General features: G+C 33.6%; 6 protein-coding genes across 7 annotated transcripts in view; 4 read left to right on the top strand and 2 right to left on the bottom strand.

Moving 5' to 3' along the window:
- The window catches only part of LOC132550916 (amyloid protein-binding protein 2-like), an 18796-nt gene extending 8659 nt beyond the window's left edge, over positions 1-10137 (top strand). The window contains exons 12-14 of the mRNA XM_060215018.1: positions 822-1012; positions 1415-1580; positions 2377-10137. Of these exons, the coding sequence (XP_060071001.1) occupies positions 822-1012; positions 1415-1580; positions 2377-2609 (590 nt within the window). The 3' untranslated portion in view covers positions 2610-10137. The remainder of the gene's footprint in view (positions 1-821; positions 1013-1414; positions 1581-2376) is intronic.
- A 7959-nt stretch (positions 10138-18096) lies between these two features.
- Positions 18097-21171, bottom strand: LOC132550951 (mitochondrial fission process protein 1-like). The gene is made up of 3 exons (XM_060215052.1): positions 21114-21171; positions 20845-20972; positions 18097-18426 (listed from the first exon to the last, which is right to left on the bottom strand). Exons 1-3 carry the CDS (start codon positions 21169-21171, stop codon positions 18097-18099), a joined length of 516 nt encoding a protein of 171 aa, XP_060071035.1.
- A 2783-nt stretch (positions 21172-23954) lies between these two features.
- LOC132550927 (uncharacterized) lies at positions 23955-25945 on the top strand. Its single transcript, XM_060215029.1, has 2 exons — positions 23955-24143; positions 24870-25945. The coding sequence occupies exons 1-2, from the start codon at positions 23955-23957 to the stop codon at positions 25140-25142; spliced, it is 462 nt and encodes a 153-aa protein (XP_060071012.1). The 3' UTR covers positions 25143-25945.
- Positions 25946-30561: 4616 nt separating this feature from the next.
- LOC132550942 (galactose-3-O-sulfotransferase 3-like) lies at positions 30562-32927 on the top strand. The gene is made up of 2 exons (XM_060215044.1): positions 30562-31495; positions 32746-32927. The coding sequence occupies exons 1-2, from the start codon at positions 30562-30564 to the stop codon at positions 32925-32927; spliced, it is 1116 nt and encodes a 371-aa protein (XP_060071027.1).
- Positions 32928-34909: 1982 nt separating this feature from the next.
- LOC132550914 (tRNA (uracil-5-)-methyltransferase homolog A-like) lies at positions 34910-51597 on the top strand. Its single transcript, XM_060215015.1, has 19 exons — positions 34910-34961; positions 35690-36065; positions 36641-36729; positions 37274-37413; positions 38067-38121; positions 39614-39668; positions 39896-39990; positions 40112-40160; positions 40951-41014; positions 41407-41513; positions 41955-42104; positions 43337-43440; positions 45437-45479; positions 46362-46422; positions 47576-47697; positions 49009-49084; positions 49529-49645; positions 49954-50050; positions 51386-51597. The coding sequence occupies exons 2-19, from the start codon at positions 35709-35711 to the stop codon at positions 51546-51548; spliced, it is 1944 nt and encodes a 647-aa protein (XP_060070998.1). The 5' UTR covers positions 34910-34961; positions 35690-35708; the 3' UTR covers positions 51549-51597.
- A 1090-nt stretch (positions 51598-52687) lies between these two features.
- Positions 52688-66471, bottom strand: LOC132550908 (hatching enzyme-like). Of its 2 annotated transcripts, XM_060215009.1 has the most exons (12): positions 66447-66471; positions 65385-65410; positions 62783-62871; positions 60773-60945; positions 59497-59584; positions 59047-59189; positions 57992-58237; positions 56614-56793; positions 56254-56421; positions 55955-56106; positions 55231-55382; positions 52688-55060 (listed from the first exon to the last, which is right to left on the bottom strand). In XM_060215009.1, the coding sequence occupies exons 1-12, from the start codon at positions 66451-66453 to the stop codon at positions 54973-54975; spliced, it is 1512 nt and encodes a 503-aa protein (XP_060070992.1). In that variant the 5' UTR covers positions 66454-66471; the 3' UTR covers positions 52688-54972. The 2 variants fall into 2 exon arrangements, with proteins under 2 accessions (XP_060070992.1, XP_060070991.1); XM_060215008.1 differs by lacking the exon at positions 66447-66471 and having other exon boundaries at positions 65385-65478.
- Between the last annotated feature and the right edge of the window lie 5618 nt (positions 66472-72089).

Genomic DNA, 72089 nt, shown 5'->3' with positions numbered 1-72089 from the left:
TTTGGTATACACTATGAATTGTTCAGTCGATATATATGTTTTATGTACACTTGGTTCCAGTTCAGCAATAAGACATTCTCAACAGTGTAAGTATCATCCTCGATATTCACTATTGCTCTCTGCACCCCTTGAACAAAATTGGCAAAATTGATGGTTACATGTGTGACACCTTGTGGACAAAACAAGAAGATTTGTTTGATCCTTTGATGTACATCAAACAAATCTCAAGGTCACCTTATAGTATATTGTAATGGCTTTGAAGTTGGGTGTCGCTCCTTTGTAATCTCCAGAGTAGGGTATCAGTCCGTGATGGGTCAGGTTTTTTTCCTCCTGGAACCAGGTTTAGCCCAATTAAATTACTTTACTATTGCACCTTCAATTTTGCACTGACATGTACCAGTTTTAGTTTTGATGTGTATTGACATTCTCAAATTATATTGGAATCGATATTTTACAGCCCTCATTCTGGAATCTGTAATTTATACCTATGGCCCTCATTCTAGAATTTGTAATTTATACCTACGGCCCTCATTCTGGAATCTGTAATTTATACCTACAACCCTCATTCTGGATTCTAAGTTATACCTACAACCCTCATTCTGGATTCTAAGTTATATCTACAACCCTCATTCTGGATTCTAAGTTATACCTACAACCCTCATTCTGGATTCTAAGTTATACCTACAACCCTCATTCTGGAATCTGTAATTTATACCTATGGCCCCCATTCTTGAATGCAACCCGTGTACAGCCTTTATTTAAGAATCTGTTAATCCCTATAGCCATTATCAATATTAGGAGTCTGTATTATATACCCACAGCCCTTATTCTGGAGGAGATTGCTATTGACAGTCATGATAAGGAGGAGGAGAATTGTATGTTGTTGGAATCTCAAGATCTACACCTGCAGTCCCTGGCCTTAGCCAAGGCTGCGTTTGGTGAGAACAACGTCCAAACTGCCAAACACTATGGAAACTTAGGACGTCTGTACCAGTCCATGAGGAGATATGATGTATGTTATCAATTCAGAAACTGAATGTCTTATACAAGGTTCCCAGATAGAGCTTGGTTGTATAATCGATATTGATTTTTAGAAAAAAAACAATATACAATAAAGCATGCTTATAAAGGCAATTCAATGAAAAAGAGAAAAGTGACCTTTATACACAAATGGCCATTACATAGAGGTTTAAATACTATGAATTGTTTAACATGGGGAACCAAAAATTCAGCCTTTACATACAGATAGCCTTTATAAAATTGTGACCTATACGATAAGTTTGATTATATGATTGTTCTCCTCCTTTTAAGTTTGAGGTAATATTTCTACATAAGAATGGTATTGAACTTGATGTCTTTACTTAATGAACTAAATGTTGTCGTGTTTCTTCATGCATTTATTGTTTTATGACAGGAAGCACAGGAAATGCATTTAAAAGCCATAGAGATCAAGGAGAGACTGCTGGGTACTGATGATTATGAAGTTGCTCTGTCTGTCGGCCATCTAGCATCTCTCTATAACTACGACATGCGGAAATATGATGAGGCAGAAAAACTCTATCTACGATCGATAGCAATAGGTTAGTTCTGTTTTAGATTAAATGTCTACATTGTTATATTTGCGGGAAAATAACTCTTTAAATAGCATCAAGTTTCAGGATCTGATTAAGAAATCTTCATCCATTGTAACTAGAAACAGAAAAAAAGGGAAAGAATATTTATTCAGGGAATGAAAGTATATTTTGAATTAAAAGTTCATAGAATAGTTATATTAGAAAACTTTGTATGAGATTTAAAATACAAATGTATCATAGATACCAAGTAAAGTACAATCAAAGTCCTAGGCATTTGCTGTGGGAATTCTTCGTGTTATCTTCAGGCAACACAGTGATGGTGGTAAATGTCTGCAAAACTGTTGAAGGTACCATAATACCAAAGAGGACTTGTTATGTATTTTACTTTTGTTCAGTGAAACTTTAAAGATAGTCTGATCAGAAGAAATTCATGTTTACCAGACATGTCAGACAGTCACTGTTTTACTTGGGGGGGAAAAAAGGCATATATAGAACTTGTGTAATTTGTTGTTTTAGTAAAAGAAATGGTATTTAAATAGTATATATCAGTTATATTTCATATGGTTTTCATTATCGTGTTAATATGTAAGGAGAATCAATCACAAATTGAAATCCCTCAAAATTATTTGTGCAAAAATAACACTGGATGGCATTCATATTGGTTTGGTTACCATTATCAGAGTTCTGCAGAGTCCAATTCTCTCTAAAAGCTCATCTTTCACACAGAAATATATATCAGTTGTTGTATAGCTGGTATTAATAAAACATTTTCTATCACTAGTGTCATTTAACATTTTTACAGGCAAGAAATTATTTGGTGAAGGCTATAGTGGATTAGAGTATGATTACCGTGGTCTACTTAGGCTGTACAGGACTACAGATAATCATAGTATGGCCGATATGTACGCTAGTATCCTTCAACAGTGGAATCAAATTCGGGATAGCAACAATGCTAAGGAAGTAAGACCTCTCGATTTCCAAGTGTTTGACAATTTGCAAGATCTTGTACAAGATTGTGTGGCTAAAATGGACTGATTCAACATACTCTGCAGCCAATTTTAAGAATTTGATGATGTCATAAATATGTGAAATAGCAACACTTTGTATACGACTATATCTTTGAAATTGGCTGTGTTCGTATTTTTTCACTGCCAGATTTTCAATTCAATTTTACAAAAGGCGCAAAAGAAAAGAATTTATACTAATGAGAGTTTGATGTAGATGAATATGCATTTTTATTGAACTATTTACAGAATGTTGCCTGTGCAAATTGATTATGTTACAAAAAACATCCTGCAAAACATTCTCTTAATACAGGAGAAAGATTGAAATGTCATTTGTTTTACATGTAGATTGTCAATTGATGGTAAGAATACTATTGATAGGGCAGAGAGCTTGTGTGTTACCCAGAACAGATTGGAAACTTTTATCATATATCTGAGAAGAATACGAGAAACTACCTAACGGTTAGAATATTTAGAGAAGAAATGTTGAAACAAATGGAAATGGTTAAAGAAATGTTTTACACTTTGTCTGTGAAACAGTGGAATAATTTATGATGTAGGCATAGAACATGAACTTATATTTGGGCATGGAATGATGAACAAATTGTACAGTGTGTAGTTGTATCTCACAAGGAAGAGAGATACCTAGATTTTGCCACTAAAGTTTTAAACTTTAGGTCTGGTATGGCAATTGTGATTGTATTGTGTTTTGTTGTATTTCTGCTGAAACAGTAGGGTTTGGTCGACCTGTTGTCTCGTTTGCGTTGGATACATTGTCTTTTGATAAAAATGTTACGCAAAATTAAATTGATAATGCAGTTTGTTGATATTAAGGGTTATTCCAGTAACAGAAATATCTAACCCACTTCAGGACTCTGGGGTTTGTTCAGAGGTAGATATGAAAAGAATTTACTTGATTATTTGCGTGGAAGTTATAAGTTTTAGACAGGACACAGAACTATTGACAGACAGAAACGAGTTATTTTGGAGTCCTGAGGTCAAATAGCTATTTTACTGGAATAGCCCTTAAAGGTGAAAGGTGACTTATAAATAGGCTTTTGTATGGTGTTATATATGTAGATGGGAGTAATTGTAATCAGTTTTGTTGGCACAAATGGAAGTGTGCAGTGGGATGTTAATGAGTACCTCAGGGGTAAAAATCATACAGTTGGGCAGTTGACTCCTAACCTTTCACAATGGTTCAGGAAGTCATATCTTGGATGTCTAGGTGAAAAGCAAGTGTGTTACCATTGCTCCAGCAGCTAATTGATGGTATTTTGATTTTTGAAGGATGGCTTACATTTAGCTTGGTTAGAAAGATTTTGTATTTAAAGGAAAAGATTATATACAAAATCTTCAGGAATCACCAGGAAAAGTAATCACAAAGTAATTGATAATACTACATAATGATTACAGGAAGGAGGTCCTATAAGGCTGCTTATTGAATATATAGTAGTTGGTGATTTTTTTACTGACTGAGGATAACGCATCTGTTTTGCACATGCAAGAATGATGATAATCTTGACAGTTATATTGAGTATCACATCCAGTAGATGCTCATGTACTTTAAATATTTGTAAAAGTAGAAGGTTATGTCTGAATTTTGGGCAGTTGGTTTTTGTCAGATACTCAGAAAATGTTTTAATATTTAGTAGTGCTCGTAGGATGTGTTGGGTATGGCATACTTACTGAACTAATACAGAGTGCACAGTCAAGAGGTGACGGCCACAAAAATGAAACTGATTATGAAGTGATAATAAATGATATCTTATATCAATCAAGATCATATCAGCAGACAACTATTTTCAGATTAATTTTTATCTCATAACTATCCTGTTATCTGTATAACATCCATTACATGTACATAAACTTTTTATTATGACACACATGTAATATGACCTAGCTGAGTTTTGATTGGCAGGTTTCCATTTTTTTCCCCATTTTGATGTCATAACTTTATGACATCATGTCCATTGGGACATCTCAAAAGAAAGAGATCTTTGTGAAAATATCAATTTTGAAATTTTGATTTTGTTGCAATCTAATAAAGTGCTGTTTTTGCAATGTTTTGTAAAGTATCTTAAATTAGTCATGTGATAAACAGAATCTTTGATTTGTTGCTAGTTAATATGAGATTTATGAATAACACACTTGTCACAATTTGTTTGTTTTACCAGAGGCTTGTTATGAAGAAAAGATAGAAGATAATTTATAGATCAGATATGAATGGAAGTAAGTTTTTAGTTGTTAAGCTAATAAAATACACCCTTGTTGTATATCCAATTTCAAATCAATCCTTTACCATTTTCATTTTAAACATTGTACATTACAATGTGCCTGAAAATCCCTTCCCTCCTGTTTTATTCTTCATATACTGGTGCTAGTTCTTTCAAGCATTTACCAGATTAAGCGTAATACCATTTTCATTGTCATAATCATTATGATAAAATTTTACATCCACAGGTAACATATTTACATGAAGGATGCATAGAATGCAACTTGACTTGATAGGAATTTAAATATAATAGCATAAGTCTATGGATTCTTTTGTTGATGTACATGTAGGAAGTCTGCAAGTTACTGTTTCTTCTGTACAAAATGTTAAAAAGTTTATCAAAATATTGAAACTTAACAACAACTGCAAGATGTATATTCATATAAAAGTTCTTTCTTGAAGTGACTTACAATATTGTATGTGATTGACATGTGAAATTAGCTACATACTCCATAGGGTATATCAATGCTGGTGTAAAAGAAAATATGGTGGTATGCATGCATTTGTAATGACAGGTTTCTTTAAAATGCTTTTGTAAGTACAAAATGTATACGAGATAATTGCAGATAGCTACACATAATATTAAGAGTGAAATATTTGCATACTAGTACCTCATCCAAAAAAACCCAGAAAAGGTAGTTTTGTAGAAAACATTTAAATTTGGTATAAAGATGAGGGCTGTTTTTTTCTTTTCCTGAAATGAAATAAAGACAATATTAGCTTTTTTTCTTGAATTTCGTTGAATTCAAGATGAAGGCATAGCTGTATTTTTTTCCTTTTATGTTTTACATAATTTTTAAGATTTACAAATGTCACAACATTTCTGAGAGTTTAGTGTCTTTAATTTTATATAATATTGTACATAGTGATGTGTAAATATATGTAGTGGAGATGTCTAGGACACTTAATAACCCCTACTACAGAGATACAAAGAAAACAATACAAAAAGTGGTTATATCTAATACTTGTCAAGTTCAAAGAAGTTTTAATATTTCAAACTGCAGAGCTCAGGATTATTTTATTTTTGACACACCAGTACTGTGTTAACATTGATTGTAAGTATATATTTTTCAAATTTATTTTCAGTAATTTTAGAAAGTAAAATTTGATGGAACTGCCATCAAAAATTTTTTTTTTTTCATTTTAGAGAAGGTTCAATAAAGAATTTAGGAAGTCACACAGTATACATGAAAATGAAAAAAAAATTCCAAGCTTTTAGCAATTTACTTGAAATAAATACAAAGGAAGGTTGTTAGTCACAGTGTAGATATTGGTAGAGTATTATTAGGGATTTGCCATTTCCATAGATCTTCTTAGCTATAGTAATGATCCTGTCCTGCGCCTAAATGCCAATTTGCATACATGAGTGATCTGGAAACAATACAATGCACATGAATCTACAACTAAGGGTGTGTGAAAGTCAGGTTTGACTGGAATAATATGTTCAGAGTTTTTCATGTTTTATGTGCCGTCTTATCTACAGCTGCACTTATAGGCTCTGAAGGAGTGCTTAATATGAGGTTTTGTAGAATTTTTGCTTTTTGGTGATTGGGTAGTTGACATTGTTAGTCAGTAAATAATATCAACATGTTCACCAAAAGGCATAAACTTGACTGGGTGGATGAATACTTAATCAATTTTTTATTAGACTTGAGTAATTATTGAAAAAATGATGCTCAGTCGTAACTAAATTTCATTTAATATTTCTCTTCTAAAGCAGGAAGTTATTACAAAGTCATTACAAATATTAATTACTGAAGAGCAGTATTAGATTTTTTTATAATCTCATATTTTCTTGCTCTGTGATTTCAGTCTGATAAAATAGACGGATAATTGATCTTTTTCATGATATAATTTTTATATTCAAGTATCATTTTGTTACTTTTTAATGAAAGAAAAAAAGTTTCTAAAAAACCCCAATAAATGCTTGTTATTTATGAAGCTAATTACTAAATATACATTTATTCCTTGAATTAAACAGATTCTGATCACTAACAGAAAAAAAGAAACAAAGTGCAGTAGTATATTCTTATGAAGTTTTTGCCATTAAGGTAAATGTACATTCTGAAAATAAAGATTTTAAAAATCATCAGATCAAATAAAAAATCTTCATCTGACCTTCATACATCCTTAAGATTTGATTCTTAATGTTACTTTTTTATAAGCTAGGTAAATTGTGATACACCTGTACTTCTTATTTCATGTAGAGACAAATTTTTATGTCATTAGGAATGAGACGCTGGTATTTTGTGCTTCTGCGAAATAGTCTGATAACTGTTACAAACATTCAGCCATTGTTTCCCCATAAAGTGCTGTTTTCTTTGTTTTGAATGATTAAAAATGTTTTAGCCAATATGAATTTATGATCATTCATAACTTATGAGATGTAATAATCATTAAGCCTGTGATTTATTTTGTTTCCCAAATTTTTGTTGCTATGGTTACAGTCTGTTGCCAAGTTGTTGTTTGTTAAGAGCATTAGGCCTTTGTATTTGTGATAATAATGTTATGATTCTGATTCTTGCCAAAACAATATTGGTAACAAGAGCTCAAACTTTAATATAGTAATTGTGTTATCCTTGGATTTATGTTGTTGAGAAATAACTGGCAGTTTGTCTTTCTGTAGATTAAGTTTTCATTAGTATTGTGGGTATGGTGTTCTTTATTGTCAAGTGCAGTAGCAACAAACTTAAAACTTAAATTATTCAGATTTTATGAAAATCCAGTCATGATGAATCGAAATGCATAATAGAATGAAACAAACAGTTATATTTTGTCTGTAGTGTCAATATTGCATTTGGTTCCAGACTTTAGTCCGATAAAGCGTAGCCATCTTAATTGTTTAGCATACATTTTAATTCTTTTTAAAAAATCATTCAGTTTTATTTATAAAGATTTTGCTTTCGTTCAAAATTAATTTGTTATTTATTAAAAATGTTATAATCATACCATGAAAATTCTTCATAAATTTTCATTTATTTATGAAATCTTATTATGGGTATTATACCAACCTTCCATTCTCATCAGATATGTTAAATTATTAGTATTGTGATTACAACAGTTACCTGTAACACACATTTCATCGTGATCATATTTACTGTAATACATGACGGTATATTAAATTATAATATTTGCAAATTGTTGGATTGTTTTTGTACGAACTTACAGTATGGTAATTCATTGTACTTAATAATAGGTTCAATTGATACATATGTAATGTTGATAAATTTGTATTTGACAAATAGATCAACCATATGTAGGTATATAGGATACAAATAGTCTACCAGACGGTGTAGAATTTAGGTCATAACCAAGGCTTTGGCCGAGGTACTGAACCTGAATTCTATGACCAAGGGTAGATAATCCATGATGTTGTATACCTACATATTGTTGACTACTTTTCTCCCATTTCTAACACGAATATTTGGCAAACACAATATTGATCATGAAAATGCAATGCTGAATATGGCATGATATCTATGTTTGTAGGTCAAATATTTGAACTTAAGTTGGAAAAGATCAGAAAAAAGTATGGTATACCTCAAATTTTAAAGAACAATGCTATCTCTCCATATTTACAAGGTGGAGTCATTTGCTGATGGCCAGATTGTCCTGTCCAGGCAAGCATTGTTTTGATGGTCTTTTCATCGAGAAGTATGCATAAACTAACATTGTCATTTAAATTGTGACATAATTATAACAGTCACTCATGTGTGTCCTATATCTCAAAAAGACAGAGGTAGGAAAATATATCAAAATATCTATATCATGGTATCTCATGGTGCATGTCTACATGTTCAGCAAGATTTGTGTGATTAATAACATGGTAAAGGAAAATCATGTATGGAAAATTCTTATTCAAAAAACAAGATCTGCCATATGAAATTCCAAGAAATGAAGTTGTAAATCTTCGAAAAAAAAATCTTTAATCTATTTGAAATCAAAATGATGTTTAGCAATATACATGCATGTTTATAATACTAGTACATGTAGGTTTGATACTGAATATAATGTAAACTTTTGTAGTTTTTATAAAGCATGATATTTCTCTTTAAGATTTGACATTTTAGTTATTTTTATTGCCAATGTCTCAAAAATTTGAAAATTGTATACAAAAAAAAAAAACAGAAAAAAAGAAAAAAAAAGAAAATTTTAAAGGGATAGTTTGACATATAATAAATAGATCCCTGTATCGGCCATGTACATTTCAGTCACATGTAGGTGAGAACCAGATAGGGCTGCTTTCTTTTATGCAGACAAATGAAAAACTGGTTTATCAACAAATATTAATATTTTAGGAATGAATGAAAACAAACCTGCCCATTTTGATACACTTGCCACATAACGCTTTTTCAAGAAAGCAAATTAAACAAAATCAGTAATGCAGTATATCAGTCCTTATTACACTATTTAACAAACAACTCTGGTACATCTTGTCAAACCAGTAAATGAAAATGGCCAAGTCTAGTCGCCATCACTATGCTGTATTTTATTTTGTTACATATACAATTGGGATATCAAAATAAACTGATAATTTTGTAAGATGTGTTGGATTAATATTCATTCTACAGTCAAAGATGTCACACTTTGCTATGTGACTGTATTCCAACACTTTTTCTAGAATATGGTTTATATTCTGGTAAATTCTTTGTACATTGTATATCTGACAGTTTTGAAAAAAATGAAATAAATTATAACATTTTCAGCTAGACTGTTTATGTTTAAGATAATTTGAAAAAAGGCATTACAATATCTTGATTGAGAGGACAATTCAAACAAGGCACAAATCGATTCACGCAGCTATTTGTACTGGTAATGGTACTGCAGCAAAAAATTGTTCCAATGATAATAGCCTTATCGATAGAAAAATTGTTAGCAGAATTTAAATATGGTAATATATATATATGAAAAGTTTGTGATGCCATTGTTACTCTGTATTCCTTTTATAAGAAAATTCAGCAAAACTGTGTGATGTTTATAATTAAAATGTTTTTAATTTATCTTTAGTCTGATTTAAATATTAAAGTATGAAAAAAATATTCTCTTCAATGATATTGACAAATGCATACTACGTATTAACTCATAGAGAGGGTACTGTAGCAGATCTTGTCAATTCTTTGAGGTATAAAAACGTTTTTATTACATACAATGTATTATGTAGAAAGGAGAGTTTCTGTGTAGCAGACTGTCAAATGATACATATATTATGTATGTTAAACTTTGGTCTGACATACAAGATTTCACTTGAGTCAGACAGAAATAAACTAACATTGACATGCTTGAATGATTTTGTTTAATTTTATTCTTGGCCATAAGCACAATGGTAATGCATGCCTTGTTTCAGTAACAAGTACATCTTGTATGTAGATATGCGGACATAAGCAACTGTATGCATGGCCATTGATGTTCCATTAAATGTCCTCGAACACCAAGCCATTGATTTCCCCATTAATATTCAGTTTTCATGGGATGCTTTAATTGGTTCATGTTAAGGCATTTTTAATGATATCATAATTTACAGTAGTATTTTGATGATTGTTGTATCTGGTAGTGAGGGATGATGTCCCATAGTCACATTGAAACAATTTTCATAAACCTTTTGAGAAAAAGTAGTCTTTTTTTATTTTCAAACTTGAAAATTATACTAGAGGGCCTGTAGGGACCTTGTCTCAAATCTCAAAAGTTATTAGAAAGTTAATGTAGACATTGAATTCTGAATTGCACATTTTGTTTGTTAAGTGACAATTTCCTGTAATGATATTTAAAATGCTATACTTTTCCAGAACTTGTTACAATTTGGCATTGAGAACTGTACAGCAAAGGCGACTTAACTTTGTTTAAAAATTAGTGTGGAAATTAGGCTAGTTGCCACTTTATGTTTAGTAAAGGACCGTTCAACTTACAAGTATTGACTCCTAGACTGAAATTTTATACACTACCACCTTCATCAGTGACCAAAGAGGTACAAATGGAAAAAAAAGGATTGGTATGGTTACATCAGCTAAACTTTTTCATGTCTGTGGCTGATAGTAGATAATATTAATTAAAGTTAGTTTAAAAAAAAAGGAAAACAAATGTTTGCTAATTTTCACATCCTTTGGTCTGAACATCTACAAGTATATGATATTGGAGAACGATCTATCCAGTACTTTCAGATAAATATCAATAACAATTGTCAGATGTCAAAATCCAAGACTTCACATTCTCTTCTAGATCAAGATACGTTGGCCGTTTTTTCAAGATTATCTTTCTGAAAATTGAACAGGTAAAACAAATTTTAGCTGGGGATCGAAAGAAATCTTCAAGTGAGACTAAAATCTGTCCAATACTAATCACAATTTATCAAGAAAATGATTTTTGTCAAAATCCAAAATGGGTGGCAACCTGTTGGCCAATTGTTTTTTTTTTTTTTTTTTCAAAATGACTGACCTTCAAACGTCCAGCCTGAAACGGTAAGAAATATTAGTCAGGAAGCAACTTTTTTTTTATTTCGATGGTCACATTAACAAGAATTAATTTATGAAACAAACCCAATCTAATTTGATATAACATGAAACAGTGACCTTGACCTGAAATACCAATCAAAACAAGAACATATACATTGTTTATATTAAATTTGGAAACAATTGTTTGGCCAAGCCATGCCACCACAATGGGGATCATCACTTGCACATCTTTTCATATAACACAAACAGTTTTGAGGTTGAAGCGCACGGGGATGCAATGTACAGTTGATATGATTTCTTAAATTTTTCTTGAAGCAACCTTGCTCTAAACATCTTCTCGATTCCTTTTCTAGTGTACAATTAAACCTCACTTAAAAACTGCCTCAAAATAAAATCACTTTGTTTGTAAAAAACATCTCCTTTCACTACCTGGAAACTGCCTCATGTAAGTCTCCAACCAACTCAGAGGTGGAGGACAGGTGATAAATACATTCAGAGGCCTATACCACTCAGCCACTGTGGTCAGTAAAACTACTGTAAAAATAAATATGGATAATTTTTTTTCGCTACCAGGGAATTTGTGTCATTTTAGCCAGAAACATCCCTCTATAAATACAAACTCTTATCCAGTGCTATAAAAGTTAATATAGTCTCTGCTATTTTCCACCTTGTGTTAATTTCATCAGCATGTTGACACTGTTTACCTCAGAGATTTACATCTCCTAGGTTATTTGTTTTTATGATGTTAATATAGTCTTCAGACCAGGTATGTACATGTAAATATGGAGTAGCAATTGGGCCCATTCAGCGTTTATTCTGTGACAAGTTTTGTTTTTCTTGAAATTCATTTATTCCACCAGAGCAGTGAAAAAAGGATCCCTGAATCACCAGGAAATGATAGAAAAATTTCACCACAAACATATCTCTAATGGTGACTTTGGTTTTTGGGTACATATTATTTAGATTTGGTGAGAGATAGTCAGTGTAATAACAGACAGGCTTTGGTAAATGTCTAGATCTGCTGAGGTAGTGTCAGAATATTACTGCCTAACAGTCTAATCTGAGGTCACCAAGGCAACTTTTGTTTTTATGCTAAGAGCAGTTTCAATGCTCTTCAGCATGTTGTTTGTTACTATATGTGGAACATGTTAGCCACGTTGACATCATTATTTTATAATCTAATTGATATAGAAAGTATCTACAAGTATATACATATATACAGGCTTATCTTGGATTAGGAACAAATTACAAACACCTCGGTGGAAAAAACTAACAAAAAAAGTAAGACTGAATCAAGTAAATAAATTCAACAAAACCAACTTTATTGACAATGTAAGTGATAACAGCTTGAGTTAAAATCACAGTCATGAACAACAGGTTATTACACATTGAGATAATTACTATCTGGTCAGGTCTTATCTACCTCAGCCAACTTAAAAAATCTTCAACATGTGTAATTCAGAACAGGTAATTTTAAAATGGTCAAGGTTTGGAATTGATGTAATTTGTTTGATCAATGTTCATGGTCACAATTCTTAAAATTTTAGGAGCTTTATCCTGTGAGGAAGCTACATAAGTACCAGCAAAATATCTCCGTTCTTGTTCTTTTGTTACTAAGGTAAAAAGTTTTTTACAACTTTGACCCCTGTACCTTCAATAAATTATAGGTCAAGGTAATTTGTTTCTGCAAACTATCAACAAAATATCATAGTTCTAGGCCTTTGCGGTTAATTCTGATAAAGCTGTTAGTGTTTTAAAACATAATGCACAATTTGGAAACCTTTCACACAAATTATCATGATTCTGGGTATTTCACTTAATCAAGTCATATGAGAGTTTTATGTCATTCGAACCCCGTGACCTTGAGTTTGAGGCAAATATTATTCCTAAACTTTATTCTATGCATCATGACTCAACGCCTTTCAGTTGATCAGTCTTGGATGTCATTAGAGCGTTTTGGCAGATTTGACAACTGTTACCTTGAATATGAGTCAAGGTCATTTTTTCACAAAGTATTGTGGGCTTCATCCTAGGAAGCTACCCACCAAATTTTGTGACTTTGTGCCTTTTGGCTATTCAGAAGAGTTGTTTGTAGGAAAATATTGATGCCGAACATACAGCACATGGACAATGGACAACACACCATGGTATACCTTTAAGTGAAATTGGTCATTGCATCACTTGATCTGATAATGCTGATTGGTATAAAAAAAAACCTTGAGTGGTTCCTTAATAATGACACTGAAAATGTACATTTTTTGAGACTCAAATTTTGTGGTACATGTATTTCAAAAAGTCATCATTTTTCAAGGACAGGTACATTGTATTAATTCGCTTATCAAGAAGACAATGAGATTTACTATTTATAATAATAAATTTTCATTGAAGGTTTAATTCTGTTGAACTTGTATTTCCCTTTAATCCACAAATTGATAAGCAGATCGACATGAGACATATCAAAAGTATTGGTGGAATTTATGAGCAAAATTCATCCAAGAAATCAAGTGCTAATGAAAATACATATTTTTATGAAAACCACAAAGTTTGAGTCTGATGAAAATAAATATACGATTATACAGTATTTGATTAATAAGTTGAGATAAGAATTCACAGATGATCTGTACCCAAGAAAACGACAAAAATATACAGTTGATGTTGATAATGGGAGAAAGTGCTGCCACATCATTACTCACAACTTTAGTTTACAAATATATAAACTTAGACAACACTGTGCTCTCTTTTTACATCAATCATTAATTATTTCATAAAAAATGTGTTCCATTTCAGTGAAGGATAAATAAATATCATTTTGACATCACCAACCTTTTCAAAGATAAATTGTATACATAATCAATATTAACAGATGTGACCAAACATGCTATTCAAAGGGAGATAAGTCAAGTCAACAAATACTTTGTACCATTTGCTCTTTGGTGAGTTAGTTAGCACTCTTCTTTTCAAATAAATAAAATAAAAATAACAAGAGATCCCAGAGGGATCTTGGCGCCCACCATTTGAGGATCTGTTTTCAGTTCTTGAAGATTTGTTTATTTTTTTTTGTTTGTTACAGGTGTTGTAAATGTTCATCAACTGGTCTTCATTGAATGTACTCAATGATGGCACAAGATATTTTTATTAAGCACCTATTAGCAAATATCATTTGAAAAAGATCTCAAAGTATTATTAGATAGCAGTCAGTTACAGGTGGATAATGGACAATATGCTTGTGCTGTATTATTGTCGACATCCAAGATGGCTTCCTGTGGGCCACCTTGATTTCAAATCAGTCCAAAAAAGGTACAATGCACAACTAGGGACCAAGGGAAACCAATATCTATGAAATATCAAAAGGATCCATCCAGTACTTCCTCAGATATAGCAGTAACAAGATTTTACTCTCAAAATACAGGCAGCCATCTTGATTTTGGATCAGTCCAAAAAGGTATAATGCACAACTTGGAACCAAAGGGAACCTGCATATGAAATTTGAGAAAGATCCATCCAGTACTTTCCAAGAAATAGCAGTAACAAACATTTACATTCAAAATCCAAGATGGCCACCTGTCTGCCATCTTGAATTCGAATCAGTCCAAAAAAGGTACAATGCACAACTAGGGACCAAGGGGAAACTGCATATGAAATTTGAGAAAGATCCATCCAGTACTTTCCAAGAAATAGCAGTAACAAACTTTTACATCCAAAATCCAAGATGGCCACCTGTTGGCCATCTTGAATTCGAATCAGTCCAAAAAAGGTACAATGCACAACTAGGGACCAAGGGGAAACTGCATATGAAATTTGAGAAAGATCCATCCAGTACTTTCTCAGAAATAGCGGTAACAAACTTTTACTTCCAAAATCCAAGATGGCCACCTGTCGGCTATCTTGAATTCGAATCAATTCAAAAAAGGTACAATGCACAACTAGGGACCAAGGGGAACCTGCATATGAAATTTGAGAAAGATCCATCCAGTACTTTTCCAGAAATAGCCGTAACAAGAATTGTTTACGGACGGACGGACGACGGACGCAGGGTGATTTGAATAACCCACCATCTATTAGATGGTGGGCTAAAAAGTTGGTGGGATCTGGTTCAATAAGGTCACCACATTGGGTTGAGTTATATAACATCAATACATCTATATAACAACTGGTAGGATCTAGTTCAATAAGGTCACCACATTGGGTTGAGTTATATAACATCAATACATCTATATAACAATTAACCCTTTTCTTTGACATATATCTTTATAGTACATTAATTGGATCATAGAGCAAGATTCGGGGTATTCTGCTCAATTAGAGTGTACAATAGATGATATTTGGTCATTCATACAATAAATGTAAATATGACATTGTATCTTGTTGTTTATAAATGTTATAAGTTCGTTAAAGAGTGAAAAATAAATAAGAGGTTGTTTACAACTATCAGATATTATACATATATCAATCAGTGTTAAAAAATTATTGTTTATAAAAAAAACCATTGAAATCTTAACAAATGATACAAACTGATCACTGCCCCTTGTCACCTGATTACTCCCACTTCCTACCCGTTCTACAAAAACATCATAGACTTAAAATAGTCAGAAATAACTAAAAAAATTACAAATGTAATGAATAATAAATAAATGGCCTTATATTTAAATAAGCTAACACTAAATTGAATTAAAATGATTTATCTTACAACAATACCAAAAAAAATCTTTTCCAACTTTAATCAATCACACTTGTTGGCCCGAACAGAAGCAAGGGGTATTATTATGGGAGGAAACTGTAGTAAGCTGGGAAAATCTACATGGCCAGGTACTAGTGATCCCATATATATACCATTAAATGTCGTTCCAGGAATTGAACCCCGAATGTCTATGTTAAAGCGAGTGCATCACCTCTGCACTACTGGAACAACCAAATTCAAACCAAGCAAAATTTAAGGTAAAAATGAAATTTAATTATCAAGTTTAAACACTTTAAAAAGATGGATGGCATGAGATGGGCCTCCTGTATGTTGTTCAGTGAGGTAGCCACCAGGAATTACATGGCAGCTCTGCCTCAGAATGACCCTGGCTGTTCACTGGAAAATAAACCTAGCTAAAAAACACACTGGCCACTAAAGCACAATAATAAAAATCCCTTTCAGTTTCTTGTTCTTCATGTGATCATGTCACATACTAATAACACAAAGGAGGTGACAACAAACTCCTTATATCAATATATTACAGTTACTGGATACTGTATGTATATACATGATATACATACAGTATTCAATGCAGATAGTGTATTAAAAAGACCCACAAATAATGAAAATAAATTATTTACTCATTTTATGTATCTCATTTAATGGATTTCACATCCATTTTAAGACCTTTCAGTGGAAGAATACATCTTTTTACAACCTGACTAGATCTTTTACAAATACATGATCATAATACAATGTACATGTAAAATAAAATTGCAAAGTATGTTTACCAATTATTTGTATACAATATGTATATTAAATTACCATTTCGTTTGGTTTTTCATCAATTATCAAAATATTTAACAGGTATGCAGTCTACTAGTACATTACATTGAGTAAAGAATGAAAAACAACTAAAACAGACTAGTGAACTTTAATAATACTATTTCAACAAATGCTTCAGTAAAATGTAAACAAAACGCCGCGAATAATGCTGCGTTAAGTGTATTATGAAAATGTAAAGCACAAATGTAATATTCTTAAATAAGGGACCGCAAAGATTACAATCATTCACCAAGTTGATGATTCTGAAAATCTCCAAATGAAATTGAATTGGCGTTGACCCCTATATTGAACTACAATATATAAGACCTATCCGTTAACGCCCCCTGCATTCCCACACGCATAAACAGTAGGTATCATTCTTGGTGAATTTGCAAAAGTTGGTGAATTTTTCTTTTGACCTTTTACCCTTGACTCATAGACACCTTAATCTAACAAGTAGTAGAATTTAATGGTATGATACTATAGGGTAAGTTGTGTGAATAAAATCTGTTGAGGGGTTCACCAGATATGATTTGGCATGGGACGGGACAGGAAGGGATGGAAATGGGAGGCATATTGCTCCCCCACAGAATTGGCAATGGCTTAAAAAGATGCCTTTGATTGTAGAAACTAAAAAGCAACATGAATACCTGATAGTTGATTGTATTATGTGCCCATTTAACCCAAAACTCAAACCCAGCAGCTGTCCTCTATCTCAAATATCATCCTCCAGAACCAGAAACAAATCAAACACGTGATGAGTCTGAGGCGTTGCATACATGTGGTTAAAATACCTTAACAAAAGGTAAAAAGTAATTAAACAATTTCATACATTATCTTATAACTATTTTCATTTTTCATTTGTGAAATCCACAAATTATCCTATAACAGTTGCCTGTGTAACCATACACAATTCCTAAATTACCCTATAACAGGTTCCTGTGTAACCATACACAATTCCACAAATTACCCTATAACAGGTTCCTGTGTAACCATACACAATTCTGAAAATTACCCTATAACAGACGCCTGTGTAACCATACACAATTCCACAAATTACCCTATAAAGGTTCCTGTGTAACCATACACAATTCCTAAATTACCCTATAACAGGTTCCTGTGTAATTATACACAATTCCGCAAACAATCCTATAACAGATGCCTGTGTAACCATACACAGTTCTGAAAATTACCCTATAACAGACGCCTGTGTAACCATACACAATTCCACAAGCTTCTCTGTTGGTAACATTAGCTGGTGATATTGTAGTAAGACTAGCTAGGGCATATAATTCTAATCATTTCTATCATGGTGAACAACAGTTTCCATCACTGGTCCTATATGGTACCACTTCCTGAAAGTGTTTTCCATCAGAGCGTCCACGGATTTATCTATCGGCTTGATGATAAATGGTATACAAGCCAATCCAATTACTGTTGTAATCCATTTCCTGGTTGAAATTGGAAACTTGGAGTTCTTTGTGAAAGTGTATGTACTTAAAGCACACAATCGGTTGATAGTGAACCCTGGTATGATTACAGAGGCAAGCCCCTGCCACAGTAATGTATCAAGGACTGCCCATCGTACCTGTGATGATTTCTGTCCCTCATTCTCCCAAGTTTTCTGAAATTGATAATAGATTTGAATTTAGTACTACAACAAATTTAGAATTCAAAAAAGGAAATGAGCCCATCTTCAGTTCATTTTTATTCTTTTTTAATCAAAAGAAATATTAGTAAAAACAAGAGATCCCAGAGGGATCTTGGTGCCCACATTTGAGGATCTGTTTTCAGTTCTTGAAGATTTGCTTATTTTTTTTTTTTGTGTTACAGGTTTTGTAAATGTTCATGAACTGGTCTTCATTGAATGTACTCAATGATGGCACAAGATATTCTTATTAAGCACCTATTAGCAAATATCATTTGAAAAAGATCCCAAAGTATTATTAGATAGCAGTCAGTTACAGGTGGATAATGGACATGGTCTTGAATCAATATGATAGAATATCGAAGAAAATATGCTTGTGCTGTATTACTGGCGACATCCAAGATGGCTGCCTGTGGGCCAACTTGATTTCAAATCAGTCCAAAAAAAATACAATGCACAACAAGGGACCAAGGGAAACCAATACCTATGAAATATCAGAAGTATCCATTCAGTACTTCCTCAGAAATAGCAGTAACAAGATTTTACTCTCAAAATCCAAGATGGCTGCCTGTCTGCCATCTTGATTTCAGATCAGTCCAAAAAAGTACAATGCGCAACTAGGGACCAAGAGGAACCTGAATATGAAATTTGAGAAAGATCCATCAAGTACTTTCCAAGAAATAGCAGTAACAAACTTTTACTTCCAAAATCCAAGATGGCTGCCTGACGGCCATCTTGAATTCAAATTAGTCCAAAAAAGGTACAATGCACAACTAGGGACCAAGAGGAACCTGAATATGAAATTTGAGAAAGATCCATCAAGTACATTCCAAGAAATAGCAGTAACAAACTTTTACTTCCAAAATCCAAGATGGCTGCCTGACGGCCATCTTGAATTCAAATCAGTTCAAAAAATGTATAATGCACAACTAGGGAACAAGGGGAAACAGCATATGAAATTTGAGAAAGATCCATCCAGTGCTTTCCCAGAAATAGCAGTAACAAGAATTGTTTATGGACGGACCATGGACCACAGACGCAGGGCGATTTGAATACCCCACCATCTGATGATGGTGGGCTAAAATATGCATGTCAAATATTCTTAAACTAATGGAAGCTCATTACCTCTGGAACATGTGTCCATAGAAACAAATTACTAAATCTGGAATCAAGGTACTTTCTCAATAGAGTATATCAAGTCCATTCCCTTGCTTACAATGCATGTATAGACTGTTTCTATCAGAACATAACTGTAAGAAGCTTCACCAAGGTATCACTAACTTCTATTACTTTAACATTATAACGGCTCTCTGTGATATATCATACAAAAACAAAGTTGGTGGCCTAAATTCTGTGAGGCCACTTTTCTAATTTTGTAATCAGGAAAATCAGAAAATTCATTTAAAGTAGAACTGTTGTGAAGAGTCAGTTCATTTCATATACAGTATATTCACAAATCTAACCTTTCATATTTAGTTTGAAGACTTCCATATTTTTACATTAATTTCAAACTTATTAAAATATATGTAAAGTATCAGTATGTATTCTTCATATTAGTAACTTCAAAAATCAAGTCTTATACTAATAGATAGAACTTCTTGCTTGGTTTTTTTCCTGAAACTTGTCGATGAAATGTACTTTTCTTTGTCTTAAATTTTTGAATTTGCTCAAGTTGCCTTGTGAAAATTCCAAAATGTTGCAATGTCAAAATCTGAACAGTTGAATCATTTACCCCATTCCTCAAAGTAAATCCAATCAAAGAATGGTATCTGTACACAAATGTATCTGACTCTCATTCAAGAATTTCATTTTATAAAACCTGGTACAGTGTTCTCATATTCAACTAGTACTAATGTAAATATCTGGTCTCCTACTTCCCAGGCCAACCACTGTAATAAAATTGCCAGGTTGTTAGAGTGACAACATTGCAGCTAGAATTAAACCATCCTCAATAATCCATGGGTTACAATCACACATGGCAAAATTGGAGTCACAAGCAAAATAATTTGATTGGTCCCAGGAGAAAAAAAACTAACCAATCACCGACTTTTGAAGATTACAAAGGAGCGACCTCCAGCTTTAAAGTCATTACAATAAAAACCGCTATTCGACCTTCAGATTCATTTGATAAAGATCAAACTAGTCTTTTTATATTGTCCTCAAGGTGTGGCACATGGAACTTTCAATCTCGCTAAGACATTTTACATTGGTGCAGAGAGCGAAAGTGATTGTAACCCCTGGAGTATTGAGGATGGCATTCAACTTTTACATCCATCGGTTTTTTCTTTCTTTTTTAATGAAAAAAAAATCTAAAGGTTCAAAGACAAGAAGATGATTTCGTATAAAATAATAGACAATAGATAATAGAATGAAAAAAAAAATGGACTGACTTACCTCTGAAGCCTCCTTGCCTTTATGAATGGCATCAGCGACTACATATCCACTAGCAACACCATAGCTCAATCTCACAGCATTTATTGGAATTTGAGCTCGAAAAGCTTCTCCAATTTCATTCGCATAGCCTACACGAAAAAAAAGAAGAAGAAGAAAAGCGTGACACAAACATACCAATTTCTCTCTGAAACCTATGAATTGGTCACCTTGTACAACTTAAATGACCCTAAGTCTTACTTAGGCTAAGTGACAGATCCATGTTCAATTACCTAAATAGCGGACAGGTGTGTCTCTGAATATATCAGTGCCTCCCTTTCTCGTGTTCATTTTTGTGCCGTGGTTTCACTCATCATATATTAATGTAACACTACAGCCGCCACTTATTGTGATTTTGGATTGATCTGCTTTCCCTTTTAACCTCGCTTCACCATGTGCACCGGAAGTTTATAAACGGAAGTTGGAGTGAGTGGCGACATCTGTAAACAAAATAGTTGAAAGTTGTCGTTAGGTATCGGTTGATCGACATCCACATTTAGAAGAACAGGTAACTGGGCTTCTCAAAGCACATGCTTTTTCAGTATTTGTGAGCGGTGTTAAGAAATCCTATTTTTTTTTGGCAATGGTCTAAAATCTCATCAATGTGAATCATCTACAGACGTAACAGAATGCATTTGACAGGGGCACATAACCCGGGCCGGTAGAGTGAATTAATGAATAACAAGTACAGAATATAAAACTAGTGCAACAAACGACATCCTAGCAGACCTATTGGCTTAGGAACACCACATTTCTAAGTTACCTCGATTGAGATTTTTTTATGATTATTGTTATTCGCAGTGAACTAAACTTAAAAAAAAATAACTGTTTTATTGATCTGTGGTACGATGCAAATCCCTTATATTTAGCTATTATTACCATTGTCACCTTCAAACATTCGGTAACATGTTGCAGAGTTATTTCCCCTTATACTCGAGTACCAGGCACAGTTTTACTGCATATTCCTTCATATAAAGGTCAACTGTATATGTATATCATACAAAAAATAATATCACGTGATTCCAGTTTTATCAATCGACCGTGAAAAGTGATGGTAAAATAAATCAATAACTTCGTTTTTTTCTTCTTCATATTATTTCCTTGAAACTTTTTTTATATCAATAGAGCTCTGGACCCAGTAAATTGAAACTATGAATTCCGTTATATATATAGTTACGGATACCGATGTACAAAAACAGGTTGAAATGACTAGTCGTCTTTGCTGCATCCTTAGATGAAAGCTTTATCAAGCTCTGTCTGGAGAAAAAAAACTGTTCCTTAAACAGTATCCATGCTGTTGGAATAACTCCAAAGTCTCATGAAGATTGTTCAGATGGAGATTTTTTATAAGTGCAAAAAATATATTATAGCCTCCAAACCAAACACCTTCATTAGGCCTTTTATTTGACTTATTGTGAAAATTACCGTAATAAGGTTATTGAATTAGAGTTTCTAATTCTTGTAAGATTTACGAAAAATCAAAAAGTATCTTTTTTTTTTCATTTTACCGAACCTCTAGTTGAAATGGAAAAAAGCAAATCGTGACGAGTTTTAAAAAATGCACATGAAATTCAAACGAATGTAAGATTCCCCCCAAAAATATTTCGCTAATTCGGAACCTCAATTTGACGTCCTTTATTAGTGTGAATAATTATATATAACCAAATATTGGCATCAAAAGAACTATTGACTGAAGAAGACCACGCATATCTTATATTGCTTGTGCTTTTACACAATGCTAATTACAGTGTATAAAATGCGTGTGGTTGATTCGATATTCTAGGCATTGCCACACAATATCGACAACTGATCATATGACAGACGAATTCAAACCTCAAGGTTTCGCCGTAAATGCAGATTGAAGATTATGGGGAGGTTTTACGGACATCATAATGACCCTTATAAATAAATATTCTTATTCCTAGTGCAATCTGATGCTGGACATGTTTGATGCCGATAAAATATCTGTTGGTCCCGATGTTGTTTACCATATTTTTCCCCTTTGAGAACATGACAGTACTTATCTGGATTAACCGAGATTTACATGGCGGGTTTCGTCAATGATGCGTACCATACTGGGACAGTCGGTATTCTTCTTCTTATACTTTTTTAAGGATTCTCTGTGTAAATCTTTCTTTTATTCAGATTTTGTCATATTTTCATCGAATTTTTGTTTGCGTTATGATTCTGTTTATATATCGGTATTTTCGTTGTTGTTTCAAAAGAATTGCACGCTCATTTGTTCTTGGTTGGTTCATATATAGCTTCATCAACAACCAGGACCATTTAACTGATAAACTATAATATATACAACAACGTAAAAGAGGTCTTGATTTCATTTCCGAGTCTGCGACATCTGTCTAAAGTTTCTCGACGTCTTGATCCTCCAGTATCGTCAGGTAAGAGTGTCCACTTCGCCACTATAATGGCTGCCCTACCGCGTCCCATTAGTTTATACACTGATTCCAACATGTTTTGTAATTTTGAAAAAAAAACGAACAATTTTAAGGCTAACACCGACTGGTCAAAAGACAGTTACTTTTTATTGAAATAATTTTATACCATTCCTACCTAAACATGATCAGTTGTCGATATAAAATGCAAAGAATATTTGTTTAAATGTAATGATGGCGATGACAAAAGCCTCTGCATAATTGAAATCAGGCGCCGACACCCTAAATTGATAAATGATACAGCTAACAGGATTAGGGAACCAATTGTTACAATAACACATAAAAAAAAAACACAATTGAAAAAAGAACAATGAGATGAGTGTTCCTGAACAGTACGGGTTTTCTTAACATAATATAAACTGGTAAGTGACAATAACACCGCAACACATTTTATATTCTATGAGATTGTACTTGTCCTTTAACGGTCTTCCTTAATATACAGTATGATTCTCAGCTCCAGTAAGATGGCCTGAATATTGATGAATATTTCTGTTGCGGAATATCCGCTAGAAGGATACGCTTACCTATTGACTTTTCTGATATAACACAAGAATTTATAAATTTACAACAATATCTTTTGATTGTGAACTGATCTCTTTAATCGCTCTGTTTTGATATAGCATGGAAGAACCCGAGATGAAAGAGACTGATAACTGTGCAGCATTCACTGTCGACTTTCAAACACGACCCCGGTCAAGCAAAGTCCCACAGCGGCTAGTTAAGTACATGTCGGAGCAAAACCACTCGAGCAGCAAACTTTCAAAGGATGATCTTGACAAGAAACAGCTTGACGCTGAGCAAAGGAGGAAAGTATGTACTTACTTAGCATACGTGCTTAACATTTTTTGTCTTACTGCAATTGCCGTACAACATATGTGACTGTGAATAATTTTTCCATGATACATAAGCAAATCCATGCATGTCAATCTGGGGAGTTATTTAAAAGTCCACTGGCGATGATCATATTCAAGACACTGCTCTAGAAGGAAAACGCTTAAGATTTCTCAGCTAACTGGTTTGTTATGGTGTGAATACGACATCATGTCCAATAGAATTGTTTGCAGTCTGCCAAATTTGTTATAGAGGAATTTGACTGGATCTTCCGTACTGCCACAAGCACTTGGAATAAATATGGAAAGTTCATTCTGGATATTTTACTCGTGATTCTAGATACACGTGCTTATGGTCCCATATACCTCAGACTACAATAGAACCCAGTGGAGATCATGGGCCGTTTTTTGGACGAAAGACATGTATTGCTAACAATTTTACTTCTCATGGTTGTCAAGAACTTTAGTGGGGTTAACTGGTTGTAAATCAATATATTTTGTCTGATTAACAGTTGTCTTGAGTAGCTCTTTTTCAGTTTAAAATACAGGACTCCTTCGATCCTGGCCAACAATTCGGATCTCGGATTGGTATTAGTTTACATATCATCATTTGTAAAGTATGTAGTGTTTATAGAAACAGTCTGTAATAGGAATGGATAAAACAACATCATTATCAGATGATATCAAGCTAATTTTTTTTCTTCAGGACTACGAAAAAGCTAAAATAGACAGAATCCGAGAATGCAACGAAGAATGTCACAATATTGATGCCAAAGTACAGATTTTGCTTGCCCAGGATGCCAAAAGTCATGGTCTTCCCGGAACCGAACACATTAAAGCCATGTCAACTAGGCAGGCCATCATGTCCATCAAGTCTTTAGCTAAAGACTTCTCTAAACTGACCCCCGGAATAGATTACAGTGAAAGTACGACTCCTGTGATAGATCAAAATGAAATATTAACAATGAACACCTCATGATGTTGTCTGAAAATAGTTCTAAAAACTGCAATTAATTTGTATCTGATATTAATCTCTATTCCAATATACGTTCTTTGCCTACAAATGTGCTTCAGTTAAGTTTGTTTGAAAATATTGACTGCCATTTTGCTGCTTGTTCTACGTAATGTAACCGTTTGCATTTTCAAAGGCGTATTGTCCGTCCGTCCGTCCGTTAAAGTCAAATTTCATACAAACAGCATCTTCTAAATAATCATTTAGTTTGCAAATGTAATTTTGACATCAATCATATTTTGAAATAGCACTCTTTCGGTTATTACTTTTGACACACTTTCACTCTCAAATAATTCACTTGTGACTTTTTGGAATAACTATATAACCAAGGCTTTGAGCCTTACTAATTTCAAGGCTATATTGTAACACAAGTCCAACTATTTTTTTTTCAGACCACCAAGAGATACTTGTAAGTAAGGCATTTGTTTAATCGATTGTTTTAATATTTTTCCAGGCAATATATGTGAAATATGTGATTTATGAAACCGTATCTATATATCACTGAGTCTGGGAAGATGTAATCAAAACTGTATGAATTTATAAAAGAATGGTTGATAAAAGTATCTTCAATGTTCTTGAATCGGCTTCAAAGCGAGGGGTTGCCAAATGGTGCTAGAAAACCCAAGAACAACCATCAGACGTTACTGTTTCGGTTGGAATGATTTCAAATAGTGGACTCGCTGCCATTACCATGAGGAAACGTGTTAGAGTAGGTAAACTGAAGATGACAAATGAGGTTGTGTTATGAATTGGGCGTGGACAGGAAAATGGTGATGTTAAAATATGTGTTTTCGATATTTATACACTTAAAGCTTAAAGCTGTTATAAACAGTGTACAATGTCAAGTTGTTTTTCACATTAAATGTGTTTTACAGTCTTTATCACTGAAGACATCGTCAGTGTACATTACGTCTGATGTCGTAAGCTGCAAATGCGTCGGACTCGTTTACATTACCGACTCAATATTAAGTAGAATTTCCAGAACAATTTGAGAAATCTGCATTGAATGAGATATAAAAGTATACAGCCTGGTTATTGCGTTTGTTATGTAATGTGACCGGGTGGAGTGTCGTCTCGCTGCTGTTTCAAGGTTTTATGACATTTCAATGTAACAACACTGCATTTACGTCTGTCAGTGACCCCAATATCCGTGAACACCATCAAATGTTACGGGGTTTAGGTTGATAAATAGAAACAGTAGCCAAGTCGATATTTTTTTTATGAATGTTTTCAGTTATATTTGTATAAAAACTCCAGGAAGTTTTTAGTCGGTATAAGTACTTGCAATATATATTTTCATTTTACTTGACGTTAAAATGATATGACGCTCTCTCTTCCAGATTACCTTGCTTTATTTATATGTTGTCTACAATTGTTTATCGATTGGGAATTGCTATGAGATAAATAAATTCAGCTATAGTGTTTATGCGATGGAAAATACTATAACTGGGAAAAAAACTGCTGAGCAGACGCATAGTTGTAGAATTTTGTAGATAGACTGACAATAGTGAACACGTGTGTAATTGTTCCTTCGAATTCGAATTGTTCCCGGAATAGGAGTATGTACATGTAAATCTCTTATGCTATGTGCATGGTAATTTGATTATATTTGTGGTATGTGTTTTTGAATATCTTATGCATGTTCTGTTCAAATGTCAGTGGTGCACTGCGTTCTCTTTTAAGGAGTATGTCGCATGCGTTTGAAAATAAAGGGGTTTTCTCTTCTGTTGCACTATACATGTACAAAATGTACGTATTTTGTAAATGACAAAAGTATGTAATTTGTTTTTTAAAAGGTTGATATTTTGATGCATTACTTTTCTGGAATGAAAGTTGTTCTTTATGATAGAATCTTTTGAAAATCTTGTATTTTTCCTGTATCTGTGGATATCATTTGGTGTTAACATAGGTATTTTTTGCCCTCGTCATTTTTCGGAATTGAGACCATCTGAATTCTACTCAATTACAGCAGAAGAGAAATTATGAGAAAAGTTTACATGTTCTGGTATCTGGTATGTAAAATACAAGCAATTATAACAACATATTGAATAGAATTTCGCTGTAATGCCATTTAATGTTTATAAACACCACACTTTGTTTTTAACCTTTTGCGAAATACCAGTTATACGAGTTTGGAATAAAACTCGTGTAAAAGTTTCCCCACATACAGTATATGTGATCACTACAAAATACCACTGATATGTGATAATAAATTTTAAAAGAAGAGAAAGCCTATTAACGATGCAATATTCTGAGCACATAATTGCCCAGCACATTATTCGGCAAATGACATCATGTTAGGATATTATTTGCCTACTCTGGATCGGTTTGTCCAAGCTTTTACAGGTTTGTCCACGCTTTTGCTGGCGCGAGGTTCCCTTTTCATAACAATGCACACAACATGTCCCTGAGGAAGTTAGCAGGGTAAGAACAAAATGGTCATCCTCCCCTTTGGTGGTGTGATGAGGGGATCATCTCGACACTCAACAATGAAAGATTATTAGGTTACAAAGCCTGTACTTATACGAAAACTTCTTTAAAGATAAATGTGTATTTTTATATATGAAAGTATTTTGTTTTGTGATAACCATTTTGAATACACACGTACAATAATCTTAAATGAAATAAAATAAGACAAAGTAATTCAAACAACTGATTGTGGTCTCATTTCATTGCTTACCAATTGCCTCGATGAAAAAGTATGTGCGTATCTGCTATACCAGAGGTAAAAAAAAAATATCTAAGAGTAAAAATTGTATCCAAATTACCAACGTAAACAAAACATCACTAAAAATCTGTCTCATTTCAAACGATAAATATATTCAGCTCACACAGGACACACGGGTATACGCAAAATAATTTATTAAATTGCATCATACAACTGTTTCATCTTTATAAACTATAAATTTTATTTATTTTACAACAATTGCGAAACAAGTTTTTTCACCTTATAATAATCACTCTTGTCAGCCCGGATGTAAGCGCGCAATGGGGTCTTATTGTTTCATCTTTGCGGCTGTTGTCAGTGATACATCGGCCTTACGTATCCAGACAAAGTGCAAACATCTCCCTAATTGAAAACGGAGAGGACAGACAAGAAGTTAACTATTTTATTGTCGTGAAGTTGTTTTAAGTAAAAAAATTAAGATGTGATTTTCCTTGAATTTTTCTCAGTTCGTCAATTCTGCATTACAATATCGACAATATTTATAGTTGAATGCCGTTTACATTATTTTTTTTATTTATTATGAGAGTGATATTACAATCTCGTACACTATATACGTGGACAGATAAAGATGACAGTACTGAGTTCGAAACATCACACACAAATTATTCTGTGTTTACCGATTGTCAATAGAATTATGTTTCCTTAGTTGATATTTTCATATTTTACTTCGAAATGTTATATTTATTTATATCCCTACCCAGATTACAAACGTTTATCATACATTTGTGAATAAGTTAGGTAATTACCATATCACGTATTCATATTAACTAAAACAGTGTATATTATTTAACATTATTTCACCCTTATTGATTAAAAAAAGGGAAAATAATTTAACTTTAGGTAGTGTTCGTAATTTAAGCATGTTGGGACACAGTATTGAGTATAGCACACGTAACGACCACATACATTTGGAGTTAATAGCCTCCGGCACCTTTTTTATTATACATTAATGGACAGTTATCTATAAAAGTAATCGACTGTTCAGTATGGACAGAAACGTTATCGTCTTAACCAATGTGCTACACGTGTACAATACCTCCCTAAAAGCATTAGACATGAGGCGAGTTGTGTGATACGTGTACTTCTTATAGAGGACATGATCACGATGATGATGTTGACCACAACAATTAGTCTTGGAGACTTTTCCAGACAAATTTCGTGTTATTTCTGATGAATATTGAAGAAGAACAACCTTTCCCTTAACATAATGGAGATAAACAAATGGTTCTACTGGTATGTATTGTCACTTAGTATTATACGTGGAACATCGGTATTTTTCTTCTCTTCTGATGTTACGTTATGAACTATGAATGAAACATGACATAACAAAATGGCCGCCTCTGTTTGATATTGTCTTCCATATACGGAACTTTAAACCTGTCTAAATATACGTTTTCTGAGTTATGTGATAAATAGTATCTTCAATTAGTTTTGATTTCGTATCACATGTCATGAAACTCGTTTTAAGGTTTGCTCTCCAAGGCTTGTTAAAAAACATATTTGTATAAAATGTATACAAGGGATTGGATACAAGATATCAAAATTGTATTAACCCCTTAGTCAATAATATTGAGCAATATCAACAAGATGGACAGGTATATAAAACATGGCACAAATAAGGTATATGGTGGAAGAGAGAGAGAGGGGTGGGCGGGAGTATATCAACACAACACCGGTATATAAACATACAAAAGGAATAAAAAGCATATGCATTATTTTAATCCGACTCAGGTGGCAATCCCTGTTTATAACATTCAAACTTATAGAATGAAAACTCATGTACGATCCTGTATGTATGTTTATGTAATTCTAGACTTTAAATCAACATCCCTAGATTTGTATATGTTTAAAGTAGTTACAGTTCTTTCCTTAGATATGCTATACATGTATTAACAAAGGCATAGACAATAATTATAGAGGAGTTGGAGATTGTATCAAATATACCGGTTTAATGTGTGTTTTTCAGGGATATATACGAAAAAAAAATCTCTCTCTTTTTCAATAATCTATGTTGCAAAGATTGCAATCGAAATCAATTCGAAATAAATATCTCAACGAATTAACATAAACGCTATGTAATACTTATTGTTTATAGTCTGTCTTATTACAATTCATTTACGAACGTGTGATGCAGAAACTGCGAATGTTACTTCGTGGGGCTAAAAGGATGAAAAAAATTACAAAATTTTGATTAAATGTAAAAACGTTTCTTGTGTGTTTAATTTTGGGCAATCTTTAATGTCCGAAAAAATAGCGAAACTAAGAGTCCCGCGAATAATACCAACTAAACAGTATAATATCATATGACTCATTTCCATGCTAATGAAATGTATTATTTTATTGAAGTGATATATGACCCATATTATGCAGTAACTTACAAAATAATTTACGGGTATAATTCTCCTATCTTTTTTCTTTTATATATATTTTAGGTCTGCGTTCTTTACGGCCTGCCTGTTGCTGTTCTCGCTGATCATCCTTTCAAGTCATTCTCTGCGTCCAACATATTCTACGCCTTCTTTTAAAGAAAACAGTTTTCGTGAAAACTACGTACATGACAAAAATCGGCAACAAAAAAACGATGGGACTTTTCCTCGTGTTTCGGATTATAATCCCAGTTTGTCCCAGAAAGATAACTCAAGCCGACAGGGATTAATAATGACGAATCGTCGAGACATTCCTATACACCACGTGGCTTTTATAAAGGTCCACAAAGCCGCTAGTACTAGCGTGCAAAATATATTTTACCGTTACGGGTATCATCATAACTTATCTGTTGCCCAACCCAGGTTCACAACCGGACTCCTATGGAGCTCGCCGGTAGTACGTGAAAAATTTCTCCCGCCACCAAAAGGTCAAAAGAAGTATGACTTAATGTGTGTGCATTCTACATACAGCAGAACAGCATTCGATAAACTTCTTCCAAATGACTCCGTTTACATAGGAATTGTACGAGAACCGTTCAAACAGTTTGCGTCCAGTGTAAACTATTACCAACGGAATAGGGTATTGAATATTCCAGGAAATAACCCTGTGCGTACATTTCTGACTGACGCACTGGGCAATCAACGTTTCGTGTCGACTTCGGATCACCGTGTATTTAACACACAGTCACGTGACTTTGGAACACCATTGAAACTTCTTTCGTCTAAATACGACGAATATCAATTTCGTAGATATCTCCAACAATTGGATAAAGAACTTGATCTCGTTTTATTGGTAGAGCGTTTTGCCGAGTCTATGGTCTTAATGAGAAGGCTTCTGAAATGGGAAGTGAAAGATATCATCAGTGCTAAACTTAATGGAAGAGGATTTCCTCCACGTTTTCAGTTTGGTGTTAAAGAAGAACAGCTTGTTAAACGAATAGCCCAGTATGATTACGCTTTATACGATTTCTTTAAAAAGAAATTTCAGGAAAAAATTGAACATCAACCTCCAGACTTTTATGATGAGCTTGCTTATTTTAAACAAGCAAGTAAAAGATATAACGAATTCTGTATTTCTTTACAAAAATACAACAAGGACACATCTGATGTGTTAAAATTTGAGGAAACCACGTGGAACAAACCATTTACAGTGACAATTGCAGATTGTAAATTATTACATATTTCTGAAAGGAAATTTTCTATCTTATTGAAATCTAATATGGGATATTATAAAATGAAAAATGTAGGATAGAAAATATAAGGGATTTCAATCTACATGATGTATATCATAACACGAAATGTGATGTAAAGCAGCAACAATGAACAAAGATGGCAATAAAATCAATATTTTATGGATGAATGTGGTATGTAGCGTGACTTGCATACGTCTTAGGATTACTATACAGTTCAAACACCGTGCAACCATTTACGCCAAAATTTTAATTATATCATTCATGGAACTCGGTGATAAAACATACTAATACTGGCAAGAGTATACTGGCTAGCATTACATCGATAAGGGCCAGTACATTTTTGTTGTAGTATTTTACGTGGATTTCTTGTGAGTAATTTCTATATATATATTTACAACTTTCGTGAAATGTCTTGCGAAGATATGGATATCAGAAACTCTTACGGGATATATTTCAACAGATTTTTTCCCATATATAAATGATCAAAGATTATAAAATGTTGTCATTAGTTGAAGGGCACTATATTTCGTTATTTTTCGAAGATGGTGGTATAAAATCACGTCAAAACAGGCAAAAGCAGCGTTCTGTTCTTTTTTCTATCTTTCTTGCTTGTTGTTTTGTTTTTGTAAATACTAAAGTGAAAATATATAGAATCACATAGCCTACAATGTACAAATGACAATTGAATCAAAACTAATTACAGATAAAATTTAAAGGATCTTTGTAGACACACGTTTATTTATATGTTAAACGTATATGACGTCATATTACCTAATTTTGTATTAATATTAAAAATTGGTCGAGTCTTTATATATATTCAATATCTTAATGTATTTAAATACGTTGTATTTCATTCGGTTAATAACTCATTATCATCACAAATGAGTTATTCAATGTTTATATATCCATTTAATGTCGACGTCAAAGTCGTATTTTATGATTTTTTTTCTCAATAAACTAACACTAAGACCAAACCCTTATATCAGGCTGCCAAGTCAAGACCCGTGCTACAACGACTACGTAACTCAATAGAATAATGGGAACTTGAACAATTGTGGGATGAATGGAGACTTATGGCGTCTTCATGAATCTTTTGAAATGCGAGTTTAAAACGAAAATGAGTAGAAACAAAGCCAGATATATTTCATCTTTTAGTGTTCTTGTACCTTATATCACCACACTGTATATCGATATACCTAAACGAGTCTGAAGTTGGTTCCTAGTTCCGTGTAACAAAAACGGAACCGGAAACCAGACTCCAGTTCCGTGTAACAAAACAGAACTGGAAACCAGACTCAAGATCCGTGTAACAAAAATGGAACCGGAAACCAGACTCAAGTTCCGTGTAACAAAAACAGAACCGGAAACCAGGCTCAAGTTCCGTGTAACAAAAACAGACCTGTGAACCAGATTCCAGTTCCGCCTAAAACTGAGAAAATCGTTATAAACAGCCGCCTGTAATAAACTCGGAATTTAAGTTTAAAGATAAATGTTTGCTTTCATTAAATGGTATGTCCAATGCACATGGTCTTATTTTAGTCTGGTACAAAAATCGAACTTTCAGGCACAACATATGACGACCAAAGCCTTCATAAAGAAGATCGCACAATTTCTAATCTTACCAAACCCTGTGATCACTATAACAAGATATTGTTTTACAGCCAACTTATTGAGAGGGAAGGGAATGAAGGGGAAGGAGGTTAGAATTATTTGTAGTCATTGCGATGATGGATGGGATTAACCCAAGAGAGGACCTACACTCTTCGAAAATCCATGTGAAGAATGTTTCTCAACCGGAGATCTCCAAAAGCAAACGACTTTTGTCTATATCCTGAGGTCGTACTTTCAAATGTTTTACACATCGATTATATTATAATATATACTGGTGATTCTTGTCCGTGTAAATGTTTTGAAATGAAGAAGAAGAAGACAAGAAGATGAAAAACTTATGCACCATGTCCTTGAGACGCTGGTAAAATTAATTAATTTAGAAAATGATGAATGGAAATCACAATTGATTTATCTCTGTGCTCTTTCTCGTATCATTTTCATGTTCCTTACACCTTTCCTGGAACAAAAATGTCGTGCTACAATGTGATGGAGATTATATTACAAGCAATAACATTTTCATAAATTACAACCTGCCTCAGTTTGTCTTGCAACATTTTTTCGGGTTTGTAATGTATGTATTTCGATGATTACACGGTCACCGGCTTCATCAGACAAATGACCAGTTTTCAGCGCTGACGTACATAGTGTACGAGATGGTCAGGAATTTTCCAACTATTTCGGCTGTACTATAACCCTATGTACCCCAAGGTCGAAATAGTGCGACGAGATGGTAAACATATTATAGACCAAAAAAAAAATACACAAGATGGTAACAGCTAGTGTATTGTAGTCAATTCGTCTACGCTACGCTAAAATTGGTCTTTACAATCTTTATGCAGAAAGGATATATCTGGTTCTGTTAATTTTCAGACCTTCACATGTCTGATTAACTTGGTTTTCCCTCTACATCGGATCCTTTTACAGCTAGCTGGTTACCGAACGGTAATGTCGCACCTGGCAGAGGTCACGTTCTACTTCCCATTTGAAGCCGGAAACTTTAGCACTTGAAACGGTTGCCTTCACATAAATCACTTCGCATATCAGTGCAACTCAAAGATCAGTCAATTGCAATGAAAGTCTTACATCTCTTTTCCGGTATCTAACAACAAGTTAAAGTTTAAAACGCCACCTTCAGTACATGTACATTATACTTTATATTGTTCACATACACGTACGTTGAGACCCGTTTGCTCTAGAGGCTATTCTGTGAGTGACTCGTGTAAGTAGCCTGCTACCGGGGACGTTAACTACGTCCCTGCTGCTACGAACAGTGGAAAGATTTTCGTAACTTAAACTAAACTTTAAGATAAAACATAGCACATTATTGTAAACATTTTTTTTCGCGAAATTTCACTATGTTGGAATAGACATACAGGCACGTACAAAGCGTATATATGAGCTTGACTTGATCTTGATGACACTTCAAGACAAGGCTTAGAATTTGAAAATGGTTTAAATTTGACACTTTGAATTAACGATCTAACATAAACACCATGGTGCGAGTGTGGCATGGTGAAAGCAAATTTGCTGAAAAATGACTAGAGACTAAAGAACCCATCAAAAAAGTAGTACAATTTTGCTGTCAATTTTTTTTTACTGATTATCATAACAATGAAGAAATGCAGGTTAATGTGTTTTCGTAAACACACACAATAAAAAAGAAATGCAATAACGAAGTAAATAAATAACACTCTATCTCTATACATATTTATATTTTTCCGGAAAATATGTTTTAACCAGGTCCGTATTTTAGTTTTGCTCAGACACCGGAAGCAGCGTGTGCTTTCATTTTCTGTTCATTTAACGTTAATGCAGATGTTAGAATTAGGTAAGATTGACAATGCCTTAAAACAATATTATAAGTTCAAATCCCCGGGTAGTACTCGAAAATACTTAAGTTATGAAAGTCGTAAAATGCCAAATTCTGTTTATGATGAGCATGAATGCGAAATGATGATTGTTTTACATACAATAATGTACATACACAGGCACTTGAATAGTGTCGTGTACTCTACCAAGGAAGTAGATAACTGGTAACTACGTCCCTGACTATACAAAGTATATTTCATTGTAATAGATTTTCAATTTTACTCGAATTATCATACCACAGGTATCTGAAATTCTGATTGTAAGCTAAGAAATACATACACCATGCAAAAAAAAGGGTGTCGCAGTAATTCTTATATGATCAATGTATAAATATTGCTCACTTTACAGTCAGAATTTTAAACACCCGTTGTATAACACTGCAAGTAAAATCCATAATCAATAATTTACTATACAACTGTATTCAGTGGTGATTTTACCTGACTGTTTTAAATAGCAGATGCAAGCACTAGTGGTACATGTAAATGGGAAAATCTCCCAGAGATTTAGGAAGTCTCGAGATTCATTTCATAATGGCTCGTTTTAGCATCGTTCATCGTACAAACACACAATGCTGTTAAAGAGAAGAATTGGGAGATCAGAATCTTTCGTGTTCTTCCTGATATATATGTTAACATGGTTAATACATGTAAATTATAAAATTATGATTACATTGCTTGTATTTTATAGATCAGTACTGTTATTCAGAATGGAAGATGATCAGGCAGCCCCAGAAACTCACTGTAACATCACACCTGACACACCAGGAAGTCTTATAGACAATGGATTAGGCAGTTCCTCTAATGACAATCGCAACAAGATTGGAGATAAAAGTGTCAGCGAGCATTCAGAGGCTAGCAGCACCATTGTCGAAAAGGATGAAGCTGGAAGTATCAAAGTAAATGAGGATGATGATGCTGAAATGAATGAAGATGTTCAAGATGAAGATGAGAAAGACGAAGAAGAATCCAAAGACCAGGATCCATCAGCATCATCTAGGACTGACTTATTCACATCTGAAATATTCAAAATAGAAATTCTTAACTTACCCAGGTTTGGATTTAAAGTAAGTACTGTATGATCAATCAAATTGCTTTTAAGATATCATTCTTGTCAGAATATGTTTTGAAAGAAATGCCAGTGACTTCCTAGCAAATAAGATACTAAATGCCAAATGATGATATCCTCTAATGCCCATATTTGTATAAATCAAAGCCTTTCTAGTAGACATTTTATGGTCTTCAATCCTTAATCCATGTCATCAATTCAGAAATATAAATCCTTATTTTAACAAATTTCAATAAAACTTATCACAGATTTGCAAGTATAAAAAGACTATATTGAACAATGATTGAATTTATAGGAATTTAATTGTTCAAGTGCTATTCAAAAGGAAATTTTTCAAAGTAGTAATCGAAGCAAATGATACACATATTACTACAGACTATGGATTTGGTATGGCTAAATAAGATTTTCTGGACATTTTCAGGCATGCCAGGCAGGTTTTGCAGTGACTCAATGATATTTGAGATCATGATTTCCTTTATTACAAACAGCAGAGCTTAAAATCATGATTTACACTTTATAATTTCTAGTTGCCAGGTATTTTCTGTATCAAAATTTTTTTGATAACTTTTGCAGCAATTAAAGAAGCGGTTGGCAACTTTAGATGTGAAACCAGTAAAAATCAAGGCGTTAGAAAGGAAAGGTTTTGCTTTTGCAACATTTCGGTATGTACAAGTAATAGTTTTCAAAAACCGTTTTGACACAGAACACTAACATTCTGCTAATATACACATTTATTGATGTGTTTTTAATATTCATATAGAGGATGGGTTATATACATGTAGTTACATTACAAGAAGAATGAGTACATAAAGTTCACACAATAGTGTCATTTTATTGCCTCGTAAGATCAGAGACATGGCAATTATTTAATGGAGGGATCATTTATGATTTTATTGGTTGATAATTAATTAAACTTAAGTAATGTATATACCAATAATCAATTAATTATGGAACAAAATTAATGCCTTCCAGACAGATTTGTTTACATGCAAATCTAAAGGTTGATGTACTAATATGTTTGTACATGAATTTAATTTCTTCGAAGTATGAAATGCTATGGATTTTTACTTTCAAAGACCAGTTTCTTGATCTGTGACATATAATTAATACATTATTGATTCTTCAGATTGACAAAAGAAAGATTGATCTATTTTAGTATATGTTTTGTTTTAATTCTGTTTTCCTGTCTCTATATAAACTTTATAGAAGTGAGGAAGAGAGAGAGGATGCTACTAGAAAGATTACTGGCCATGTCTGGAAGGACCGGAAACTCAAAGTAAAGAAAGCATCTGCTACAATGGATCCCATTGTACAGAAGAGAAAACGAGAATTAGAACAGAAGATAGGTAGGAATAGGTGCTCTTTTTTCCTTCTAACACTTGAATTAATCAACTGATTAATTAATGTTTATTTAATATGTGTATTTCCGATATAGTGTAACTAAACTTGATTCATACTATGTTCCTCCATGTCCCCATGAGAGGAAGATTCGTTTAAAATAGTTCAGATGGGAAATAATTATATCTGACATCTTAGGCAAAAGCAGCTGACAGATTTTAACCAGATTGGTATCAATTATATATCCTGGTATCATACTTCAGATGTAGCATGATATTGTGAAGCATGAACCAAACACCAGAAATGGTAGAACTGAAATTGTTCCCAACTTCTAAAGCCCTGAAACACTTATGGAGCTAACCGAAATTGTTAGATTCAGACCTGATCTCTTTCCTGGCACTCTTTAGCAGGAAATAGAAAAAATTATCATAGGTTATAAACAGGAAAGTAATATTTTGCACATCCTCTGCAAAATGGTATATTTCATCAATATTTAGTTGCAAGCATCCTTGTGGCAACGTTGATGCAGAAGATGGGCAAATTAGTTCAAGGTTGAAAATCTTTTTGATCAAGAAATAGTGAAATTCATGGAAGTAAGAATAGATATCTGATGACTGACAGTTCAGTGGTAACCCATGGACCTCTTCTTTTGTTTTTTCAGATGAACCTCCCAACAAAAAAGATAAAATGGAGGATGACCTACCTCCAGAAATCAGGTAAGAAGTTTAACTATATCATATCAGGGGAACTTACTACATCAGCTGGTGCAGCTAGACTACTGTCAAATGTTAGAAAATATCACTGTGTCAGGTTGAAAACATCATAGTAACAGTTGAAACACACTCATCATATTGAGTGAGAGGGGCTGATTGTATGAGATGAGGGGAGAGTGCCTCAATGTGGGAGGAAGAGACTCATTGTGTCCAATGGAAGGGAGTGACTCATTGTTTCTGGTAAGATGATAAAAACTTATTGCATGATGTGAGATTAGAGAGACTCACTGTATAGATTCACTGTATCAGATGAGAGAGAATTGCTGTAAGTTGCAAGAGAGACTCACTGTATCGGATTAAGAATTGATGTGTCCGACGAGAGACGCATTGTATAGACTCACTGTATCAGATGAGAGAGACTTGCTGTAAGCTGCAAGAGAGACTCGGATTAAGAATTGATGTATCTGACAAGAGACTCACTGCATCAGGTGAACGGAATCAGTTTCAGTTGAGAGAAACTCACTGTATCAGGGAGAAGAGACTTGCTCTACCGCTATGTATGAGATGATAGAGACTCGCTGAAACAGATGGTAGAGACTCACTGAATAAGATGGTAGAGACTCCCTGTATAGACTCGCTGTATCAGATGGTAGAGACTCCCTGAATCAGACGAGAGAGACTCCCTGTGTAGACTCGCTGTATCAGATGGTAGAGACTCCCTGAATCAGACGAGAGAGACTCCCTGTATAGACTCGCTGAATAAGATGGTAGAGACTCGCTGAATCAGACGAGAGAGACTCCCTGTATAGACTCGCTGTATCAGATGGTAGAGACTCACTGAGTAAGATGGTAGAGACTCACTGAGTAAGATGGTAGAGACTCACTGAATCAGACGAGAGAGACTCCCTGTATAGACTCGCTGTATCAGATGGTAGAGACGCACTGAATCAGACGAGAGAGACTCCCTGTATAGACTCGCTATCAGAATAAGAAAATAGCTGACGAGCGGCACTCACTGTATCTTCATGTTTCAGATAAATACAGAGAATAATTAATTTTTGTGGGAAGAATTTAGTAAATTGTCCCTTTTTGTCTTCAACGAGTCTGTATTGATTGCTTGTTGTCAGTGGGCGCTTTCACACAAGCAGTTGAAACGGTTAGACTACTTGAACCTGCAAGAAAAATCAGGTACAGTTCAGGACCAAGGCTGGACTGCAGAATATTTGGCATATGCAGTTTGAGGGGTTCAGCCGTACCTGTCCGAAACTATAGTATGAGTGAAATATATGGTACTTTTGACAGGATATTCCAAAACTGTGTATTTTTAACTTTACTTATATCAGGTCCAACATCTGGTACAAGTGCGTTCTGGTATAGTGGAATAATTCCAGATCACCTGAACTGTTTCAACCGGGTTTCACAGCCTACATGTTTTGACAGACATTCTATATATAAACTATTTAATCAGTTTTCTTCTGTATTTGTTGAATTGTAGATTGAAAAATGCAGTATCACCATTGTGGAACGTCCCTTATGAGGAACAGTTGAAGGTACAGTGTATATTTATCATGTAGAAATATCTTGGTATCACCATGTGTCACCAGATCAGGATCCTATTGTGAAGTGTCAATATACTTTATAATTACAATGTGACACGGCAAAGAAAGACTTGTGTCATAAATGTTTTCACCTTTGACTTCTATTACATATTCAATCCCATGAAAATGTCACTTTTACTGATTTTATATTAACTTTGTGTTGCTGTCGAATATTTCAGACGAAAATGGAAGATATGGTACAAATATTGAAAACACTGGCTAATCGTATCTACAGAGAAAATCCGGAATTCCGAGAGTGGCTGAAAACCCAGAGGTATTAATATTAATTTATCATCAAGATATCTGAAATAATTGGTAACATTAGAATAATTTACTGTCCATTTTATCGTGAAGGAAAAACACAATCATTCTTAAGATTTTTCTATTTTTTCCAGGTCAAAGTATGATGGTAAATGCTGTGAGATGCTACCCATAAAGGCTTCTGTAAGTAGTATACTATATGAATCATGTTTTCATACACTACCACAACAAAGTTGGGAGTTGGGGGGAATCTAAAATCAGGTTGTCAGTCCGTCTGTCTGGTCATCCATCTGCAGACGCAATGATGTACAAAATGCTTCTCCTAAACTACTGAATTGATTTCAACAATAACTCACTGGCTACAATCATGTTCATCATAGTTGTGTGCAATCTATATGAAATTTAGCTACCTGCCATTTTTGAAAAGTTATGCCCCTTTGGAAACCCATAGATTTTATTTTGATTACTTAATAAGTGTCCCATCTTCAGAAACAAGAAAAAAAGTATTGACATGTCTGCATAATCTGAATTTAAACCCCAATTAACTAAAACTAGGGGAAAATTTGAAAGAAAAGTAGATTTTCAAATAACATTCAATTTATAGATTGAGTCCTGTTTAAAATTAAGATTTTTTAAAAGTTTTTCTAGCTATCATACAATTCTTTGTCAATTGTAACAGAAGAGTAGTCCTGTAATTTTTGTTTATTAGCAGTATTATTATTTTTGCTGCTTTTCAGGAAAATCATGAAATGGACTTTGGATATGTTTATTGATCTTTTTGAAGTGTCTATTTTACCATGATGTCATACCATCTTGGAAAATATTGTACAAAAAATTGAGCCCCTCGAAAATAAAAACTATAGTAAGTCATCCTAAATGTCAGCAGCAATGTCCGGCAGATGTGACATATTGACAGTTATAAGGTGTTTTAGTACTAATGATCTGATTCCAATTATATGTGTCTACTCCTCAGCCTAAGTTAGAAGCCTACAGAAACAAGTGTGAATTTACCATTGGGAAGGACATCAATGGCTTAGGTCTGTATCTGATATACTCTAACAAGGTTGATACAGAGGTACCTGTGTAGAAATATTGCTCAAGAATAAATATCAATAATAAATGTATTATTATATATTGAAAGGATAAAGAAACATAACTTTTTAATGGTATTTTGGATTGAATATACTTACTAGCCATATAAGAAGTAAGAGGAATATAAGGGCACGTTACCTTATCCTAATATAAATGTTAAAAACCTGTCATCCATGACAAAAATCTTATTCAAATTCAGTACAACTAAATTACAGATATACTGTGACTGTACAAATGCATGCATTCTTTTCCATTCAAACTAGTGTTGATTTCCGAATATCACAAATAAGTATCGCCAATACAGTTAAAATCAATAATTATATTAATTGTGTTTCAGATAATACCGTGGGATTTCGGTATGGACTATATAAGCAGGGCAACAAAAGTGTTGGGGAACCGGATGACCAGATTATTATGCCAGATTCAATGAAGAAATTTGTTAAGGTAACAGTGTTAATGAAGAGTAAAACGGAACATTATACACATGATTATGCTTCAAGTACGAAATTTATGTCAGGTTAATCTAATTACGGCTGAAACAAAGTGAGAAGATATCCTGAAGAACAGATTATCCCTATGCTGGTATATGTGTGTAATTCAAAAAACTTGCATGTATCGAGGGATTTTTGTCAATATTTCTTTACATTCATAGCTTTAATTACAAGATACATTTATCAATATATTGATGAGTGGTACATTACAAATTGTGTAGCTGTATGTTTAAGCTGAAGTTTCAAATATTTGCAATTTATACATGTAGCACCAAGTAAAATATTAACTACAATGCACTGTGAGAGATTTGTGTTATGCAATCATAAACAGAAATGGAATTTCAACAAGAAAATATTCTGTGTATAATCTTGTTATTTTTAAATGTTTTGGCAGAGCTTTCAGAAGTTTATCCGTGCCAGTGATTACGGTGCCTATGACCCCCAAAGTCATGAAGGCCACTGGCGGATACTGACCACTCGGACTTGTCAAGGCAGTGCTGACTTCATGGCAATCATAGACTTTGACTCCCAGAATCTTCCTAAGGTTAGAAACTTTCTGTACTTGGCTTTGGAAAGAATCCTCATTTTCAATTTTAAAAAGGACTTTGTAGGATATCATGCAAAAGAAATAGCAGTAATTTCTTTACTTTTATGAATTATTTCTTTTACAATTTTTCTGTTTATGAGGATTTTTTCTTTGAATTTTTACTATGTTCTGGACCTTTTTTGTGTTTTGATGAATATACTTTCAACATTCGTTTTATTCTGCATACATTATCATTAAAGTTTTAGGAGTGATGTTGTAGAACGTTAATATTCAACTGTTGGCTTACTGTTTTTCGCAAAACTTTCATTGATTTTTTAAATAAAATTGATTGAAACTTTTCGTGTTGAGTGCTGCTAGTGAACATGATTGATTGAGGGAAGGAGACCATATAGTGTTATCCATGTCTTTTGTGCAGTGTCTTCTCCTTAATCACTCTAGACTGATGAAAAGGTCAGATATGACAATATATCAGTTGAATTTATGTTTCAGGGTTCAGAAGACCAGCTAAGGTCAAAATTACCATTCATAGAAATTCGTCAAACATTGATACTTAAAATTTATGTATGTCATGTAAAAAATCATGTTTGTCTTACAGACATTGGTTAATATCTCCAGGTTTTACACACCCTGTCATAGTATGAAGGAACATATAGAGTTACTCGAGCCTGTCAGTTGCATCCTGTCATAACCCTTTGTATCCCATTCTGAATCACTGTCTTTTCACTTAAAAAATGTTTGTTCTTATATACCTCATATACATGTAGTATCATTAAAGGTTAAAAGGTCAAAGGTCACATGGGACATTTTTTGCAAACACTGATACATATCTTTAAGACATTTTCTAGTTTTTCTGTGTATTTCTACTTTATAAGATTGCAGCCAGTACATGTATCTGTAATCCTGTTTTAGCATTCAAAATTACTTGGATTAAATTTGATGTTTAAAACAGTTGTACATTTATTCAATTTCATGAAAACAGTGATGACTCTAAATCTAATTGAACATTTACGATATGAACATTTTCCATGTATCCTGGTGTAAATCATATTACAAGCGACCAATACCGGTATGCTGTATGTATCTTATATAGTAATGTCAACCACCAAGTACAAGTGGAGTTTTCTCATTAAACAGCTGATGGTCCATGTGCAGTAAATGTGCTGCTGAATCCTCACGAATGAAGAAGTGGATAACAATATCTTCATTTGTTATTCTTCATTATCTTTTAGGAGGAACTAGAATGTTTAAAGAACAAACTGAGGGACTATTTTACGACAGGGGAAGGATGTGACTGTGGAGTGACCAGTCTCTTTTTTCACACTTATAAGGATAGGTAATTATCTGTAAGCGAAATTGTTGGTTTCATTCTCGTGATGTATAAAGTAATAAAATGACCAGTTATGAATATAAAAGTGCTGATTAAATGTTGGCAATCTTATATCTGGTTTTAGCCTTCAAATCCAGTATGACAGTATTTTAAAGGGTTACTGAGGAAAAAGACTTTGTATATTATGGTATAGTTATCACAATAGTATTTAGATGTTCTTTGTTATGTGGGGCCGTGAAGGTTGGATGGTTAAGGTGTATGACCATCTTTCTCACTATCCTCCAACCTCTAGGTTGCGGTATTGAGACCTATATGTAAGGTAGTTGCAATATGCTAGCTGTAGGTTGATGGTTTTTCTCGTGGAACTACAGGCTTTCTCCACCACCCAAATCTGGCATGTCTTATATGACCCTAGCTGTTGATATGACGTAAACAAATCTATATCATGTGTGAACATTATTTTAACTACATTAGATCCAAAAATTGATAATGAAATACAGAATCTGATGAAAATATGAGTTGATTCTAATTTTATTCACAATTCAAGCAGGTTATGAATTGACCAATATCAAATTGACCTGACAAAGTCAGTTGAGATGTGGACACTGTCTAGCATCAATTACAGAAGTATGTTTGTACAAAGTAAAGACTTGATATAGTTGAAAAACATTGTAGGAAGACCCATATGAATGTTTTAATACAAAAATATTCAGATAAAAAAAAATTGATTGTTTTGATAAAAAAAATATTTGCAGATCAAAAACATTTTACTACCTTTGCACTTAATATTGATCATTCTCAAACTCTTTGATAAATTACATTTGTATTGCATTGTAAAGGGTAAGTGTTTTTATAATGACTTGTAGAAGTGTAATTTCTGGTATATTCTCGACCATATATCAACTTGAATTCATCTTTGAATTAAATTCTTCTGCAAGCAAGAAATACAAGAAAAGAAAAGCACACCGCAAGCTGTATTATAAAGGGATGTAAAGTGTAATCAATGTCTTGGAGCCTTTATAAACACCTTATTAGGTAAGAATAAGTACAGACCTTAGGGGCCCTTATAACTCAGTCTGTAGAGCATGACACCACAAAGTCTTAAGTAAAGTCAAAGGTGGATGCTTTAAAACTACATAGCCATGGTAGATTGTGTTTCATGGGATGCAAAAAACAGACTGCTCTGTGCTTTTGTGGTTGTGTCCTTTGGGGAGATACTATACCCAATTTGCTCTGGACAGCATGTGACTGGCCTCTAGTTCAGTGAGGTAGCCATCTTCTAATAAAAGGAGAACCATATGGCTGTTCATGGGGTGTTAAAACCAAGCGAACTTACAGACGAATCTTTTCATTATTGACCTTGCAAGGGAGCCAAGGTCATATTTTTGACAAGTTTGAAACCTTAAGAACAGACCTAGACTAACTTTCAATGTCAAAGAATTAAATGATAAAAATCTTTCAGAAAAGTCTATATAATAAACTTGTCAAATTATTTGTAGAGTTGAGGCATTTGGTCAGTACTATATGATGGAATGGCCAGAGGACACAGTCTCTTTTTTATTTACAACATTGACCTCAGAATGGTTTCATGTTCACTGTGTCAAATGTATTTAATATTGACATCCAGATGGACCACAAAGCCCAAAGTCAAGATCTTTGGCTTGTTGCTGACAGAGGTGATGAACTGTTTGATTCTTTCAATAAACAAACTTAAAACAAACTAGTAAGTTATCAGTGGTCTAAGAATGCTAATGTTTAGTCAGTAGCCTGCTGGGATCAACGACTATCAAATTAAGGATCAAAATGAATTGCTAGTTCAGTGGAGTTCTTTAGGTGTAGGAATTAATCAATTTCATCTCTACTGGCATTGATTTTCACAAAGTAGGAATACTTATGAATAACAGTTGAGCGATATACCTGGCCCTTTAGGCCTTTTGTTTAAGCAAACCTTATATCATATCTTTGTTTTGATAGCATGTTCTTACCATTGTTATCTCCTCAGGCCAGCAAATCCACCAGACTATGAGCTACTGATGGGAGAAAAGGTAAGACTCTTGGTTTAACAGTGACCACCTACATGATATATATGTTGGTATGTATATGTTAATGTAAAGATATAAATAAAGCACATCTGTAAATGACATTGTGGTTTGTTTGAAACTCTAGTTACAGTCATGTACAATCTTGGAAGGGTAGTGTTCACAGATGAAAGGGCTATTACCGAACAGGGCAACTTTAAAGTGTGATCTCACTGAAATGTCTAGACTGTACATGACAGCATGCAATGTCAAGTACATATCTACTTGTTGAGGTCTTTTGCCTGGATGAGTACTTAAGATATAGACTAAGTACATTACATCTTAAAAGGCATTAGCTATATTTTATCCTGCTATTATACGGCCCAGGGGCCAGTAGATAACCTCCTCAAGGGGCTTATTTTCCGACAGAAAGGGGCCATTGTAGCTAAGTCAGTTACATGTAGAACATTGATGTACGTGATCTGGGGTGAAGATCCAAGGGGTATGATTTGATGCTCACTACCCTTGGTGGTGTGTGTATCTTTGAGAAACAGGCCGGTCTGTGGTGTCGTGGTTGTGTCCTTGGGTAAAGCGTTTTGCTTTTACTGCTTTGGATGGGAATGTTACATGTTTAAACATGTGTGAATGTTAGCCAGTAATTATTACAATTTCTGCTGTAATGGTAACCATATTGAATGCTATTGTTCCAATTACATGTATGAAAATATTTTAACTTATTTATAAAGGTAAAAAAATTCTGAAATTAATGTTAAAAAATTTGATTTTTAAAATTGCATTCATCTAATAAATGTTGAAGGTGAAATTATTGTACACTTCCATAGATATTTTTATAGTTTTGCACAGTAAATAAAAAGTGTATGCTATTAATGTTTATTGTTATCATTGTAGTTTATACAAGAGGAGATGCTTGGCATGAAGTTTCGGATATCCCCTGGAGCCTTCTTTCAAGGTCAATGGAAAAAAGATACTGTAACATCTAGACTGCAGCTTATATATATACAACAACCTTTAGACTGTTGCTTCTATACCACAACCTCTAGACTGCAGCTTATATATATATATACAACAACCTTTAGTCTGTTGCTTCTATAACACAACCTCTAGACTGTTGCTTCTATACCACCTCTAGACTGTTGCTCCTATACAACAACCTCTAGACTGTTGCTTCTATACCACAACCTCTAGTCTGTTGCTTCTATATAGCAACCTCTAGACTGTTGCTTCTATACCACAACCTCTAGACTGTTGCTTCTTTACAACAACTTCTAGTCTGTTGTTCTATACAACAACCTCTAGACTGTTGCTTCTATACCACAACCTCTAGTCTGTTGCTTCTATATAACAACCTCTAGACTGTGGCTTCTATACCACAACCTCTAGACTGTTGCTTCTATACCACAACTTCTAGACTGTTGCTTCTATACCACAACCTCTCGACTGTTGCTTCTATACCACAACCTCTAGACTGTTGCTTCTTTACACAACTTCTAGTCTGTTGTTCTATACAACAACCTCTAGACTGTTGCTTCTATACCACAACCTCTAGTCTGTTGCTTCTATATAACAACCTCTAGACTGTGGCTTCTATACCACAACCTCTAGACTGTTGCTTCTATACCACAACTTCTAGGCTGTTGCTTCTATACCACAACCTCTCGACTGTTGCTTCTATACCACAACCTCTCGACTGTTGTTTCTATACCACAACTTCTAGACTGTGGCTTCTATACCACAACCTATAGACTGTTGTTTCTATATCACAGCCTCTAGACTGTTGCTTCTATACAACTTCTAGACTCTACTGCTATACAACAGCATCTAATTGCTAGATTTCATATCACAGCCTCAAGACTCTAGCTTCTATACCAAAACCTCTAGTCTCTAGCTTTTATACTTTGACCTCTAGACTCTACTTCTTTATAAAGCTGCTTGACTGTTACCTTCTACACAACAGCATCTAGATACTAGCTCGTATACCAAGGCATGTAGGCTCTAACTTCTATGTATATCATAGTATCCACAATCTACCTTCTATACTACAACTTTTAAAGTAATTATTAATAAAGTAATATTTTACTGAGAAAGTGTTTTTTTTATAACAGTGAACACTGCTGCAGCAGAGGTCCTGTACACACAGATAGCTGACTGGTGTAATGTTTCTTCAGATACTACTGTCCTTGACATCTGCTGTGGAACTGGAACCATTGGACTAAGTGTTGCTAAGGTGACTTGTCAGAGTTTGAAATCTGTTATTTATCTGCTTAATAGTCTCTTTCATCCAAAATCAGTGTTTAATTCAAATATTTTTAATTAGGTTTTGTTACTCCTAGCCAGAAATTTGAAACAGTCACACCTGACAGACACATCAGGGTCTTGTTGAAACACTATATATATTATCAATGATAATCCTTGCATTATCTGGCATGCTATAGTCATATTTTGATACTTAGTATCAAAAGATATTTTTCTTCCTGAAACAATGTCATCAATTTAAAGAACTTATTTCTTATGATTTTTTTTTATCAAAAAACAACAGATAATATCAAAAGAATCACAATCCAAAGCCAGATTAATAAAACTAGGACAAGTTATGGAAAAAAGAAATATTTACGTGGAAACCTTGCAAAAGTACAAGGAGTATAAGACCAGGTGTTTTGGAAATTAAAATCATCAAGTGTAATTTTCAAGGGCTTACATTGCAAAATTTCCACAAATCTTTGATTAAACTTGCCACCCATCAGTTCTCTTCAAACATGTACTCAGATGACTGTTGAAAATCTCTGTGTAAAGACCAAATGTTGTTTACTGAGACATTCAGCTTGAAATCAGTGTGAACAAAAAAAAACATTCGTAAGAAAAAATACTCTAAAATCATACAAAATCGCCAATACAACTTTGTATTATGTTTAAACTAGAGTTTTCTGAATAATGTACTCATGAAATTCACAAGTATTAAAGGTGCATATCAATATTAAACGGTGAAACTTGTGGATACATTTAGCAGTAAAGTGTAAATGACCAGTCCCAATTCTCCGTTATGATGGATATACCTTAATTCTCTGATTTGTCTCCGATTCATCAATCCCTTGTGTATTTTAAACTGAATGTCAAAAGGATTTACTCGTTTTTCTACATGCATGTATTTCAACGACATATAAATCAATTGAATAAGAATATCTATAAATAAACTTCTGAAATAGTCCGTTTTTTATTTGAAAAATTATGATCAAGTTATACCTACATCACTTTAAACTCAGAGAGATAGAATGGAGGACTGAATACCGTTTTAATTTTATGCAGTCATGTTTACAGGCATAGATAGAAAAAATCTTTATCTGTAGTAGGTTTTGTGTGGAATGAATTCAGTGATGCAAGCAAATACGCTGTAATCAGATTTTGAATCCTTATTCAAAAAACATCTGTATTCCTGTGTATGCCTTTTATTCTTATTCCTCTGCATTCCTCTAATTCTATCTTATTCTACTCTATGTATGTCCCAAAGATTCTTGGACTGATAAATTGCTAACATTTACAGAAAGTGTCACGTGTGATCGGCATAGAAATGTGTCAGCAGGCAATCAGTGATGCTAAAGAGAACGCCAAAATAAATGGTGAGTTTTGTTATCAGTATAGAAACCAAATGCTAATACGGGGAGGGTTTTACCACCAAAATAAATGGTGAGTTTTGTTATCACTAAAGAAACTTCTGCAGGGATAGGTATTGACATAACTTAAAGTAAGTGCTGATATACTGTATTTAATTATGAGTTTGATTAATGACTTTCTTATACATACAGTAAAGTCAACATACATCTTTTTTCTAGTGAAGTATACAGATTGTGTTAATTAGGGTTTTTTTACTGTGCGTGTGATTTACTCAATTTTGGACCATGCCAGTTTCTGTCCATTTCAAACTTCGACTAAACATACTGAATTAACTATAATGTTCTGGTATCAGAAGTGACATGAAGATAATAAAATGTCACCAAATTACCGTATATTTTTTGAGAGATTTAATGTGTAATCATTTTATTTCTTATTTGTTTATTTCACAGACATAGAAAATGTTCATTATGTGTGCAGCAAAGCGGAAGATGCCATCAAACGCACAATGAAATCACTGAGGTCTGTGGATGTAGTGGCTGTGGTGGATCCACCCAGACCAGGACTTCGTAAGTTGTCTACTCTCCGGTCAGACCTGTGGCTCCACCTGTGGTGGATTCCACTTCAGATGTTTTCAGATGAATAATGTGTCTAAAGATTTGGAAAATCCTACTTCAGATTATCACTAAGAATGTTGCTGCATGTAAAATTTATGCCGATACAGGGATTTAAATAAGAAAATTTTAAAATTTAGCAAATTTGTAATGTGTGAAGCTTGTGTAAAAATTTTGTTTTACAAATCAGATCATTGAAATTTTGTGATTTGAAAAAATAATTTTAATGCACTTAAGTTTTTTTTTAATTCTCTTACTTTCAGAGTCAAGTGTGTTCCAAGCCCTGCGTCGATCTCCTCACCTCACTAAAGTAGTGTTTGTGTCTTGTAATCCTAAGGCTGCAATGAACAACTTTCTAGAGTAAGTATAAATATGTATGTAACTGATAGATCTACAGTGAAGCCCATATTGTTGTATTTAAATGGATTATGGATTATGTAGAATGATATTAGTCTGATCATCACATCTCCAAACTTTGAATCATATGACTTCCTCTATGTTACCACCTTAAATCATTTGAGTGAGAATTACTTGTTGACAAAATCTAAATATCTTTATGTTCCCTGAAAAGTTTTGCTCCTGGAAAACTTTGCCTGCATTTGAGCTATGATTTTGAAAGGTCATGTATATACATCAGTCATATAAACCAAGGTGCACTGTAGCAAAGTCAGACCCCATGACCCCTCAGTAGAGAGTTGTTGCCATTTCTTGAAATTTTGTGACATGAGCATAGCTTTGCTTGCATTAAAGCTAGGAGCATGAAACGTGTTGTATACAGTGGTCATACTAAGAGAATATGCTGTATACCATATTCAACCCCACTTTTTTTTTACAAAATTATTGCTTTTTGGTAAAACATTGTGTCCAATAAAGTTGTCTTCAGGGAGCATGCATCAGTTTCACCGATACTCTTGTTGACAACAGATTCCAAAAGACAAATCTGACATATTATGGCCATGATTATGTGATTTCATGGAAATGTAATGACAACTTCAATCATAGATTCCCTCCAAAACTCTTTACTGTTTACTGCCTACATATACATCTACTAATTTTTACTTTCAGCACAACTTTTTTCGTTGTACATGTACTTTCCATTTCATGATAGTAACAATCCTTTCCAAAAACACTTCTTGTCAATTACTTTCCTTTGTTTTGCATGATATGCTCATGAGAAAATTATAATCTGTAACATTTTGTTTAAAAAAGAATCATTTTTTTATTCAAATTGAAAATATTTTTTAAAAATTTCTTTAAAGTAAAAGCAAGGATCAAGGACTGATAAAAGTCATTACTCTAGAATCTAGAAATTTCCAAAGAAAACAAAATTATATATATTGCAGGAATTCATGTGTTTGTCTTTCAATCCTTAACATACACTTTTGATGAACAATAAATGCATTTTGGTAGGAAGTTATCAAAAGTAATATGCAATAGTCAACATCGAAATCAGTTTTAATTAAGGTCAAGTCTGAAAAAAATGCTTAGGGTTTTGATGAAAATAGATTGATACTAACCTGCTGGTACTCAGCTTTCAAATTTATTTTCAGTTAGGTTTGTAAATATTATACTTTTTAATATTTCAAATTTATTTTCAGTTAGTCAAAAAATGAGATATTTTTTCATTAATCTTCACATATAAAAAAATGTAGTTTCCATAGTAATTTGTTTTAAATATTTTCTTCTGTTAATCAGCCTTACGCGACAGACGTCTCGACGCAACAAAGGACCACCCTATCGTCCTGTCAGAGCTGTACCAGTAGACATGTTTCCACAAACACCACATTGTGAACTAGTCATCATGTTTGAACGGGATCAGCCTTATTCTAGCCAGGAAGATTCTCCAGGAAGTCCCTAACATGTTAGAAAATTAAAATTTTTAATAAACCTGGCATTTTATGGCAATTTTTTTGTCTTGATTTTTTTCTGTTATAGAACTATTTAGTAATGTTGAATATTGTTTATTGTTTATCAATCAATAAACCATATCAACAAGATACCGATTATTTTAAACACAGAACAGGATACTGACCTCATACTTTCTTCTTAAGAGCTACAATGATATAAAAATACACAATTGAATATTTCTATTAAGATATGCAATTGAAAAATGAGACATTATTTATGATGAGATTGAGTCATAGTGATGTATATGATACCGTTAATTGATGACGTCATTGCTCCATGTGTAAGATTGGGATGAATTTGCCAAGACAATATTAGATGAACCCTTTTATTTTTTTACGGTCATTTAAAATAAATGTAGGAGAAAACAAACAACAAAACAGTACCAAAATGATACCATGTAAAGTAAACTTGTGATTACAAATCAAAATCGATGAACAAGGACAAAATATAAATGAAAGAGCAAATAACACAGATTCTTTGAAAAACATTCTAAGGAGGATACTCTCAGGTGTTCCAGAAGTGTAAGTGTCTTCAACTCTATCCACATTGGTTATGTAAATCTTGCTTTATGTAAGTAAGTGATGTCTTGTTCTGAAATGAGAATACTGTTTATGATGAGGAAATTACCAGACGTTTACACACCTAAGTTCATATCTTAAAAGTAATTTGTTTATTTCCAGAAGAAATAACAGTATTTTTTTTATTACTCTTCATCTTTCGAAACCCTGTCCTATTATCTCAGAAATAGTGATGTGGAGACAAGACTACAACTATTAAATCCATTGCCATTACACAACACTGTATATTGTGGAAGCGGGACTGTTTCCGTCTATAAATAGGAAATTAACATCAGGGAAATCAAAGTCATAACGTTCATTGTACCGACTGTTTAAACATAAAATAGTAAACCGCCTTATAAACAAAAAAATTCTGTTGTATGTTGATTGCTAATTCTGTTGAGTACAAATAAACTCTTTATCTTATATCCAGTTGACTTTAAAGAATGACAGCAAGGTATTTTCCTACAAATGAACATACAAATATGATAATGATACTTTATTTGTAAAAAAATACTGTTTTAAAGCATACAAATAGATTTCATCATTCAAATCATACAAAAAATATAATATACTTGTATTGTTTACAATGAATACAAAAATGTTGAAATTTCTTTTGTATTAGGTGTTATTTACATATGAACTATAAGTAAACATATTTATATGATTCACAGGATAAGCTAACAAAGTCAATGTTTGATGTGAAAACATCTCCAGACACATTTCATACTAAACGTAAACCTATTTACATTATTAATTTTCTATCTTAATTACACCTGGTAAAATGCATTTGAAAATTGTCAGTTGGTGGTTTATACACATAAACAAATTCTAATATCTTTGTATATTTCAACAATGCCTTTTACTGGAACTAAACAGCGAATACTGGAAGTTGGCGTACAAAGCATATAGTAGACACTGTATAATCTAGACTGTACAAAATACACACAAGTGAATATCACCTTTTAATAATTTAGAGTTTGATGCAGAAGTGCCAAACAATGCAACATACAGATGGGTCTCTGTTAGGATAAAAAATATCTTAATCAATAACAATATCTTCCAAATAATTTATGTCTAGCACTTCTGATGTTCAAATTGAATATGAACAGCATGACAATACCTGGACCAGAGTTGGACTTAACTCAATATCCTCTTGTTGCAATAACAGTGGTGAAAGGACTATTGACAAGAAAAAACTTCTGAAACAGTTAGAAAAACAGCCTTAGATAGAAGTTACCCACTTGTCTTGATATTGAAGAATTGAAGAACTGAAATTGTATTTAAATTACAACAGAAATGTATGAAATACAAAATACTCCTACCTTAGACCTTTGAATGAAAGAAAAGATCACAACTCTGACACATAAAGAAATGACAAGTTATCTGATACAAAGCAAATACAAACATACTTGTAGGAGTAAAGCAAATAAGTTTCTTAAATTCAAAGGGAGATAAACCTTGTTCAATCCAGCTGAAAAAATGAAAGAAAATTTTGAAAGTTCAAATAATACTACCATTCACACTTACATATAACAATGAAAAAATCCACATATGAAAAGACAACAATAACTTGTATTAAATAATAATGTATATATTTCAAAGAGTATCATAATATTGAGACCTTGGTGATAAAGGATTAAATGCAAAAATGATATGATTTGAAAAAATGGCAAAATTACACAAAAAAAAAAACAAAACTTTTTTGTGTATAAAATTGGCTTCCGCAATTCTTGCTCACTGTCATAATTTATTTAATCTTGATTTCGGAACCCTCAACTACAAAATACAGTAAGTGAAATATTAAAAAGATGTGGGCATGACAAAAAAAAACCGTTGAGACAGACAGACCGACAGACAAATGGACGGAAGAAGGGGAAAATATAGTTTTCTGGGTTAACCGGTAAGGAGGATAAAATAAATAGAGATGCTTTTGTCAAGAATTTTCACGATACTTTTGAATAAAAGCACATACAGCAAAAATCCAGAGAAAATGATAAAAAATGAAAGTAGCAATATGATTACTTTTTCAGTAATGGTTTGTATAAAACTCTGCAGTTATAAGATGTTGTGGATGATAAGAATATACTACCATCATATGACATTACAATTTAATTTAAAATACAAATGAAGCGCCCGTAAAAATATTAATTAAAAGCAAAAACTAAATAAAACCACAGTCTTGATATTGCACTAAAGAACAACAATTGAATACCACTTTTAAGAATATTTTTAGTAACACATATTTCAAATCTGACCTATTCAAGTCGCAAATGTAAACAGCCCGCCACAAACTTATACGAATACTCACAGTAGAGGTAAGTGATAATTTCAACTGTATAATGCAGTTGTTTTCAAGAATCTGAAGAGGCGAGTTAAGAACATTCAAAAGGAACGAAACAAAAGTAACATATTACAATTACGTTATAGGTTTGGTGATATTTTAGAAAGAGAAATTGTTAGGATCATATGGTGATGATTTTTATGTTTAAACATTGAAAATGTTGTGAAGAAGGACAAGATACCAAAACCTGTTATATTGAAAATGACCAATATTTATCAGAGCCACACTTACGGGGACTGAAATTGTGGAAAGTTAAAACTGTGTATCATTAAACGATACAAAGATGCAATTACTTGTATATACATATTTAACAGGAATGAACGGAATATGGTGCTTTGTTATTCGAGAAATACGTGCTAAAAATCGAAAAGATCTGTGATAAAGTTCTTCAGTTGTCTGAAATACGTACTTTCTTATATGTAATGATTTGTCAATCTAAACACTTCTCTAGTTACACGTTGCAGTTTTAAAATTTAAACACAGGGTCCTCGTATAAATCTGGGTGCAATTGGCCTTGCTCTTTCTAGTAAACTCCGAGTTCCTAAATCAAACCGCCAAAATCTGTAAATGAAACAAACAAACAAAAATATGATTTATTTTTGTAATTATTTCAATTAGGAACTCTAGGAATTTATTCTTCTGTTTTGCGCTAAAAGTAATATTATACAGGTATGTAATGAATTAGGAATCCATTTTCGTCTCTATTAAATAATATATACGGTTGTACTTACAGAGGGCCTTTGAAAAAGTAGATTTCTCTCGAGCTTATTGCCAAAGCAGCATCAAGGCCTTGAGGTACTCCAGGAAATTTTGAACTGGTATAATCGTATGATCCTGGTAAGATCTCCATGGTTTGTGCATTAAACTCCTGCACAAAGTACGTCTGTCAAATTCAATTGAGTAAAATTACTGTTATGTATATCGGTCATCAAGACAAACTCTCTATATACTATGGCAAATTATCTCCCTTTCGCATAAATGCAAATGTTGTTTGTTTGTTTGTTTTTTTTTTCGATATACCCCTCATTCTAAGTTTTAAGTTTAATCTTTGACAACAATTTATTTTAATCTATTCATGTACTACCATTTTTTTTCATCTGTTCAACAATACCAGTAGAAGATTGTTCTAACTAGAAACAAGTTAAAAACGGTTAGATTTGAAATAATGTGTATTGATTTTTAAAAATATAAATATATTTGATGTTTTAAATAAACAATTTTAAATTGATAAAAAAGAAGCAGTTCGTGAATTTTAGTAATTGAATAATTATTCTTGTTTTGTATAGAAATAATTCAAATACCATACAAACATATATATGTAAGTTGTTTTTTCTTAAATCATGTAATGATATTGTATATATTTGTAAAACATTAAATGTCTTTACATTTGTAGGTATAGTATCAACTAGAATTCATTTTTCCAATGCTTTGATATTCCATAACACGAATGCTTACCCCGATTATGTAAACTCGATTCTGACTCGTGGCAAAGACAGCTGTGATCTTTTCACGAAGATGCCGTCTTGCACGTGGTATATATTCAAGAACTGTTAGCTCCCGTTCTGAGACTGTGCCTGCTTTTATTTGGTATTTCCAGTTCAACGCCCCTAAAAGTAACAAACAGTTTACTGTCAAATCGATTTCTTAGTTCAAGGTAAAATGACAAAAAAATCCTAATTCAGCCAAATGGTTGATTTACTCGTACATTGGATGTTTGTGTATGGCTCATTTGAATCCTTGTATTTTCGACTTACTTCTGAAAAATACCGTGCCAGCGGAAGGAACATTTGTAACGTCGTCAAACCGTTCAGGTGCCTCTGGGAAAATATCTGAAGATCTCATTTGCTCGATAAATCCTGTATTTAAAGTCAGTCTTATCATATCACCGCGTGAATTGAATGCCAGAATATCACCATTGTCATCTGTATAAGGAAAAAAATACTAATACTTATTGTTTTAAAAAATTTGAAATAAAACTTTCTTAAAACACTAAAGCATGTTGTAATTCTTCAAAACATTTTTTTACACAAATTCTGCCCAGAAATATAAACGAATCATAGGATATTTTGGATTATGGGTCAAAACATAAACAAACACAAAAAAAGATAGCTTACCTCTCATTACACCTTTGAATTCGAATCGACATATATCTGGGGTTGTTGGTAGGGTAGTGGTAGGTATAGGTTGCGTTGGGCGTGGTACTGCTGTTGGGCGTGGTACTGCTGTTGTGCGTGGAGGCTGAGTTGAAGGCGGGGGTCGTGTAGTTATTGGTGGACGTGGGTCATTCGTTGAACCTATATGATTAAAAATCGTAAATATTCCCACCATGAAGCATCCCAATACCAATAATGTTTTACTTACGTCATAAAAAGATCCATTTGTCCTGAATTCAGTAAGATATAAAGTATCTCTAGTTACCCGCTGGTAACAGCATCCGATGAGTTTACTTCTAATAAAACATATTTTATATAGATTTTAGCAAATAAGACAAGTTTATAAAACTAATATTATTGTAAGGTGAGAATGCACCGATGTACAACGTCTTGTTAACTGTTTGTACTATAATTATCTTAACATAAGTGGACAGTTTCAGTTCAGTGCTTATTAATTCTTTGAAATATATACAACTCAAGAAAATACACATAGCATATTCAGTAAATAGTAGAATATACAAAATACAGCAAATATTTCGATGGAGATGTGAACATTCGCAAGATTTAATAAGCAGAGGATAAAAAACAATTTAAGGAATGACGTGACATAATCGTTAACACTTAAATTAGAAAAAAGCGCACCAAAAACAATGGAAAAGAGAAAATATCCTGACCCTAACATTTCGAACCTACAGAAAATGAACACATGAATACAAAGCATTTTATCTGCAAAACATTTAATTGTTTGTGATATCTTAAAATCCTTGCATTTCCAGTCAAGAAATGACACTTAACGCGTAAGAGAACTTTCCTGATAAAGCTAGCATAGTTAAAGCATTATCATTCTCAAATCCTCTTCGATTTATGCTTCATTGCATTTGTTTTCTTAATGAAAGTACCTGCTGTCATTCAGGACCATTGTCTCACACTTTCATTTTAAAACTGGTATCAATCGTTTGCACTTTAAGGACGTGCTGAAATTATATAATTAACTGCATATTTGATAGATTATGTTAGGGTATATTTTGCATTTACCGAACCACTGGCCTGGCGATAGATAAAAAAAAAACGATTATGAAAACTAACGATGAAGCATATTTAAAATTGAAAAGTATTTTAGTATTTCAAGTGATTTGTTTACTAAAGTTCATATTGTAAAAGAAGAAAAACTTATTAAAAATAATGAAAATTAAAATTGCACAAAGAACGATGATATTGTTTGTGTCGATTGTCAATCGAATTTTAGATATATTTTCGTGATAGATATCCTTCAATTTGCAAACTCTAATAAATAAAAGCGTGGAGACAAATAGAACTTCAAGTAAAGAATATACCTTACCGCCGTATAGCGATTGGATTCCTCTTATATCGTCCCAGTGAAGTTGATAATTTGGTATATAACCCGCATAGTAAGGCGCCATCAAAGCCTCGTTATTAGATGAATGTGCAAGCCCTAAGGAATGTCCAAACTCATGGGCGGCCACAGTAAATAGGTCAACTCCAGTTCGGTTAATTACCCATCGTTCATCGTCATCGAAATGTGCTACACCGTGTTGTGGGTAAAACGCATGTGCTAATACATTTCCTGAATGTAAAGAAAAAGTTGATGAGGATGCAATGCACATAAGTGAGATAGTGATAATGAACGGTTTCAGAAATGTCTGATGTTAAGCAAAGGTTTGCGATATTCCGATTCTTTACTTAGGCTCTTAATTTCCTGTTCAAAAGCAGCAAATAATAAACCATGCTTCAATAATTCGCAAAAAATTCAAATAATTCCAAAATTGAACAAAAGACACACAAGTGAACAGCGTCTTTTAATACAAATAAATTTGGAGTTAGATGCAATAGAAACAAACAATGAATTTAACTGCATCACACAGTTGTTTTGTCTTCCTAGGACTTCCTAGTGCTAAGAGACTAAATTGAGAATCCTACGAGGCGAAAAAAACACGTTATTGAAAAAACGTATATTTACCTAAATATTCTATGTCTTTGTGCGATATGAATCTCAATATGTTTGATGCTCGTTGTGTGCCTGTTGGTTCCATTGTCTTATTCCTTGTTCTCATTATAGAACATGACATTACTTACTTGGATTGGCCAAGGTTTACATGGCGCTTACTCTTTCAGAACACCTTGTCTTATTCTCCTTGTACTTTTTCAGGAGTCTCCGTGTAAATTTTTCTTTTGCCCTAGTTTTATTGACTTTAAGTTTGGATTATGCTCATGTTGACAAGTTGGTATTTTCCTTATTTTTGTATAATACAGTTGCAAATTTAAAGCGAGGAAAGTATCTGGACACATGACTGGATGAGAGCGATTGCCGTGACAAACAACATTCTTGTTTTATGTGATAGTTATATTTGATGCAGTAAAACAATGATTACTTACCGTTGCCATCGAAAGCAGACCCATCTCCATGATCCCGTCTCTCAAATGAAATCAGCATGTCAGCTTCGTTTTCATCATCAATGTATGTAACTTCCAATGAAGATACATCTGTCCACACTTTGAATGCACGAGCAATTTCTGACCTAATGTTATAAAGTGATGGTTATAAAAAGGCTATGTATTTTGATTAGCAGTCAAACAATTTATTTTCAACTTTTCTATCATTCTAGTAGAAAAATTGCTGTAGAAGACAATACCTGAGAACATTTAGATACAACGATTTAATCTTAACCTATCAATATCAGAAAAAGCGAAGAAAAAAAATCTTCTTTTATAATATTAATGTTATTACGGCTTTGTCGGGAAGTGTATAATTTGAATAGATAAAAACTTTTACAAATCAGAGAAAAGTTTTAGATATTTATATTGAAGGAAAATGTCATTCCTTACCTAATGTCTGATTGAAGCAGTTGCCTAGTGAATCCATTTCTCCTGAGAAATGTGTACGTCAGCCGCGTTTTCGACCATTTACCTGGGCCTGGAACAAAGGACAGTCGTGAGGTAGTATATTGAAAACGATATACCAGTGCATAGCTTTGTTATCAAATCTGAAAGTTATATATCTAATTGTCCAAAAGCAATTTGATTATAACAGGTTCTCCTTTTTCTTTATAAAATTCATTTTTTCTCAGGTTTAGTAAAATTACAAAGTTAAAGAGAGTGATGTTCCTCTGAAGTGATGATATTAACTTTTCTTTTCTCTACAGAAATTGCAACAATATTATTATAGTGCAACTTGTTGGATCGTGAAAGGATGAAGTTTTTAGAAAAAACAACAATGATTACGGTTAGAGTACAGAAACTGTATAACTGTAGAGACTGCTTGTAGATGTCCAGTCTTCGAGGTTTGACATAATCTGTATACCACATTCTTTATTCGAATAATGGCAAGGTTCATATTATGTACATGTACTTGAGTTTCTTATCAATTTATAGGGTTAGTGCACCGTCGAGTTTTTGACATTTCTTGTGACCACTTTGGATTTTCCGCGACCGCTTCCTAGATTTCAGAATATAGGCCCCTAATATTAATCGAGGAGTCCTAGAAGGACGAAACAGCTGTATGTAATGCATCTCATCTGTTACTCTATGATATCCATACCTAAATTTATGTTAAAGTCGCTATTCACCTATGTACATTTGCTACAATTTTTCAAATTGCCAGCTTACAAGAACTCTATTGACTAACCTATCCAGACTTGAATTAGCTTAATATAAATATATTGATTTAAAGGCATAGACCTTTGTTGAATACGACGGTGTTACACTGTTATAGTATTATCATGGATGAATGCTAAGTGTTACACTATTACAGTATTAGTACCTTGGTTGAATGCTATATTTTTGCACTGTTACAGTATCTGTACCTTGGTTGAATGATATGATGCTGTTTTGTTTCGGTATCAGTACTTGGTTGAATGCTATATTTTTGCACTGTTACAGTACCTGTACCTTAGTTGGGTGATATGATGATGTTTTGTTACGGTATCAGTAGCTTGGTTGAATGATATGATGCTGTTTTGTTTCGGTATCAGTACTTGGTTGAATGCTATATTTTTGCACTGTTACAGTATCTGTACCTTAGTTGAGTGATATGATGCTGTTTTGTTACGGTATCAGTAGCTTGGTTGAATGTTATGATTCAGTTTTGTTTCGGTATCAGTACCTTCGTTGAATGCTACAGGCTTAAATTGTCTCAGATCTCTTCTGGATCTTATCATAAATTTTGTCTCCGGCATCAGGAGATCGTTACATCCACATCTCGGCTTTTTCATCAGTTCAATTGTCCGTTTATCTGGAAGGCCAGTTACAGAAAGGGAGTTGAAGTTTTGAAAACGCCTGTAAATTTAAGAAAATAATTTTGTATAAAAAACGCGTTTTATTGCAACATTAGCTTAATTAGAATGAAATAGTAAACTTCAAAGCATTAAGATTTTCCAACTATTAATATCGAATAACTTAACAAAGACTTACTGAAAAGACATTGTTGCCAATTCTATACTTGAGTTTTCGTCATTGTTTGTTGTTGTGTAGCCGGACGTTTTCGCGGACATGATATTTTCGCTATCTTACGGTACATTAACATGGCGGGAAATAAGGAGACAGGTGTGTATTAGATGTTCTTTTACATGCAGATTTCAATCGTTGTTATATAATACAATCGTTTTATTAGAAAAACCCGAGTAAAAAGTTTACACGTTGAAATTACCTTGTATACGGTAGTGATAACTTTGCTTCCGTATTCATTATCAAAACATAGATAAATAAACCAATCAATAAAAACGTGACTTAATACAAAACAATTATAATGTCTTGAATAAGGATCAAGGAGAACCAATGACGCACAAGTGCATGACGCCCTTCTTTATATAATTAATGAAAAAATCTATCTTAGGACCAAACAGAAAATTACACTGTCTCATTAAGTCCTTTTAGGACTTTTCGGTGATGTTGCACGCCTTAATTGATAAATTAGATTACCTTAATTAATTAATTAGGTGACTTACAATAGGGATTAGGAGTTAATGATAAAATGAGATTTGTATAGTGTGAATACAAGGTTTTATTAAGTGAGCCCATTGTTTAGTCTCCTTGGTTACACGATATATTACGTAATATGTCCGGGAAAACAGGCACTTAAACGTGTTGAAGGTTACATACGCTGTATACAAACGAAAAAGTTACACATCGCTTATCATGAATGTTGTCGTGGAGATATATTTTAAATCCATCCTGCAAATATAATAGGAACGATATTTTTTTTATTATCGTCATGTAACTCAAAACTATAAAAAAATATGATAATTTTGCATAACTTATCCTCAAAGTTAACATGTTTTTTCTTTCTTTGGAGGAAAAACTCTTAAAAGAGTAATTTTCGATAATCTTCAGAAAAGTTGATTTAGACTATAAAACTTTGGTAAATGAAAATTAATGAAAATATATTGTAAATGCAGGCTTACATACCATTTAGAAGGAACAAAGTATTGAATGAAACAGGAAAAGCGGATGCTGGATACAATTCAACTAATTTTCTGTCTGACACCAAGTGATGTTATTTTATTGACTTTTCTGTCAAATATTACATATTATCATTCTCATATAGCACAATAGGGCATACGGTAGCATAGTCTCAAAAATGACCCACTTAAACGATGCACGTTGAAAATGCATTATTTACTTAAACGTAATTAGCAAGAAAAACACTTATATATGATCGTTTCCAAAATACATTATTATGGACAACATTATGACGCCAGAATATAGACAACAGCTGTGATGTCACAATTTCACATATCATGCCTTAGATATATCGCCAAATAGTCATCTTGCCCATCTATTCACAATACATTATTGATATTATAATAAATATGATCTCCATACACTTTTCTCCATATAATGTAATACTGATAAAAACAGCATGCCTAGGATCTTCATCTAAACAGTTTGTAGCTCAACGATTCTGCCCTCACACCAGTAGAATGATAAGAGTAAACCAAATGCAACCCTACATATAAAAATGTCGAACATGTGACAGGTGGAAATATGTCAATATTTGAGCCCTACCTTTATATTTTTACCGTTTGTTAATATTTTGATATTTTTAAGATAGTAACCTCACCCTAAAGTCACACCATCAGATTTCGATATAACCCTCAACCCAAAAACAACTTACTGAAGGCCTAGTTTCCTGTTTTCGGGCGAGGCCGGAATACCTGTTCCTGGCATTCTGTCCTGAAGGTATCCATACCTTCGACAGTAGTCCTAGGAAAACAAAGGTGCAAATATGAAAACATTCTTAAATAAGTAGTCAACAGTTAGTTATGGTTTTAAAATTGTTTGAAATTTGGGCAAAACGGGTAAAACTGTTCTTGTTTTAATTTTAGACTTGGCTTGAGAACGTTTTATTAACTATAACCATGATATAATGATAACGAACACAGCAGACTACTAACAACATATAATTACCTATACAGATTATTCTTTTAGGCTGGAAATGACATTTTGTTTAATTGTTTCGCAAAATACAAATCATCCACAGTAAAACCATTCGCGCGTTTACATCCGGGCCAACAAGAGTGATTAATATAAGTTGGAAAACCTTGTTTCGCAATCGTTGTAAAATATGTTTATTATTATATCCACTATATTCAGTAAGCTGACAGCTTGTATATTTTGCAAGCTTAAACGAGCATATTGTCTTTCTGAGAATGGACGATTGTTACGTGATTACTGAACTTCATATAAATAAAATTAAGTTGATGAAGTAGCTCAAAATGAAAACAGATTATTACATGTAAAGAATAGCAAGCACTCAGCAACACTAATCACATACCATCAATATCTTCATTAGTATTTGATACTATGTTGACATTAGTTTTACAGAGAGAGAGAGAGAGAGAGAGAGAGAGAGAGAGAGAGAGAGAGAGAGAGAGAGAGAGAGAGAGGGAGAGATAGAGAGAGAGAGAAAGGGGGGAGGGGGAGGGAGGGAGGGAGAGGGAGAGAGTGTGTCAGAGAGAGAGAGAGAGAGAGAGGCGGAAGAGAGAGAATAGAGACAAATGTACTCAGACAGAGATGCAGATATAATGAGAAACAGATATAGAGAAATATGGGTGTACAGAGCGCAGTTACAGATATATATAAAGAGACAGAGACCGGTATACAGGCAGAAGAACAACTATACTGAAACACAGTGGCATGAAGAGCAATTATGTTTGTACTGAGACACAGAGAAACAAAACAGAGAAACAGATATACAGAGACACAAAAAAGATATGCAAGAACACTGCGACTGATATACCGAGACACAGTAACATATATACAGATACACAGAGGTAGATATACATAGAAACAGAGACAAATATTTATATACAGAGACACAGAGGTAGATATACATAGAAACAGAGACAAATATTTATATACAGAGACACAGAGGTAGATATACATAGAAACAGAAACAAGTGTACAGAGAAACAGAGACAGATATAGATATATAGAAACACAGAGGCAGATATACAGAGAAACAGAGACATATAGATATACAGATACACAGAGGCAGATATACAGAGAAACAGAAACAAATATATATATATATATATACATAGACACAGAGGCAGATATACAGAGAAACAGATATAGATATACAGAGACACAGAGGCAGATATACAGAGAAACAGAAACAGATATAGATATACAGAGACACAGAGGCAGATATACAGAGAAACAGAAACAGATATAGATATACAGAGACACAGAGGTAGATATACATAGAAACAGAAACAAGTGTACAGAGAAACAGAGAAAGATATAGATATATAGAAACACAGAGGCAGATATACAGAGAAACAGAGACATATAGATATACAGATACACAGAGGCAGATATACAGAGAAACAGAAACAAATATATATATATATATATACATAGACACAGAGGCAGATATACAGAGAAACAGAAACAGATATAGATATACAGAGACACAGAGGCAGATATACAGAGAAACAGAAACAGATATAGATATACAGAGACACAGAGGCAGATATACAGAGAAACAGAAACAGATATAGATATACAGAGACACAGAGGCAGATATACAGAGAAACAGAAACAAGTGTACAGAGAAACAGAGAAAGATATAGATATATAGAAACACAGAGGCAGATATACAGAGAAACAGAGACATATAGATATACAGATACACAGAGGCAGATATACAGAGAAACAGAAACATATGTACAGAGAAACAGAGACAGATATAGATATATAGAAACACAGAGGCAGATATACAGAGAAACAGAGACATAAAGATATACAGATACACAGAGGCAGATATACAGAGAAACAGAAACATATGTACAGAGAAACAGAGACAGATATAGATATATAGAGACACAGAGGCAGATATCCAGAGACACAGAGGCAGATATACAGAGAAACAGAGACATGTAGATATACAGATACACAGAGGCAGATATACAGAGAAACAGAAACATATGTACAGAGAAACAGAGACAGATATAGATATATAGAGACACAGAGGCAGATATCCAGAGACACAGAGGCAGATATATAGAGAAAAAAAAGGCAAATATACAGAGACACAGAGACAGAGGCACAGAGACAGATATAGATATACAGAGACAAAGAGACAGATATACAGAGAAACAGAGGCAGATATACAGGGAAGCGGAGACAAGAACAGTAAAAGACAGAGAGGTAGAGACAAGATAGAGATAGATAACAGAGTGTACTTAATTGTTTAAACATTTAATACTTACATCGATTTCAAGATCTGTCATTCCATCTGAGATACCATATAAATGTATCAGTAAATACATGAAATGAATTATGTATTGAAATTGCATTGTTATTGTTATAGTATCACAGTTGACTATACTAGCGATAAACAAGAGTTGAAGGAAGTTAATGACTCTACCCTTCCGTTGTTGAAATCATACACAGCTAGGCGCCAATGTATGTGCATTTTCCGACCGGAAGGTTTGTAAGTGTAGTGTGAATTGACTATCCTCATCTACAGTTATCTGTAATACTTATTTCATCACGAACATTTATCGTTTTTGCCATATATGGCCTAACGAATTTGATCTAAATGTAAAATCACTCAACTTCAACAAAACGTTATCCACTCGCCTACAACATAATGTTATAATGCTTTTAAATGAATTTTATGTGGTATGTCATCACTTCCGTTGTGCATTAACCTGCTATTTGAAGCGGTACATATGACTACATTGATGGGTCATGCCAGTACATCACGTTTTTACTCCACTAGCATCTTGATGTTACGTAATGTTTTATTCAGTTTTTATTTGTTTTCTATTCTGAGCACCTTTGTAGCATGATGACAGCAAAGCCATTCTTTCCGACAGTTACGGGTATTGGATTTATTTCATTGAGAAAAAAATATCGATCGTAGGGGCATATACAGGTTCAACTTCAATTCACAGAGAAAAGTGTTTTAGGCAACAATTTGTTAATATGTAGCAGCGTTCTAAAGAGTTAAACTGTGATTTGAAATAAATGTATGCCTGTTTACCAATGCTATCAGGTAATGTCAATGATGCAACAGCTCTTGTCTAGAAAAATCTATTTCTGTAAATTTTCACATGTCACGTTAGCAACACGAAGCGTGAACAAGATGTATGAAAAACAATCTCCTTTATCATAAATGTTAACATCTTTGCTAACGACAAATGTAATCAAAACATCGTACTTAGACTAGATGTAGGAAAAGTGAGTTTCATAAATTTCGCTGTGCCGACATTCAGAGTCCCTTAAACAATTCAATATTGTCAGTTAATTAAGACAGCCTTGTTTACCTTTCATAATATGTTGACTGTTGAGAGCTGATGTGTCGATTAAAGAAAACGTCTAGTTGACATTAATTCTGTATGATATATAAATTGATATTTATCTGGATGAAAAAAGTTTTACATTTGTAATGTAACGAAGACATTTAGATAAAGGTGGTTTCATATTAAATATTCACAAAATATGAGTATAATACAAAGGAAATACCGAAATTTCATTATAATTATGTTTCCTATTTGTGATTGATGAAAGAAGTACAAAATGCATACATTTTCGATATACGTACTAACTTGATCATAACATAATCAATTTTCGTTATCTTACGTCAATAATTTTTTTGCTTATCAGCATTCACAAAGTTGTCAGGTTATAGAAAAGTTTTATGGGTGCCATTTTGGTTGGGAATCATTTTATATCTTAATATTTCAATTTCTACACAAATCAGACTCAATGAAACTACTTTATTTGATCTGTTTCATTTACCAATGAATTTGACCACATTAATATTGCCAGTGCGTATGAATACAAATATTAAGTAAGGGGGAAAAAAACTCCCCAACTTCTACTAGACAGGCAATATACCACAAGTATGAGATTACAAAAAAATAAAAATAAAAATTTAATTCAACATTTAATAACTGTAACTTACGTTTCAAAAGATGTGAAGCGACTGAAGCCTGATATTTCTTGCTCTCCGCTTCGGTGCCTGTAAAAAAAAAATGTCCGACACCGCTTCGTTTGCGAACCGGCGCACCACGCCTAGACGTTATTCCTCCGCGGGGAAAAATGCATACTGTCTTTGTTGCACACTATTATTGAAATTTTCATTAAAGTTGTCGAAAAATAAATTAAATTCTGTTCTTATTTAAGTTTCATTGAAAATTAAGTAACCACGATGAAATACATTTCAACCTGTCACAATAATCTGTCTTCAAATGACGGACTATTTGCTTGTATGACGTCAGACGATATGATGACAAGAAACGAAAATGAAAGTAGAAGGTAAATTGCGTCAGTTCCCATGCTATAGCAAAAAGAAGCATGAATTGAAATATATGGATTGAATCTTGCTTATGTTGATTTCATGGGATGATGAATTGAGTTGGTCTTGGGACAAATTTAATGAACTACGACGCAAGATTCAATCCTTAAATGTGGCATACCGTTAGATGAATTGCTCGTCAACATGCCCGAAAAACAACGCTCTCATTCAAGGACGTGACATACCTCCCTAAGATTTGAATACATGTCACAGGTCAAATATACTAAACAGAAAAAGAAAGGTAACACTACTTTATTCTGTGATTAATTAATTAACCCCTTCATAAATTCTTACCAATCATGTACGAATAAAGTAATTGATCAATTCTGATAAAACTGCAGTCATGGTTCATTAAAAAAATTTGCGTTCAGTTGATTTTATTCGACTGTAAAGGACGTTGGGGTCAATTTCTAAGGTAAAACCATTAGTAACGGGTATGGCCACCGTTTGCGAAGTAAACAGCATTGCAGCGTCGTCGCATGGAACTCGTAAACCGGCGGATAATTCGAGGAGAGATGTTGTTCCATTCAGCGATCAAGGCTTGGGCCAGCTCCTGCAAGTTTGACGTTCTCTCACGCGTCGCCCAAGAACGTCCCAGACATGCTCAATCAGTGACAAATCAGGTGATTTAGATGGCCAATCTAACACCTGTACGTTATTCTGCTGCAAGAAAGTTCTGCTGACGCGACTGGTGTGCGCTGGTGCGTTATCCTGTTGAAAAATGGCGCCAACGCCATGGCGTCTTAAGAATGGCAGAACCACTGGTCTTAAAATTTCGTCCCGATATCGAATGCCGGTTAAATAGCCATTTAACACAACAAGCCTGGTACGAGTCCCCCCACAAATACCACCCCAAACCATTACACTTCCGCCGCCAAAGCGGTCCCGTTCTGCAACGCAGCAGTTCGCAAAACGCTCCCCGCGTCACCTCCACACTCTGCGCCTTCCGTCACCGTGTTGCAGACAAAACCTGGACTCATCTGAAAACAGAACGACGGTGAACACGGGTCAAGTTACGCCGATTATTACGGTGACGTCGCAACAAATTGGGTCCAGTGTGGAGACGCCGCGCTTTCAATTGGTAGGCCCTCAACCTGTTGCGGACTGTTTGGGGACGCCCAAACAATGTCCTTGTAGTCTCTACTGCGGTTACGAATCGATTGCGCAAGTGTATCAATCGTATACGACGGTCATCCCTGTCGGTCGTTTTACGGGGTCGGCCGCTTCGGGGACGATCGGATGTTGACCCAGTTTGGTTTAAACGACTTACCAACTGGTAAATTGTCAACACTGCAACCAAATTGCCGTGCAACTCGACGGCGAGACCCCCCAGCCCGGATCATGCCTACAGCCCTTTCTCTCTGTACTTGTAACAGCCGGGGCATAATGATAAAGTTGATAGATAGCAAGATTCGGTGATTTCTAAGTTCTAAGGATCCTAAGAGTCGCAGAAAACCTCGTGCAGCTCTTTCGCTAATACAGACTTTCACGCTTGAATGATTTTGGTAACCCCCGTGGATTTTGTAATGTAAAACATAACCATTTTCTAATATTGCACAAACGTCATTTTGTTTTCACTCATTTACAGGTATTCGCCAAGGAAACATGTTAACCTTTCTCTTTTTGTTGAGTATATAACAACAACGAAATTGCCTGCCATTCTTTTATTGGGCCTTCCCGTGAATAGCTATAGCTTGAAACCCCTGAAAAAAATACACAAATAGCTGGATAGTACTATGACAAGGTGATATGTTACGTAACATGTACGTTTTAATTTACTGTATACATGTCAAGTCCAATCCCGCGAATGAAAGTAATTGAAACGTAGATTATAATATTTACCTTCCAAAACCTCGTCGGTCTGGTAAAGTGCTTCATTCTGTACGCATTTTGTACTATCATGCGGGCATACGTAAATGGACTCCAGAGGATACGTCCGTATATACGACTGTCCTGGCTATAGTGCGCCGGGCACGCTGTGTAATAGGGTTTTTATTATTTCACTTCCATACTCCACTCACCATTGCATGCTTTTTCACAACTCCTTACACCCTAATTTACATACAGGACGAAAACAACAACAAATATGGACGATGACACCACCACCCTGACACGACACGTGTAACAGGAACTTCCCAACATAGTTGACTGACATGTACTGGCACAGACAATGATAAGACACTTTACTAAGTTAATAGTAATTGAACTACCTGTCACATAAATGACAGATATCGTCTGTGACGCATGTTTCGCTTGATTCTCCCTGAACGCAATCTTGTTCTCTGGACGCGTTTTTAGGCTAAGCGTACTCAGTACACATAGCCTATTGCTACGGCCTTTCAGACAAAATTTAACGATCCTGGCCTTCTCATTGGCTGAAATATCGAAAAGAGTTAGAGCCCTCTAGCGGCAATTTTCTGCGTAAATAATGCCGCGATCTTTCAAATCGCTATCTTAAAAGCATACAAAATTAGTTTATTTTTTTAATAACAATACGATTACTATATATTTAAAAAAAGAAGCACAGTGTGGTTGAACTATTGATGAATTTTGAACAATATATTTTACGGAATTCTCGACAGCGTACAGAACACTGTACGTGCGAGTTGATAAGAAGCTAGTCTGTGGGCTTGGTTTGAAATATCAACTAACAGCACTTATAAACAAACAAAACTTACAAACAGAACATCAGTTTTGTTTTAATCCTTGTCGTTTTGGCAAGATCGTCTTAATATATAACATCACTTTACCTCAGTAGACGTCACCGAATTGGACTGTTCGTCCTACGCGCACACCAGCCGATATGACACTTTTTTTCAGGTTTTTCACACCCACCGCCATGACACTTTTTCAAGTTTTTGAAGATAAAAAGTTTGCGCTTCGTAGGCAAGGTACATTTGGTGCTCATGATTTATGAATGATATATTTTTAATACTGTACTGATCATGATGTTGACTTTGTTATAACCTATATTTTTTGTCTTTTAGTTTTATTTGATGAAGGTTGATTGTGCTGATTTCTCAAAGTTTGTTAATGTGTATCAAAGTTCCTTGAAATGAAAATATTCCTTTAAACAAAGCGCGTATAAAAAAACAAAATATTCATGTTTATAATTATCAATTAACTAGAACGAAATATTTCCATAACATATTTATTCATTTAGCGTGTCATGGTGACATTATCTAATGCATTGGAGATCAGAAATAGTAGTAGCTATAGTGAAAATATTGTAAATTTTGTATATATATATATGGAAGTCTGGTTTAATCTCAAAGAACTATGTCTTTATAGACATAATTACTGCAAGAAAAGTCTAACCATGATACTTCTAGGAAGATAGGCATGTAAATACATTTAATGTAATTACTTACACTTTAATCTATCTGAAATGATGTGTACACCTTATCTACTTTCCTCAACTACAAATATAATTACAATAAGTAAGGACTATTACTTTGCAATACACTCAAAATAAAGAAGTAGGCATAAAGTCCTTTCGATTTGTCTAAATCCTCATATTGATAAGATAGTAATTGCAACATCTTGGGTATTTCAAAGGTTTTATTTAGTCAACTTCATCATAGAGCTATTAATCATTTGGCTTGTTGGCGATAAATATATGGTTGTGTGTATTTTGTTATTTTTTTTACCTATTTTGATTTGTTCACATTATTGTCGTCAAATTTGAAATAAGAATTAAAGAAGATATTTATTTTAGTAATTTTTGCATTCCAAAGTGTAGGAGTATGGGGAAAGTAAGCTTTGCGGTTATTTGTGAACATTTTTCAATACGTTTAGCCTTTCAGGACTTTCAGTACTTTGATTAAGGATAAACGTGCTAATATCCGTTGTGAACATGGGAGGTTAAAATGTGTTTTGATCGCTCAGACAGATAGCTACAAGAACGAAAATCTGTTTCGTCAATTTCTATCTTGATTTATATAAAGTAATATGATAAAGATATCTTTTAATTTTCAGATTATTGTTAAAAACGTTTTATCACACTCCATCAGAAATACCATATTGATACTCTTGTGAATAGAGACGTAAATATCTCATAAATCATCAAAGTAATTAATGATGTACTAAAACATTTTTGCTTTTAATAGAAATCTCAATTTCTATTTTACATTTCGTAAATCTTCTTCCAACTTACAACAACACCTAATGTTCTTTTCTTGGTTGAATTTTACTGCCTAGATATAAGTCATAAATCTTTATTATAAACAGTCTTGTGGGGTAGCAGTTACACACAGATTTTAAGTAAAATGTACTAACTGTTAAATATATATATTATGTATGCCTTGTTAATGTTATCATGTAAATATTATCATGTATTGTATTAGAGGAAAAGGCGGTCATAAGTTGAAATAACTTGTGCCTAATCATCTGCTCAATTTTAGGGAAATAAATATGTTTAAATCGAAAACAGTTACAAACCTGTTTTTAACCTGTGCGATTTGGGTTCGATTTCGCGGGCAGACATGAAAGATATGATGCCATAAACTCGGCCACATTGTATTTCGGAACATTTTACTCAGGTTGTTAAAATCATTAAGATAGAAGACCTTACAACATTATCAGTAGAAGACTTGAGTGTGACGTTTCT

Source organism: Ylistrum balloti, unplaced genomic scaffold, assembly GCF_031769215.1.
Source record: "Ylistrum balloti isolate Yb309-2 unplaced genomic scaffold, AGI_CSIRO_Ybal_v1 Utg370158, whole genome shotgun sequence".
NCBI classification, from domain to species: Eukaryota; Metazoa; Mollusca; class Bivalvia; order Pectinida; family Pectinidae; genus Ylistrum; species Ylistrum balloti.
The sequence above is the reverse complement of the archived record's forward strand: the minus strand, read 5'-3'. Positions and strand labels throughout refer to the sequence as shown.

What these genes read in the sequence shown, in the direction of transcription:
- LOC132550951 (XM_060215052.1), bottom strand. Translation starts at nt 21,171, where the DNA reads ATGAACACGAGAAAGGGAGGCACTGATATATTCAGAGACACACCTGTC. An exon ending in CACACCTGTCCGCTATTTAG is followed by an intron (nt 20,973 to 21,113) that starts GTAATTGAACAT and finishes TTTTTCGTGTAG; the next exon opens with GCTATGCGAATGAAATTGGA. An exon ending in AAGGCAAGGAGGCTTCAGAG is followed by an intron (nt 18,427 to 20,844) that starts GTAAGTCAGTCC and finishes TATCAATTTCAG; the next exon opens with AAAACTTGGGAGAATGAGGG.
- LOC132550908 (XM_060215008.1), bottom strand. Translation starts at nt 65,471, where the DNA reads ATGCAATTTCAATACATAATTCATTTCATGTATTTACTGATACATTTA. An exon ending in TGACAGATCTTGAAATCGAT is followed by an intron (nt 62,872 to 65,384) that starts GTAAGTATTAAA and finishes TTGTTTTCCTAG; the next exon opens with GACTACTGTCGAAGGTATGG. An exon ending in ATCGAGTTTACATAATCGGG is followed by an intron (nt 55,383 to 55,954) that starts GTAAGCATTCGT and finishes TGAATTTGACAG; the next exon opens with ACGTACTTTGTGCAGGAGTT.
- LOC132550914 (XM_060215015.1), top strand. Translation starts at nt 35,709, where the DNA reads ATGGAAGATGATCAGGCAGCCCCAGAAACTCACTGTAACATCACACCT. An exon ending in TACCCAGGTTTGGATTTAAA is followed by an intron (nt 36,066 to 36,640) that starts GTAAGTACTGTA and finishes TAACTTTTGCAG; the next exon opens with CAATTAAAGAAGCGGTTGGC. An exon ending in TTTCACACTTATAAGGATAG is followed by an intron (nt 43,441 to 45,436) that starts GTAATTATCTGT and finishes TTATCTCCTCAG; the next exon opens with GCCAGCAAATCCACCAGACT.
- LOC132550942 (XM_060215044.1), top strand. Translation starts at nt 30,562, where the DNA reads ATGACGAATCGTCGAGACATTCCTATACACCACGTGGCTTTTATAAAG. An exon ending in TACAGTGACAATTGCAGATT is followed by an intron (nt 31,496 to 32,745) that starts GTAAATTATTAC and finishes GTTGGTTCCTAG; the next exon opens with TTCCGTGTAACAAAAACGGA.
- LOC132550927 (XM_060215029.1), top strand. Translation starts at nt 23,955, where the DNA reads ATGGAAGAACCCGAGATGAAAGAGACTGATAACTGTGCAGCATTCACT. An exon ending in ACGCTGAGCAAAGGAGGAAA is followed by an intron (nt 24,144 to 24,869) that starts GTATGTACTTAC and finishes TTTTTTCTTCAG; the next exon opens with GACTACGAAAAAGCTAAAAT.